Source organism: Balaenoptera ricei, chromosome 6 (genome assembly GCF_028023285.1).
Source record: "Balaenoptera ricei isolate mBalRic1 chromosome 6, mBalRic1.hap2, whole genome shotgun sequence".
Lineage (NCBI taxonomy): Eukaryota > Metazoa > Chordata > Mammalia > Artiodactyla > Balaenopteridae > Balaenoptera > Balaenoptera ricei.
This window is the reverse complement of record NC_082644.1, coordinates 28,505,203-28,566,150: the sequence shown is the minus strand read 5'-3', so window position 1 is coordinate 28,566,150 and position 60,948 is coordinate 28,505,203. Positions and strand designations below refer to the sequence as shown.

General features: G+C 45.0%; 2 protein-coding genes across 2 annotated transcripts in view; one reads left to right on the top strand and one right to left on the bottom strand.

Annotated features, from left to right (window-relative positions):
* The first annotated feature begins 24,536 nt into the window (after nucleotides 1-24,536).
* Nucleotides 24,537-39,429, top strand: LOC132367807 (serine protease 40-like). Its single transcript, XM_059926400.1, has 6 exons — nucleotides 24,537-24,551; nucleotides 30,582-30,906; nucleotides 31,908-32,091; nucleotides 33,531-33,808; nucleotides 36,738-36,898; nucleotides 39,325-39,429. Exons 1-6 carry the CDS (start codon nucleotides 24,537-24,539, stop codon nucleotides 39,427-39,429), a joined length of 1,068 nt encoding a protein of 355 aa, XP_059782383.1.
* Nucleotides 39,430-42,801: 3,372 nt separating this feature from the next.
* Nucleotides 42,802-60,948, bottom strand: part of LOC132367806 (putative serine protease 47) — an 18,410-nt gene continuing 263 nt past the window's right edge. The window contains exons 2-6 of the mRNA XM_059926399.1: nucleotides 54,845-55,166; nucleotides 53,660-53,843; nucleotides 51,943-52,220; nucleotides 48,853-49,013; nucleotides 42,802-43,119 (exon numbers count right to left, since the gene is read on the bottom strand). Coding sequence (XP_059782382.1) covers nucleotides 42,802-43,119; nucleotides 48,853-49,013; nucleotides 51,943-52,220; nucleotides 53,660-53,843; nucleotides 54,845-55,166 — 1,263 coding nt within the window. The remainder of the gene's footprint in view (nucleotides 43,120-48,852; nucleotides 49,014-51,942; nucleotides 52,221-53,659; nucleotides 53,844-54,844; nucleotides 55,167-60,948) is intronic.

Below are 60,948 nucleotides of genomic sequence, written 5' to 3'. Positions count from 1 at the left end.
ACATTTTTCACAGAAACAGAACAAACAATTCTAAAATTTGTATGGAACCACAAAAGGCCCTGAAAATCTTGAGAAAGAAGAAGAAAGCTAGAAAATGCATGCTCCCTGATTTCAAACTATATTTCAAAGCTATAGTAATCAAAACAGTATAGTATTGGTATAAAGGGAGACACATATCAATGAAAAAGATAGAGAGCCCAGAAATAAACCCATTCATATATGGTCAATGAATTTACAACAAAGGAGCCAAGAGCATACAATAGATAAAGGACAGTCTCTTCATTAAATGGTGTTAGGAAAACTGGACAGCCACATACAAAAAATGAAACTGGACCAGTATCTTACACCATACACAAATTCAACTCAAAATGGATTAAAGACTTGAATGTAAGACCTGAAACCATAAAAACTCCTAGAATAAAACATAGGCAGTAAGCTCCTTAACATCAATCTTGTCAATGATTTTTGTTTTTTCTTTTTGGGATTTGACACCAAAAGCAAAGGCAACTAAAGCAAAAATAAACAAGTGGAAGTACATCAAACTAAATAGTTTCTGCACAGCAAAGGAAACCATCAATAGAGTGAAAAGGCAACCTAGTGAATAGGAGAAAATATTTGCAAATCATCTATCCAATAAGGGGTTAATATCCAAAGCATGTAAAGAATTCATACAACTCAAAAACAAACAAAAAAATTCCAATTAAAAAATAAGCAGAGGATCTGAAAAGACATTGTCCAGAGACGATATACAATTGGTTAACAGGTACACAAAAAGATGCTCAACATCATTAGTCATCAAGAAATTGCAAATCAAAACCACAATGAGGTATCACCTTATACCTGTTAGAATGGCTATTATCAAAAGCGAAGAAATAATAAGTGTTAGCAAGGATAGGGAGAAAAGGGAAACTTTGTGCACTGCTTGTGGGAATGTAAATTTGTGTAGCCATTATGGAAAACAGCATGGAGTTTCCTCAAAAATTAAAAATAGAACTACCATATAATTCAGCAATTCCACTTCTGGGTATTTAGCCAAAGAAAATAAAAATGCTAACTTGAAAAGATATATGCAACCCTATGTTCATTGCAGCCTTATTTACAATAGCCGAACTATGGAAACAACCAAAATGTCCAGTGATGAATAAATGGATAAAGAAAATGTGAGGTATATATATATATATATATAATGGAATATTATTCAGTCATAAAGAAGAATAAAATCTTGCCACTTGTGACAGCATGGATAGACCTTGAGGGTGTTATGCTAAGCAAAATAAGTCACACACAGAAAAACAAATACTGTATGATCTCACATATATGGAATAATGAAAACAAACAAAACAGACTCACAGATACAGGGAACAGTTTGGTGGTTGCTGGAAGTGGGGCGTGAGGAAGGTGGGCAAAAAGGCTGGAGGTAGTCAAAACATACAAACTTCCAGTTATAAAATAAATATTATAAACCATGTGGATGTAATGTAAAACACGGCAACTCTAGGTAAAAATACTGTACTGCATATTTGAAAGTTTCTAAGAGAATAGATCTTAAACGTTCTTATCACAAGAAAAAAATTGTAACAATATATGATGGTGGATGTTAACTAGACTTATTGTGGTCGTAATTTTGCAACATATAGAAATATTGAATCATTATGTTGTCCACTTGAAACTAATATAATGTTGTATGTCAGTTATACCTCAGCTTAAGAAAAATAAAAAGTGCTACAAATAAATATAAATAAATAAATGTATACAATAACTGCCTTCAAAATGAGATGTTTAATATAAATGTTTAAAAAATGTAGATCTGTATAATGAAACCTACAAAACTCTGATGAAAACAATTAAACAAGTGGTAAAAAAAAAAAAAGTACAGAGGCATATTATTTTCATGGATTGGAAGACTCAATATGGTAAAATATTAATTCTTCCCAAATTGATCTGTAGGTTTAAATGCAATTCCTATCAACTCCCAACAGGTTTTTTTTTTGTCACAATAGACAAGCTTATTCTAAAATTTATATCAAAAGTTAAAGGAAGAAAGATGGCAGCAAAATGATGGTCTAGGAAGTTTCAAACTCTCGTTTCCCTACAGAAACATTCAAAACAAAAACTAATCAGAAGCTTCTAAACCAACTCTGTAAGAGCTCTGGAAAATCATCAAAGGTTTCCACAGCCAAGCAAATGCCCAATTGGAGAAAATCATCTCCAAAGAGATAGAAAAGTTTTGTGGCCATTTACCTACTCTTGTTCCACTCCTCCCAACATAACAGTGGTCTTAGTCTTGAGCCAGCAGCAGCCTGGTTTCCAGTTCTCCAATTCCAACTGGTTGGAGCAGAGTAGACCTTATTTACAAATTATTGTGTACCACTATTCCAACCTGTCAGGGGGAAAACCGAAAGCCTGAAAGCCTGAAGCAAGATGCTCTTGTCTGTTTTGCATAACACAGAACACAGAAAAATGGCAGGTGCTACTTGTAAAGCTACAAGGCAACTGTAATTGAACAGATGCCTGGGTCAAGAGATTCTGGGTGGAGAAATATAATAGACCATTTAAAGCCCAAGGTAGAAGCTGGAAGTGAGACTATATGGGAAATTAGGACTTTCAAAGCAGCCTGTATGCAGGGGAATTTAGAAAGCCACACGCAGGACCAGGCATGACATGCTCAGAAAAGTCCTGAGAAGACCTCAAGCTTTCACCTCAGGCTAATCCCTAGGCTCAGAGCAAGCCTAGCTAAGTGGTGAACAAGGACCCCAGCACAGAGCCAATCTGCCGTAATTGGTGGTGGCTGTTCCCTCTTTTTACATGTTTTTATTTATTATTTCAGCTCCTAGACTTCAAGGAAATCTCCATCAGAAAAAAAGCTGGGGGGCTGGAGTCAAGGTGGCAGAGTAGGAGGATGCAGAGTTGGCGTCTCCTCACAACTAGGACACCTACCAGGTGTTGGTGGGGGACCTCGGACACCTAAGAGGACTGGAGGAACCCCTGAGTGACCCAGTAGGACATGGAGGGAGGGAAGGGGAAGGAGAAGTGGAGGCCAGATGGGACTGGTGCCCCTGAGGGGCAGCTGGAGGAGGGGAGGGATTCCCATGCACAGAGGGGCCCATTCACAACGAGGGGAACGACAGGGACAGGGAGAGACCCTCAGGGGATTGGAGGACCAGAAGGAAATGCGGCCTGCATTTCCCCCGACCCAGTGGGCCTCGGGGAGCCTGCAGATCCCAGGCCTGATGCTCCACACGACAAGGCCCCTTCTGGTCGCACTGAGCCTAGGCCCAGCACACCCCACCCCACACACCCAGGGCCTTTTCCTTTCCCATGTTAGGGAAGTTTTCAACTATAATCTCTGCAATATTTTCTCAGACCCTTTCCTTTTCTCTTCTTCTTCTGGGACCAGTATAATTAGAATGTTGGTACGTTTCGTGTTGTCCCAGATGTCTCTGAGATTGTCTTCAATTCTTTTCATCCTTTTTTCTTTATTCTGCTCCTCAGGAGTTATTTCCACCATTTTGTCTTCCAGATCACTTATTCGTTCTTCTGCCTCAGTTATTCTGTTACTGATTCCTTCTAGTGTATTTTTCACTTCAGTTATTGTGTTGTTCATCTCTGTTTGTTTGTTCTTTAGTTCTTCTAGATCTTTGTTGAACATTTCTTGTATCTTCTCAATCCATACCTCTAGTCTATTTCCACGATTCTGGATCATCTTTACTATCATTACTCTGAATTCTTTTTCAGGTAGATTGCCTATTTCCTCTTCATTTATTTGGTCTTGTAAATTTTTACCTTGCTCCATCATCTGTGACATATTTTGTTGCTGTCACTTTTTTTTTTTTTTAATGAGTGGGATTTTGTTCCTCTGTTATTGATTGTTTGGCCTGAGGCTTCCAACACTGGAGTTTGTAAGCTGTTGGGTAGAGCTGGGTCTTGGTGCTGAGATGAGGACCTCTGGGAGACCGCACTCTGATGAATATTCCACGGGGTCTGAGCTTCTCTGTTAGTCCAGTGGTTTGGACTCAGAGCTCCCACTGCAGGAGCTTTGGCCTGACCCCCGGCTCGTGAACAAAGATCCCACCTTTGTGGTTCTTTTGTGAATAAGGACACTCCAAACCTAAAAGGTCATTATTTTCTGCTGGGTTCTGCCTCCACTGGGTTCCACCTCTGCTGGGTTCTGCTGGAGCAAACTATCTTTTAATAGTTTTGGTGAATTTAGCATATGACTTCAATTCCTCTCCATTCCCCAAACACAGACTCACTCCCTCTGCTCATCTCTAGAGAAGTCTGCAGACCTTTTGTGCTGCCCATCATGTCTGGCCCCACCCCCTGTCCCTTTGGACTCACCACACCACACATGGGCCCATGCTCCAGGAACCTAGGGTGGCCTGCTCTCGGCTCCTTTTGTTTTAACTTGCATCAGATGTCAGAGGATGGTGCTTTTGGTTGCCTTACAACTCTCTTGGGGGGTGCTTCCTTGTCTCATTTCATTTAATCTTTACAATAAGCCCACAAGTTTAGAAATCACTTGATTGCAAGTGACCACAGTCTCATGCACACTATCTGAAGCCAAAAGCAGAGGGGTTTCCTAGGAGACAAAGTGACAGAGCTAGCCTCCCCATGCTTGGAGTAGCAGAATGATGTCTCAGACCTAAAGGTACCCTCTCTGTACCTTCAGAGCTGCCTGAAGCACCATCTCTACTTCTCAGAGCAGCTGTCACATCCTCCTGGTTCCACGTGTTCCCTTTACTTGCTCATGACCCCAGCAGGACAGTCCCTAAAATGCAGCCTTCACTCCAGGAGTTCCCTAACCTTCTGGTTCTGACCATCTCGGTCCTGGTATCTCTGGTTCTTGATTTTGGTGTCTCTAATGTGTTCAGCCCAAATAAGGTCACACTTCCTCTGAATACATGTGCCCTGATCAAGTCATCTGTGTCTGGAGTCGAGGGAGAAGTGTTTCATGTTAAGAATAGGGAATGTGTTAGTGACAGCTGAATTTTCTAAGGAATGAGAAGCACCAAGAGGTAAGTGTGTAGGAGGAAAATATAAGTTCTGTTCAGCCAGTGAGGTAGATAGTGCATTTATTCTTAGTTTATAGGTACAGAAACAGACTTAGAAGGTTCAGTAGCCAACCCAAAGCCACGACACAATGGCTTAGCCTTCATAGAGACCAAGAATGTATGTGTATACGTGTGATTTAGGGAAATGGAGATTTAGGTGTGTTTAGTGTACAATACATATATATGATATATATCTATATATGTATTCTATCTCTAAGGCTTTCTTTGGTCTACCTGGATATGCAGATAGGCAGAAGGGCTCAGGGGCTGCAGAGAACTGAGTGCTGCATGCAAGTACAGGGAGAGAATTTCATGGATATGTTTCTTCTGGAAGGGGAAGTATGTTCAATGCATTTGACATTGGCCGATTGCATGTGGTTCTAGAAAGGAAAACAGGCTGGACAGCATAGTGACTATGAGCCTGGGTTTGAAGCCTGATACTGCCCTGGGCCAGCTCTGTGACTTCAGAAAAAAATACCTAATGTCTGTGTGTGCATCTATTTCCTCAAGTGAGCATGAGTAACATAATGCCTAGACCACAAAGATTGTTAATGCAGACTAAACAAAGTAATATTTGCAAAGTACTTAGAACCTTGCCCAGCACATAGTAAGCACCATAAGTGTATGCTGAAGAAAACCAGAGCAAAAGATATCTTTCCTTCTCTCTTTGTCTCAGGAGAGATTCATCTTCTCTTTCTGTCTCATTTAATGTTTGAAGTTCATCCTACAATCTTACAAATAACTTTTTAACCTGACTCCCTCTTCCTAGTCACAATAACCCTTTGATTTAACATTCTTACTGGGAACTATAATAGAAAACGTTTTTGCATTGGGATAGGTATATTATTTTTCGTGTACTACCTCTTTATTACATTTTGTTTCTATTATTCAGAAGTCAACATGAGTAGACTGAGAAAGAAAGTTCTTGTCTACTATCCAAAAGTAGCTTAGAACTGAATTATGTTCCATGTCTAGTTAACATCTCAATAACTCAATAACCTTATTAAGCCAATCTTTTGTTTTTTTTTGTTTTGTTTTGTTTTGTTTTTAAACATCTTTATTGGAGTATAATTGTTTTCATTGTTGTGTTAGTTGCTGTTGTATAACAAAACGAATCAGCTATACTTATACATATATCCCCATATATCCTCCCTCTTGTGTCTCCTTCCCACCCTTCCTATCCCACCCCTCTATGTGGTCACAAAGCACGGAGCTGATCTCCCTGTGCTATGCAGCTGTTTCCCACTAGCTATGTATTTTACGTTTCGTAGTGTATATAAGTCCATGCCACGCTCTCACTTCGTCCCAGCTTACCCTTCCCACTCCCCGTGTCCTCAAGTCCATTCTCTACGTCTGCATCTTTATTCCTGTCCTGCTCCTAGGTTGTTCAGAACCATTTTTTTTTAAATTAGATTCCATATATATGTGTTAGCATACGGTATTTGTTTTTCTCCTTCTGACTTACTTCACTCTGTATGACAGACTCTAGGTCCATACACCTCACTATAAATAACTCAATTTCATTTCTTTTTATGGCTGAATAATATTCCATTGTATATATGTGCCACATCTTCTTTATCCATTCATCTGTCGATGGACACTTAGGATGCTTCCATGTCCTGGCTATTGTAAATAGAGCTGCAGTGAACACTGTGGTACATGAATCTTTTTGAATTATGGTTTTCTCAGGGTATATGCCCAGCAGTGGGATTGCTGAGTCGTATGGTAGTTCTATTTTTAGTTTTGTTTTTTTTAACATCTTTATCGGAGTATAATTGCTTTACAATGGTGTGTTAGTTTCTGCTTTATAACAAAGTGAATCAGTTATACATAAACATATGTTCCCATATCTCTTCCCTCTTGCGTCTCCCTCCCTCCCACCCTCCCTATCCCACCCCTCTAGATGGTCACAAACCACCTAGCTGATCTCCCTGTGCTCTGCGGCTACTTCCCACTAGCTATCTGTTTTACGTTTGGTAGTGTATATATGTCCATGCCACTCTCTCACTTTGTCACAGCTTACCCTTCCCCCTCCCCATATCCTCATGTCCGTGCTCTAGTAGGTCTGTGTCTTTATTCAAGTCTTACCCCTAGGTTCTTCATGACCTTTTTTTTTTTTTCTTAGAATCCATATATATGTGTTAGCATACGGTACTTGTTTTTCTCTTTCTGACTTACTTCACTCTGTATGACAGACTCTAGGTCCATCCACCTGACCACAAATAACTCAATTTCGTTTCTTTTTATGGCTGAGTAATATTCCATTGTGTATATGTACCACATCTTCTTTGTCCATTCATCTGTTGATGGACACTTAGGTTGCTTCCATGTCCTGGCTATTGTAAATAGAGCTGCAATGAACATTTTGGTACATGACCCTTTTTGAAATGTGGTTTTCTCAGGGTATATGCCCAGTAGTGGGATTGCTGGGTCGTATGGTAGTTCTATTTGTAGTTTTTTAAGGAACCTCCATACTGTTCTCCATAGTGGTGTATCAATTTATATTCCCACCAACAGTGCAAGAGGGTTCCCTTTTCTCCACACCCCCTCCACCATTTATTGTTTCTAGATTTTTTGATGATGGCCATTCTGACTGGTGTGAAATGATATCTCATTGTAGTTTTGATATGCATTTCTCTAATGATTAATGATGTTGAGCATTCTTTCATGTGTCTGTTGGCAATCTGTATATCTTCTTTGGAGAAATGTCTATTTAGGTCTTCTGCCCATTTTTGGATTGGGTTGTTTGTTTTTTTGTTATTGAGCTGCATGAGCTGCTTGTAAATTTTGGAGATTAATCCTTTGTCAGTTGCTTCATTTGCAAATATTTTCTCCCATTCTGAGGGTTGTCTTTTGGTCTTGTTTATGGTTTCCTTTGCTGTGCAAAAGCTTTTAACTTTCATTAGGTCCCATTTGTTTATTTGTGTTTTTATTTCCATTTCACTAGGGGCTGGGTCAAAAAGGATCTTGTTGTGATTTATGTCATAGAGTGTTCTGCCTATGTTTTCCTCTAAGAGTTTGATAGTGTCTGGCCTTATATTTAGGTCTTTAATCCATTTTGAGTTTATTTTTGTGTATGGTGTTAGGGAGTGTTGGAATTTCATACTTTTACATGTACCTGTCCAGTTTTCCCAGCACCACTTATTGAAGAGGCTGTCTTTTCTCCACTGTATATGCTTGCCTCCTTTATCAAAGATAAGGTGACCATATGTGCATGGGTTTATCTCTGGGCTTTCTATCCTGTTCCATTGATCTATGTTTCTGTTTTTGTGCCAGTACCATACTGTCTTGATTACTGTAGCTTTGTAGTATAGTCTGAAGTCAGGGAGCCTGATTCCTCCAGCTCCGTTTTTCGTTCTCAAGATTGCTTTGGCTATTCGGGGTCTTTTGTGTTTCCATACAAATTGTGAAATTTTTTGTTCTAGTTCTGTGAAAAATGCCAGTGGTAGTTTGATAGGGATTGCATTGAATCTGTAGATTGCTTTGGGTAGTAGAGTCATTTTCACAATGTTGATTCTTCCAATCCAAGAACATGGTATATCTCTCCATCTATTTGTATCATCTTTAATTTCTTTCAGCAGTGTCTTATAATTTTCTGCATACAGGTCTTTTGCCTCCTTAGGTAGGTTTATTCCTAGATACTTCATTCTTTTTGTTGCAATGGTAAATGGGAGTGATTTCTTAATTTCACTTTCAGATTTTTCATCACTAGTGTATAAGAATGCCAGAGATTTCTGTGCATTAATTTTGTATCCTGCTACTTTACCAAATTCATTGGTTAGCTCTAGTAGTTTTCTGGTAGCATCTTTAGGATTCTCTCTGTATATTATCATGTCATCTGCAAACAGTGACAGCTTTACTTCTTCTTTTCTGATTTGGATTTCTTTTTCTTCTCGGATTGCTGTGGCTAAAACTTCCAAAGCTATGTTGAATAATAGTGGTGAGAGTGGGCAAACTTGTCTTGTTCCTGATCTTAGTGGAAATGGTTTCAGTTTTTCACCATTGAGGACGATGTTGGCTGTGGGTTTGTCATATATGGCCTTTATTATGTTGAGGAAAGTTCCCTCTATGGCTACTTTCTGCAGGGTTTTTATCATAAATGGGTGTTGAATTTTGTCAAAAGCTTTCTCTGCATCTATTGAGATGATCATATGGTTTTTCTCCTTCAATTTGTTAGTATGGTGTATCACGTCGATTGATTTGTGTATATTGAGGAATCCTTGCATTCCTGAAATAAACCCCACTTGATCATGGTGTATGATCCTTTTACTGTGCTGTTGGATTCTGTTTGCTAGTATTTTGCTGAGGATTTTGCATCTATGTTCATCACTGATATTGGCCTGTAGTTTTCTTTCTTTGTGACATCTTTGTCTGGTTTTGGTATTAGGGTGATGGTGGCCTCGTAGAATGAGTTTGGGAGTGTTCCTCCCTATGCTATATTTTGGAAGAATTTGAGAAGGATAGGTGTGAACTCTTCTCTAAATGTTTGATAGAATTTGCCTGTGAAGCCATCTGGTCCTGGGCTTTTGTTTGTTGGAAGATTTTTAATCACAGTTTCAATTTCAGTGCCTGTGATTGGTCTGTTCATATTTTCTATTTCTTCCTGGTTCAGTCTCGGTAGGTTGTGCATTTCTAAGAATTTGTCCATTTCTTCCAGGTTGTCCATTTTGTTGGCATAGAGTTGCTTGTAGTAATCTCTCATGATCCTTTGTATTTCTGCAGTGTCAGTGGTTACTTCTCCTTTTTCATTTCTAATTCTATTGATTTGAGTCTTCTCCCTTTTTCTCTTGATGCGCCTGGCTAATGGTTTATCAATTTTGTTTATCTTCTCAAAGAACCAGCTTTTTGTTTTATTGATCTTTGCTATCGTTTCCTTCATTTCTTTTTCATTTATTTCTGATCTGATCTTTATGATTTCTTTCCTTCTGCTAACTTGGGGTTTTTTTTTTTTTGTTGTTCTTCTTTCTCTAATTGCTTTAGGTGCAAGGTTAGGTTGTTCATTTGAGACGTTTCCTGTTTCTTAAGGTACGATTGTATTGCTATAAACTTCCCATTAGAACTGCTTTTGCTGCATCCCATAGGTTTTGGGCCGTCGTGTCTCCATTGTCATTTGTTTCTAGGTATTTTTTGATTTCCTCTTTGATTTCTTCAGTGATCACTTCGTTATTAAGTAGTGTATTGTTTATCCTCCATTTGTTTGTATTTTTTACAGATCTTTTCCTGTAATTGATATCTAGTCTCATAGCGTTGTGGTCAGAAAAGATACTTGATACGATTTCAATTTTCTTAAATTTACCAAGGCTTGATTTGTGACCCAAGATATGATCTATCCTGGAGAATGTTCCATGAGCACTTGTGAAAAATGTGTATTTTGTTGTTTTTGGATGGAATGTCCTATAAATATCAATTAATTCCATCTTGTTTAATGTATGATTTAAAGCTTGTGTTTCCTTATTTATTTTCATTTTGGATGACCTTTCCATTGGTGAAAGTGGGGTGTTAAAGTCCCCTACTATGATTTTGTTACTGTCGATTTCCCCTTTTATGGCTGTTAGTATTTGCCTTATGTATTGAGGTGCTCCTATGTTGGGTGCATAAATATTTACAATTATTATATCTTCTTCTTGGATCAATCCCTTGATCATTATGTACTGTCCTTCTTTGTCTCTTGTAATAATCTTTATTTTAAAGTCTATTTTGTCTGATATGAGAATTGCTACTCCAGCTTTCTTCTGATTTCCATTTGCATGGGATATCTTTTTCCATCCCCTCACTTTCAGTCTGTATGTGTCCCTAGGTCTGAAGTGGGTCTCTTGTAGACTGCATATATACGGGTTTTGTTTTTGTATCCATTCAGCCAGTCTGTGCCTTTTGGTGGGAGCATTTAAACCATTTACATTTAAGGTAATTATCGATATGTATGTTCCTATTCCCATTTTCTTAATTGTTTTGGGTTTGTTATTGTAGGTGTTTTCCTTCTCTTGTGTTTCTTGCCTAGAGAAGTTCCTTTAACATTTGTTGTAAAGCTGGTTTGGTGGTGCTGAACTCTCTCAGCTTTTGCTTGTCTGTAAAGGTTTTAATTTCTCCATCAAATCTGAAGGAGATACTTGCTGGGTAATCTTGGTTGTAGATTTTTCTCCTTCATCACTTTAAATATGTCCTGCCACTCCCTTCTGACTTGCAGAGTTTCTGCTGAAAAATCAGCTGTTAACCTTATGGGGATTCCCTTGTGTGTTATTTGTTGTTTTTCCGTTGCTGCTTTTAATATGTTTTCTTTGTATTTAATTTTTGATAGTTTGATTAATATGTGTCTTGGCGTGTTTCTCCTTGGATTTATCCTGTTTGGGACTCTCTGTGCTTCCTGGACGTGATTAACTATTTCCTTTCCCATATTAGGGAAGTTTTCAAATATAATCTCTTCAAATATTTTCTCAGTGCCTTTCTTTTTCTCTTCTTCTTCTGGGACCCCTGTAATTCAAATATTGGTGTGTTTAATGTTGTCCCAGAGGTCTCTGAGACTGTCCTCAGTTCTTTGCATTCTTTTTTCTTTATTCTGCTCTGCAGTAGTTATTTCCACTATTTTATCTTCCAGGTCACTTATTTCTTCTTCTGCCTCAGCTATTCTGCTATTGATCCCTTCTAGAGTATTTTAAATTTCATTTATTGTGTTGTTCATCATTGCTTGTTTCCTCTTTAGTCCTTCTAGGTCCTTGTTAAATGTTTCTTACATTTTCTGTATTCTATTTCCAAGATTTTGGATCATCTTTACTATCATTATTCTGAATTCTTTTTCAGGTAGCCTGCCTATGTCCTCTTCATTTGTTAGGTCTGGTGTGTTTTTACCTTGCTCCTCCATCTGCTGTGTGTTTTTCTGTCTTTTCATTTTGCTGATCTTACTGTGTTTGGGGTCTCCTTTTCACAGGTTGCAGGTTCCTAGTTCCCATTGTTTTTGGTGTCTGTCCCCAGTGGCTAAGGTTGATTCAGTGGGTTGTGTAGGTTTCCTGGTGGAGGGGAGTAGTGCCTGTGTTCTGGTGGATGAGGCTGGATCTTGTCTTTCTGGTGGGCAGGTCCACATCTGGTGGTGTTTTGGGGTGTCTGTGGCCTTATTATGGTTTTAGACAGCCTCTCTGCTAATGGATGGGGCTGTGTTCCTGTCTTGCTAGTATTTTGGCATAGGGTGTCCAGCACTGTAGCTTGCTGGTCGTTGAGTGAAGCTGGGTCTTGGTGTTGAGATGGAGATCTCTGGGAGATTTTTGTCATTTGTTATTACGTGGAGCTCTAAGGTCTCTTGTGGATCAGTGTCCTGAAGTTGGCTTTCCCACCTCAGTGGCACAGCCCTGACGCCTGGCTGGAGCACCAAGAGCCTGTCCTCCACATGGCTCAGAATAAAAGGGAGAAAAAATAGAAAGAAAGAAAGAAAGATGGGGGTAAAATAAAATAAAGATAAAATAAAATAAAGTTATTAAAATAAAAAAATATTATTAAAAAAATTTTTTTAAAGTAAAAAAAAAAACAAACAAACAAAAAAAAAACAAAACGGATGGACAGAACCCTAGGACAAATGGTTAAAGCAAAGCTATACAGACAAAATCTAACACGGAAGCATACACATACACACTCACAAAAAGAGGAAAAGGGGAGAAAATAATCTATCTTGCTCCCAAAGTCCACCACCTCAATTTGGGATGATTCGTTGTCTATTCAGGTATTCCACAGATGCAGGGTACATCAAGTTGACTGTGGAGATTTCATCCGCTTCTCCTGAGGCTGCTGGGAGAAATTTCCCTTTCTCTTCTTTGTTCGCACAGCTCCTGGGATTCAGCTTTGGATTTGGACCCGCCTCTGTGTGTAGTTCGCCTGAGGACGTCTGTTCTTCGCTCAGACCGGACAGGGTTAAAGGAGCAGCTGATTTGGTGGCTCTGGCTCACTCAGGCCCGGGGGGAGGGAGGGGTACAGATGCGGGCGAACCTGCGGCAGCAGAGGCCGGCATGATGTTGCTCCAGCCTGAGGCGTGCCATGCGTTCTCCCGGGGAAGTTGTCGCTGGATCATGGGACCCTGGCAGTGGCGGGCTGCACAGGCTCCCGGGAGGAGAGGTGGGGATAGTGACCTGTGCTCACACACAGGCTTCTTGGTGGCGGCAGCAGCAGCCTTGGCGTCTCATGCCCGTCTCTGGGGTCCGCGCTGATAGCCGCAGCTCGCGCCCGTCTCTGGAGCTCCTTTAAGCAGCGCTCTTAATCCCCACTCCTCGCGCACCAGGAAACAAAGGGGCAAGTAAAAGTCTCTTGTCTCTTCGGCAGCTCCAGACTTTTCCCGGACTCCCTCCCGGCTAGCTGTGGTGCGCTAACCCCTTCAGGCTGTGTTCATGCTGCCAACCCCAGTCCTCTCCCTGGGATCCGACTGAAGCCCGAGCCTCAGCTCCCAGCCCCCCGCCCGCCCCGGCGGGTGAGCAGACAAGCCTCTCGGGCTGGTGAGTGCTGGTCGGCACCGATCTTCTGTGCGGGAATCTCTCCGCTTTGCCCTCCGCACCCCTGTTGCTGTGCTCTCCTCCGTGGCTCTGAAGCTTCCCCCCTCTGCCACCCGCAGTCTCCACCCGTGAAGGGGCTTCTAGTGTGTGGAAACCTTTCCTCCTTCACAGCTCCCTCCCACTGGTGCAGGTCCCGTCCCTATTCTTTTGTCTCTGTTTTTTCTTTTTTCTTTTGCCCTACCCAGGTACGTGGGGAGTTTCTTGCCTCTGGGGAGGTCTGAGGTCTTCTGCCAGCGTTCAGTGGGTGTTCTATAGGAGCACTTCCACGTGTAGATGTATTTCTGATGTATCTGTGGGGAGGAAGGTGATCTCCGCATCTTACTCTTCCGCCATCTTCTCAAAAATCTCCAATCTTTTGTTGATGGGCACTTGAGTTGCTTCTATGTCTTGGTTATTGTAAATAGTGCTGCTATGAACATTGGGGTCCATGTGTCTTTTTGAATTAGAATTTTCATTTTTTCTGGATATATACCTAGGAGTTGAATTGCTGGATCGTTTGTAGTTCTATTTTTAGTTTTTAAGGAAACTCCATACTCTTTTCTATAGTGGCTGCACCAATTTACATTCCCATCTACAGTGTACAATTCCCTTTTCTCCCCATCCTCTCTAGCATTTATTATTTATAGACTTTTTGATGATATCCATTATCTTTGGCCACTTCTTAAAAAGGCATCAGGTGATATATCCTTATGCTTCTTGGAGTAATGAGATTTCTCAGCCAGTTTCCTGCACATAGGTGGTTGGGGCACAAGGATTGTTTTATGTCTCAAAATAAATGCTTTTTTATTTTTTTAGCACAGGTTGATGACCTCTTTTAATAATATGACTCTGACAAAAATCTTACTCAATTTAACTTTCTTTCCAACTTGATTCCAGTCAGCTCCATGTGTCAACAGACATGCCCGTGGTAACTAGAAATAAATTTCCTCCCATACACTTACCTTTCTCTCATCTTATGTCATTCAGAATATAATCAGGAGACAAAACCACACCATTAATTTAAACATATATATATATGTTGTTATGTAAGAAAAAGAGAGTTAAATACTGAAAGGGTAAAAGAGTGCTAGAGCAAGGAGTGTGGTGCACAAAAATAGGACTGTGCTGTAGTGATCAGATGGTGTCCTCCCCAGAGCATCTTACTTTCAATGAACTTATTCAGACAAATAATTGGTTATGGTTGCAGTGCTTTCTTTTTGTGTTGGCTGAGGTAAACTGGCCAGATCATGCCCACACAAGTTATATTTAAAGGATGGAAATTAATTGGAATTGCGTACAGACGGCTTTAATTTTTCCAGGAAGTAAAAAGCACTGTATTTGGGTATTTAAACATATTCACTCTTGATAGTTTTTTGTTCTGTTTATTGGAAAGAAATATTGGTGATATTTCTAGAATAATGGCATGAGGAGCTTATCAAATCCTCTTCCTGAAAAGCAATGATAAAACTGGACAAAATTATCAAAAGCAACAATTCCAGGACTCTAAAAACTGACTATGGTATCAGTAAATTGAGAAGTGCTTATTGAAGTAAAAACAAAAATAACAAAAAAACCCCTACTAAACCTTGAGCAATAACAGTGGGAGTCTGTGGCATTATTGCCTGTGTCAGTTCTTACCACCACCCCCTTCCCTGGTTCCATGAGCAACAGTAGTTCTGCCAGGGTGGGGCAAGCTGTGAAAATCAGAAGTTTACTGCTGAAGAGGTCTGACTTGATTTGGAACAGAACTCTAGATACCCAATACCTTTGGTCATTGTCAGAAAGCAATTTTGGTGGAAACCAATGAGGAATGGCAACATTGCAGGTAGTATGAAGTCATGATGTTAGTTGAGGTTAACAGCAGACTGGCAGACTAACCAAAAATTTAACAGAAAAATCCCCACAATGAGACCACTAGAGTGGGCCATAATAAACTCCCACATGTCCTTGGTGGTCTGGATGTGTGAACACATGTGTAAGGCTGCATACATGTTGGGAAAAAATTGGAGACAACCTTAGCTATCTACACATTCCTGGCTGAATGTAAGCTTATGTGCAGGCATGGGGGAGACAGGGTGGTGTCCAATAGAAAATAAAAGCTAGAAAGACTAGCAAAAGCTAGCAAACTTGAATTCTGAATACATTCTGCAACCCACATACAGATACATTGGGAAAGGATGGAAACCTTACTGATGGAAAGTGTTTTAGTGTAAACATTTTCAATTGACTACTAAGCTATGCTGACACAGGGTTAACCCCTAAAAAGATAGGGTTACCTAAAAATAAGAATTTTAAAAATTAAAAATCTGAACAGAGACATCAGCAGGGAGACAGATATCGTATAATTAATTTAGGTATATTTTTGAAAAGAAGAAACAGCCACAAATCTGAGAGGTAGGAGGAGGCATATCAGAATACAGAATTGCTGTAATATTTTTTCTAAAATGCTTAATTTTCAACAAAAAACATTAGGAGACAAGAAATTGAAACCCATAAAATAGAAACTGCATGGGCTCTAGATATTGGACTTAGCAGACGAAAACTTGAAAACATCTATTATAAATATGTCTAAAAAAAAAGAGAAGGGAACCATGTTTAAAGAATTTAAGAAAAGTATGATGGTAATGACCCACTGAATAGAAAATATTAATAAAAGGATAGCAATTATTTTAAAAAAGAACGAAGTAGAAAGTCTGTAGTTGAAGGTTTCAAAAATGAAAATTTTTAAATTCACTAATTTCAACAGAAGATTCAAGATGACAGAAGGAAGAATAAATGAACTTGAAGATAGATTAATAGGAATTATCCAATCTGAAAAATAGAAAGAGAAATAAATGAAGAAAAATGAACAGACTCTCAGAGAGTCATCAGACATATTAATATATGCATAATGGCAATCCCAGAAGGAAAGCAGAGGAAGAAATGGGTAAAAAAAATTTTAAGAAACAATAGCCAAATTTTTTTCAAATTTGATGAAAAATAATAATATAATAAAACCACAATGAGGCATCACCTCACACTGGTCAGAATGGCCATCATCAAAAAATCTACAAACAATAAATGCTGGAGAGGGTGTGGAGAAAAGGGAACCCTCTTGCACTGTTGGTGGGAATGTAAATTGATACAGCCACTATGGAGAACAGTATGGAGCTTCCTTAAAAAACTAAAAATAGAAACTACCACATGACCCAGCAATCCCACTACTGGGCACATACCCTAAGAAAACTGTAATTCAAAAAGAGACATGTACCACAATGTTCATTGTAGCACTATTTACAATAGCCAGGACATGGAAGCAACCTAATTGTCCATCGACAGGTGAATGCATAAAGAAGATGTGGCACATATACACAATGGAATATTACTCAGCTATAAAAAAGAAATGAAATTGAGTTATTTCTGAGAGGTGAATGGACTTAGAGTCTGTCATTCAGAGTGAAGTAAGTCAGAAAGAGAAAAACAAACATTGTATGCTAACACATATATATGGAATCCAAAAAAAAAAAAATGGTTCTGATGAACTTACGAGCAGGACAGGAATAATGACACAGACATAGGGAATGGACTTGAGGACATGGGGTGGGAAGGGTACGCTGGGATGAAGTGAGATAGTAGCACGGACATATATACACTACCAAATGTAAAATGGATAGCTAGTGGGAAGCAGCTGCATAGCACAGGGAGATCAGCTAGGTGCTTTGTGACCACCTAGAGGGGTGAGATAGGGAGAGTGAGAAGGAGGCACAAGAGGGAGGGGATATGGGGATATATGTATACATATAGCTGATTCAATTTTTTATATAGCAGAAACTAACAAAACATTGTAAAGCAATTATACTCCAATAAAGATGTTAAAAAAATTAATCTAAAATTCAAGAGACCCAACATACACCAAGTAGGATCAAAGAAATCTGTATCTGGACATATCAAATCAAAGATAAAGACCAAGAGAGAATCTTGAAAGCAGCAGGAGAAAAAAGACTTATCTTACATAAAGGAACAACATTCCAATTAATAGCTGGCTTCTCATTAGAAAAAAAAAAAAAATGGAGGACAGTGAGATAAAATACTCAAAGTGCTAAAAGGAAAAATCTGTCAACCAAGAATTCCATACCCAGTCAAACTATCCTTCAAAATGAAGTTGAAATAAGGGTATTTTCAGATTAACAAAGACTGAGATAATTCATGGCTGGCAATCTTGCCTTATAAGAAATACTAAAGAAAGTCTTTCCATATGAAAGAAAAGGATATAGGATGTTAAATCAAATTTACAGGGGGAAATAAAGAGCAAGGAAATGGTAAATATAAGGGTAACTGTATAAGACTGCATAAATATATTTCCCTATCCTTTACTAACTGAATTAAAAAGGTTAAAGAATGTATAAAGTTTAAATTAAAATATTGTATTGATGATATATCATAGAGATGTAATAAAAATGACAATAACAGCACAAAGGAGGGAAAGTTAATGGAACTATATTGGATGAGTTTCTCTATTACCAAACTTAATAATCTAAAGTAGATTCGGGTAAATTAAGATGCACAGTGTAATGATTATAGCAACTATGATGGTTAATCTTTGTGTCAATTTTACTGCACTACAGGGTGCCCAGATTAAACATTATTTCTGGGTGTGTCTGTGAGGGTGTTTCTGGATGAAATCAGCATTTGAATCGGTGGACTCAGTAGACTGCCCTCCCCAGGGTGGGTGAGCATCATCCAACCTGTTGAGGGCCTGAATGGAACAAAAGGCAGAAGAAGGAAGAATTTGCCTTTTTTTCTTTCTTATTTGCCTGGTTGAGTTGGGACATTGGTCTTCTTCTGCCCCTAGACTGGGATTTACACCATTGCCTCCCCTGGTTCTTAGACCTTCAGACTCAGGCTGAAATTATACCACCGGTTTTCCTGGGTCTCCAGCTTGCAGATGGCAGATCATGGGACTTCTCCGTCTCCATAATCATGTGAGTCAACCCCTCATAATAAAAATCACTCTCTCTCTCTCCCTCTTCTCTCCCTCTCTCCTGATTCCTATTGGTTCGGTTTCTCTGGAGAACCCCAACTAATACAGCAACCACTATGTAAGTAACTGAAAATACAGCTACAAAATCAACAAAGGACTTAGTAGGGCACAATAAAAAAATGTATATAGTGGAAAAGAAAGAAGTAGAGAAGTGAAAGTGTTACCGACCAGGGTTCTTGCCCTCCTTAATCAATAGAAAATGATAAGAGGCCAGACAAGAAATTCAAGCAAGGCTTTATTGGAGCCCCTGCTGCAGCAAGGGGGGAGCCAGAACAAACAACAGTTTCCCTTGTTAACCTGCTCCCTGAGGGGGGGGCGAGCTGGTTCCTTATATGGGGGTGAGGGTAAGGGTGTGTCCAGGGGTTGGGCCAGAGGGGTGGCTTAGGTGGTTTGCCCACCCCTTTGTGATGTTGTGTGCAGGGGGCATGCACAGTACCCTGTTTTTGCTCCCAACCCCCTGTTTTTTCTCCTGGCTCTTCAGAAGTGGCATTTGGGCTTTTTTGGTCTTTTTGTATTTTTTGTCCATAATTTGTCCCAACTGAGCATGCACGCAGTTATTTTTAGTCCCTTATCGTTTCTTTGTATTTTTTGGCTTGAGGAAATGTTTGTCCAGATGCAAACACTGCAGCACTGCTGCAAAGGGTCCCAGGTCCCAGCCTGTCTCATTTCCCTCTGAGAGACTCTACACCCTTCTTCTTAAGGGGTGAGGGGCCAAAGGTCTCTTCTTTTGAAACTTCTTCCTGCTGGACAGGGTCTGCAGACCCTAGCCTACCCTAGAGGTATAGAAATCCCTTGCTGACTGTTCCAAGGACCTGTAGGGAGCTGGGCCACTCTCCACTGGAATGGGCTGAATTCCTTGAGCCCTCATGAGTCTTCCTTCAAACTGTTAGAGCCTAGAAGACACAAACTTAACCAAAAAGTTAAACAGACAAGGGCTAGAAAGAACAACAATAGCCACTAAAGGGTCTGGAAAGGGAAGGAACCAGGTTAACTTTGGGAGGGCTTCTTTCTTTCTTCTTCTTCTTTTTTAACTGTTGACCAGACAGTGGAGGCAATATCGCCCCTGTTGAAATTGTGAAGCCACTCTGCCTGGGTGTATATTTCCTTAATATTAACTGTTACTTGTCCTGTCACATTGATCCATGTGTAGCAGGAAGTATTAGTTAACCAAGTGCAGCAGGAAGTATTAGTTATCACACAAGCTCCATCTTGTTCTGCAAGACAAAAGCCAGACAATTGTCAAGAACTGCATCAGCCAAGGAAAAAACAGAGGTTCCAAGTCTTGTTAAGGCTTCAAATAGGAGTCCAACCCACTACATCATTTTACTTACCTGTTGATGGTGCCTATCTTTTGAATAGGTATCTCAGATTTTCCACTGACTCAGAGGTGTATTGTTCTTCGGTTGTGACCTGTGGGGTTTCTGGAGGTAAAACTTTAGTCTGGACAAATATACGCAACTAGATATATATCCCTTGAAGTTTGACAGCAGTAGGGGTGGCTAAAATTACTTTATAAGGATCCTTTCATCTTGGCAATTGTTGGTCTTTGGGGCACCCCCCTTTCCATGTTTTAAGAAGAACTTAGTCCCCAGGGTTTATTTGTGAAGGAACTGCTCCTTCCTCTGTATCTTTAGTGGGAGCTGACAGTGCCTTGTGAGCATAATCCTGGATTGCCCTCTGAACTTGTTCTAGATTAATAATATATCTCAGGGTCAGGTTCACTTCCTCGTCTGATAGAACATCAGTAGTAAGAAAAGGCCTCCCATAGGTCATTTCAAATGGGCTAAGCCTCAGACCACTCCTGGGGGCTACACAGACCCTGAAGAGTACAATAGGAAGCAAGTTTGTCCAGGGTTCATGAGTTTCTTGGCAGACCTTTGCTAAGGTTTTCTTTATTTTTTAAAAAATATTTATTTATTTACTTATTTGTTTCTTTATTTATTTGGCTGTGCTGGGTCTTAGTTGCTGCCTATGGGATCTTTGATGTGGCATGCAGGATCTTTAGTTTTGCGGCATGCGGGAATCTCTTAGATGTGGCATGCGGGATCTAGTTCCCCAACCAGGGATTGAACCCAGGCCTGCTGCATTGGGAGCAAGGAGTCTCAACCACTGGACCACCAGGGAAATGCCACTAAAGTTTTCTTTAAAGTATTGTTCATTTTCTCTACCTTCCCTGAAGACTGAGGGTGCCGAGAAGTGGCTTGTAGTCTATCCCTAGGGCCGTTGTGAGCCCCTGTGTGATTTTGGCTATAAAAGAGGGCCCGTTATCACTCTGGAGGGACTTTGGAAATCCAAACTGAGGAATTATTTCTTCTAAAAGGGACTTACACACTTCCATGGCCTTTTCAGATCGGGTGGGGAAGGCTTCAACCCATCCTGTGAAAGTATCAACAGACACCAGAAGATATTTATATCCTGATCGTGAGGGCATTTGCGTGAAATCTAACTGCCAGTCTTCCCTCAGGCATGTCCCCCGGCATTGAATTGGCCTGAGTAACGAAGTGGGGAGTAGATAGGTCTGTGGGTTATTAGGGGCACATAAATTCCAGGCAAGCATTACTTGTTTTATTGTTCTTTTAAGCTCCTTCCCTGAAAAAGCCTTTTGCATCAAGTCCCATAGTGCACCCCTCCCATAGTGGGTGGCATCATGTAAGCTCTTAGTGAGTTTCCATTGTTGGGCCTCAGGGATTAGCACCCTATCCTCCTTTCTATACCAGCCTGTGCTTCCTTGCTCATAGCTCCATTTCTCAGAATTTTCTTGTTCCTGTGGGGAATAGTGGGGGAGCTAGGGAGTTCAGGGGGCCAATCACTAGGGCCATAACTTGTTCAGGTTCCTGCAATCGAGCTGTCTGTTTTGCAATTTGATCAGCTTTGCTGTTCCCTTGGCTAACAAAAGGCCCCTCCCTGTGATGGCCCCTACAGTGGACTACTGCTACCTAGGTCGGGAGCTGCACTGTTTCTAAAAGAGTCAAAATCAAATCTTTATGTTTTAGGGGGGAACTTCTAGTGATTACCATTCCTCTTTCTTTCCAAATGGCAGCATAAGCATGGAACACATGGAACCCATACTTAAAGTCAGTAAAAATATTTAATTTCTTATCCTTCCCTAATTGCAAACTCTCGTTAAGGCAATTAGTTCAGCCTTTTGGGCTGATGTCTGGGGTGGCAGGGCCTTGGCTTCTATGACTTTATCTAGGCTAACTATGGCATACACCACCTTTCAGTTTACCATTTCTACAAAACTGCTCCCATCAGTAAACCATTCGACCTCAGGGCTGTCTAGAGGCTCATCTAGAAGATCAGACCTACTGGAGTAAGTTTGTTCTATGCTCTCTATACACTGATGCAATAAGTCTCCACTCTTGACCACTGGAAGCAGAGTTTATGGGTTTGGGGTTTGACACACCTTTAAGGTAATGTTGGGGGTGTCCATTAGGAGGGCCTGTTATTTTGTTAACCTTCCTCCAGTCAATCAATGTCCTTTGACTTCCAGCACAGATTGTACCTGATGAGAGGTTAACACATCTAAATGTTGTCCCAGGGTGAGCTTGGAAGACCCATTAACTAACAGGGCTGTGGCTGCTACTGCCCGCAGGCAGCTTGGCCATCCCAGGGCCACTGAGTCCAGTTGTTTTGAAAAGTAAGCCCCCTGTTCTCTGATCTGGTCCCAGCTTTTGGGTCAGGACTCCTAGTGCTATCCCTGACTTCTCGTGAATGTATAGGGTAAAGGGTTGGTCCAAATTTGGAAGCTCCAGTGCTGGTGCTCTACTTAATTCAGTCCTTAGAGTCTCAAAGGCCCACTAGTGGTCCTTATTCCATTGAAGGGGTTCTCTTTCTTCTCCCTTTAGAGCCTCATAGAGGGGTTTTGCTATAAGGCCATAATTTGGAATCCAGACACAACAGAACACAGCCATCCTGAGAAAGCCTCGAAGTTGCCTCTTTGCGGTTGGAGATGGTAATGCACTAATTGCTGTTTTTTGATCTATGGCCAGGGCTTGTGCCCCTGGGGTCAAAACAAATCCTAAATATTGAACCCACTGTTGTGAGATCTGAGCCTTTGTTGGAGAGACTTTATATCACCTTGCTGCCAGAAAATTTAGGACCCTAATGGTATTTTGATCTGAATCTTGTTCGGTCTCACTACTTATCAATAAATCATCAACGTATTGCAGCAGAGTTCCCTTCTCAAGGCTCAGTTCCCTCAGTTCCCTTGCTAACGTGTTTCCAAAAGATGGGGGCTGTCCCAAATCGCTGAGGAAGCACTGTTCACGTATACTGGGTGGCCTCCAGGGTGTCAGGGTCCCTCCATTCAAAGGCAAAAAGGTATTGAGACTCAGGATGTAGAGGAATACAGAAAAGTGCATCTTTGCGGTCCAAAACAGGGAAATACTGGGTGCTCCCTGGCACTTGGGTGAGGAAGGTGTATGTGTTTGGCACCAATGGGTGAATAGGGATGAGTGCCTCATTCACTGCTTGTAAGTCTTGCACAAACCAAAACTCCCCATTAGGCTTCTGAATGGGGAGGATCGGGGTGTTGCAAGGGGATTGGCAGGGCCTAATGAGTCTGTGTTTTAGGAACTTGCTGAGCAGCAGTTGGATTCCCCTCAGGGCCTCAGGCTTTAAAAGATCTTTTCCAGGGGTATTTTTCCCCAGGCTTTAACTTTATGTTTATTGGGGGAACAGGTTTTGCCCTTCCTGGCACTGAGGTATCCCAAACTGCAGGATCTACTTGTTCCCTAATTTCTTGGGGAATGTCTTGGGGAATATTTTGATGACCAGCAGGTGGGTCATCTGGGGCTACTAACAGATGCATTCTCTGCTTGAATTCTCTACCTCCTAAGAATATACTAGCTCTTAACTTATTTAGCAAATCTCTTCTGAGGAGGAGGACAGGGCATTCTGGCATATACAAAAAGGAGTGAATAATAATAATGGGCCTGACTCTGTGGGCAAGGGGAGATGTAAATCACCTTACCTTTGGCTGTCTATCAACTGCTGTCACAGTACAGTCTCTGTTGGAGAGGGGGGCAGCTGGCCAAGTCAGAACAGAGCAGGTGGCTCCAGTGTCTACAAGAAATTCAGTTCTCCTACCTGCCACATCGAGGTTGACCCGAGGCTCTGCTGGAGTGATGAGGATGGATCGAGTGGGATCTGGAGCTGGGAAGGCACTCAGGCCCCATCAGTTGGTGTGCAGGAATCTCTCATTGGAGAGAATTGTAAGGACCTGGGGCCAGTCAAGGTTGCCCCTTGGGTGTCTCACAGGAAAGCGCTCAGGACATTCCCCCTTCCAGTGCCCCGCCTTCCAACAAAAGGCATACTTGTTCGAGCCCAGGCAGCTTCTTGGCAGTCTGTCCAGGCTTCTTGGCCCTCCAGCGTCCCTTCGAGATGGTGGGTGGATCAGAGCAGCCAAAAGTTGTGTTTTCTTTTTTAGCCTCTTATCCTTATTGGACTCCTCCATTAAGTCGCGGTTGTTATAGACCTTGAAAGCCTCCTCTACCAAGGTTGACAGTGGGGTTTGGGGCCCAGACTCAAGCTTTTGTAATTTTCTCCTGATAATCAGGAGTAGCCTGGGTGATAAAATTCATGGCCAGTAGTGTCCTCCCTTCTGCGGACTCAGGGTCTGTACTGGTGTACTTCTTGAATGCCTCTGTCACTCGGCTCAGGAAGACTGTTGGGTTTTCATCTTTTTCCTTTGCAACTTCTCGGACCTTATCATAATTTACAGGCTTCACCACACACCTTTTCAGTCCTTCTGATAGACAAGTCATGTAATGTCTCATCCTAGCCTGGCCTACCTGATCTTCATAGTCCCAGTGTGGGTCATGTTCTGGGACTGGATCCCCACCCACCTGAAAAATTTGGCGGTGTGGATTGGTGGCCAATAGGCCATCTGAGTGTTACCTGGCCTTTCTCAGTATACGCTCCCTTGCATCTGGGGTGCAACAGTAGGCCAGCATAACCATGATGTCCTGCCAGGTGAGAGAGAATGTCAACCCCAGCCTGATAAATTCGTCCCTAAACTTGTCAGGTTTCTCTGAGAACCTGTCAAAATTCTCCTTACAAATTCCTAAGTCTCTCATTGAGAAGGGGACATGCACTCCAGTAGTGCTTCAGTTTCCATCAGCTGATTCCTGAAGGGGTAAAGGCCTTGTGGGGCAGAGGTGGGGGCTAACTTTGAACCTGATCCTGGGCGACAGGAAGTTCCACTACGAGTTACCCTGGAGGGACTAGTCTCTCCCTCCTGGGGCGACGGAGGATATAAAGGGACATAAGGAGGCAGAGATTGGGATTGGTCAGAGGGACCCGGAGAAGTAGGTGGCTCCGGAGGAGTAGGTGGCTCCGGGGAAGCAGGTGAAGCTTGGTTTCCCCCCCTGAGAGTCGGAGAAAGCTAGAAGGGGATCATTTAAAATGTCGGGAGTGTTTCTGATTCCCCAGGCTTTTGATTACAGGAGACCCATAGAGTGGGGTTTTGGTAAAGGACCATGAAGGTTTATTTTGGGGGGTGGGGGCAGCCCCATGTGGTTTGTGGGATTTTAGTTCCCCGACCAGGGATCGAACACATGCCCTCAGCAGTGACAGCTCAGAATTCTAACCACTGGACCGCCAGGGAATTCCCAGGACCATGAAGGCTTGAACATAGGGAGCCTCAGTCCATTTTCCTGTCCTGCAACAGCAGAGATCCAATTGCAACACGGTATTATAGAGACCCATTTTCAGACCATTTTTCTCCATTCCCCGACTTATACAAGGGCCAGGCAATGTTACAATAGAGTTTAAACGTTTCCTTTTTCAGCCCGTCTATTTTGAAAGTTTCCAATTTTTAAGGATACTCTCCAGAGGTGTTTCTTCTGGCTTAGAAGAGGATCATCCCATGTTGAATAACATGCAACCGAGAAAAAGTGCTCCTAGAAATGAAGTCCAGTGTCCCAGAGACATTTACCAGGAGGCTTTTGTCCTATAACGTTTCCCTATGCTGGGGGTACTCCTCGAGTTTGAGCATCTATAAAACCTAGGATGTGGGCTGCTTGGAAGTGGCCACCCAATAGGTGATCTGTAACAAGGTATGGGCTGCCAAGGCCTTGAGTGAAAGGGGTCCTAGAGGTGCAAAAAAGGAACTCCTGGAGGAATTGGAGTTGGGTGCAATGGAAAATGCCATTGGGGTCAGGACCTAAGGGCCTACGTTGGGAGTATTCCCACAGGGGATTTTTTTTGGACATAGAATAAGGTGAGAGACTAGACAGCAGAAAAACCTAAAACCCTTTCCCCTCTCTGTTTGACAGCTATGATAAAACTGGGGAGAGCCTGATGATTCCATCTGACACAGGCAACAATGAGTTTAGACAATGTTTCCCATGTAATTTAACACACCAAATGAACCCAGTTAGTTTAGGATCTCTCTTTGGGAGGCTCCAGGGGCCCCATGAAGCATCCCAAAGTTAACTGGAAGTCAAAAGAATTTCAATTAGAATTTGATATTTGGGAAATCTGTCAAAAATTTCCAAAAGTTTTAAAACATCCAGTCAAATAGAATCATAGGCTGCTGTGAAACAATTATTCCTTGAGCTAAGGTGAAAAAAAAAAAAAAGGATTCCAAAAGTAAATGCAGATCACTTAAAGGCACAGAAACTCACACAATCTGTTATCAAAAGGAGCATTCGAGGAAATCTTTGTTCTCTTATGAGAGAAAGAAACCAAATCCAGTCTTATATCAGCCTACCCTTGATAAAATCCGGTTACCTAATTAAATTTAATCCAACCTTAGAAAATTCCAACCACATAAAAAATTCTCTTCTCAGTGTTCCTTTTCTGCAAATCTTCTGTAACTTTCTGTAGCCATATTTTGTCCCTTCTTTTTTCCATTCAGAAATAACCAGCTGTAGGACAAAATCACATTTTTCCATTTAACAAAATACATTTCCATTCCACATACCTTCTTTTCTGAAAGCACACATCCTACCTTCCTTATGTCACAATGAAATGTCTTTTACATTAGCATTCCCTGATTGGAATATCCCATAAACTCTTGGGAAGATCCCATGTATCTTCCCAAAGCACAATTTCTTTCCTTAATGTGATGTAAGATATGTGTCTAATAAACCCAAACATCCTTACTTTCGCTCTCACAAGAAAACAAAAGTAGGTAAATTTAGACCTGTTTAGCAATTGATGTTCCAATATTTCATCTTATTTGAAACGGCCTGGATACTCAATGGATTCCCATTATTTAACTTAATTTAGTTTCAAGTTACCAAAATTTGGAGGGACTGTTCTAGATGGACATTTTGAAAACATGATTATTCCCATTGAGTTTACTAAAAAGCTCTTATCCAGTTATATTTACTTAAAATTTTAATCATATCAGGTTATTTTCCTTGCTAACAGATTTTATCACAGAAACAATATGCACTTATTGACTTCCAGTAACCCTAGGTACGATAGAAGTATTATACTTAATGTTGATAATACAGACAGGTCTCTATTAATTAAACCCACAAGCTTAAGCCACACAAGTTAATTTTTACAAAATCAGAGATCTCTTAGCTTTCCTGCTTGAATTTAAAAAGGTCTCTTTTTTTCCCTCAGTCTGGGGACTACAGATGGATCAGGGAGTCCCTGAGAGTCCAGGCAGAATAGTTACATTGCAAAGGCAGAGGAGAGAGGTGCAAGCCCCTCTCTTCTTTTTTTGTTCTTTAAAATCCCACTAAGTAACCCAAGGCTGGAGTCGAGTCTCAGACAATGTGGGATCCGTTTGTATTTCAGGGTTTAAGAGCTTCACCATGCCCACAATGTTAGCAGAGACTTGTAGGAGCAGTTGGACAGACAAAACTCATAAAACAAAGATACCAATGACAAAAACTTAGACACAAACAAGAAGTTTTCAGGATAAAGGGGATGGGAGTGCAGGTATAAGGACCAAGGGAAAGCTAAAGGGAGGAGGGACAGAAAAGACTGTAAAAGAGAAAGAGAAAGAGAGAGATTGCCATTTCAACCTGACCCTGCAGTTGTCTCTTCAGGCACCAACCTGCAAGCTTTCAGAAAGGGCCATTGAAGGAGGGTGCACCCCGTCCACTGCCCACCGGGGTGATCGAGCCTGGAAACCAGACAGTTGTATTTCATCTGTAGGAACCTAACCCACAGGTGGGACTCTCACCCATGCATACACCAGTTTATAGAAATCTGCTGTAGCACTGCAGCAAAGGGTCCCAGGTCCCAGCCTGTCTCAAAAGTGGGGGGAAAGATAAGAGACATACAGAAAACAAATACCAAAGTGGAAAATGTAATTCCAACCATATCAATAATCACATTGAATGTGAATAGATGAAACAAAGTTAAAGACAAAGATTGATAGACCATATTTGAAAAGCAAGGTCCTTAAAATATAGTCTCTAAGAAGTGGAGGAAAGAAAGGTGGGAAGGAAAGAAGGGAAAAAGGAAAAAAAGAAGGTAGGAGGGAAAGAAGAAATTAAAGGCACCCAACTTTAAATGGCAGAATTAGAACTTTTATTACACAGGACATGATCCTATGTGTTAGAAAACACCAATGATCCCACCAAAACAAAATACAACAAAACAAAACAGACTAGAATGAATAAACAAGTTTAAGAAGGTCACAGGAAACATTTCTTATAAAAATAAATTTCATTTCTATATACTGAGTACAAAAAGATGAAAAGGAAATTAACAAAATGATTTCATTCACAGTAGCATGGAAAAGAATAAAATACTTAGAAATAAATTTAATAAAGAGCTGCAAGATCTGTACACTGAAAACTACAAAACATTGCTGAGAGAAATTAAAGATCTATATAAACAGAAACATTTCTTTTTCATAGATCAGGAGACTTCATATTATCAAGGAAGCAATTCTCGGACTTCCCTGGTGGTGCAGTGGTTAAGAATCCTCCTGCCAATGCAGGGGACACAGGTTTGAGCTCTGGTCCAGGAAGATCCCACATGTCGCGGAGCAACTAAGCCCATGAGGCACAACTACAAGCCAGCGCTCTAAAGACGGTGAGCCACAGCTACTGAGCCGTGTGCCACAACTACTAAAGCCCACGTGCCTAGAGCCCATGCTCCACAACAAGAGAAGCCACCACAATGAGAAGCCTGCACGTTGCAACCAAGAGTAGCCCCTACTCACCACAACTAGAGAAAGCCCACACGCAGCAACGAAGACACAAAGCAACCAAAATTAGATAAATAAATAAATAAATAAATAAATTTTTAAGTAAAAAAAAGAAAGCAATTCTCCTCAAATTGATCTATAAATTCAATGCAGTCCCTGTGAATATTCTAGCAGGCTCTTTTTGTGTAGAATTTGACAGCTGATCCTAAAATTCATATGGAAAGGCAAAAGATGCAGAATAGCCTAAACAGTTTGGCAAAAGAATAAAGCTGGAGAACTTTCACCACCTGACGTCAAATTTTACTATAATACGTATTAATCTAGACAGTGGGTTTCAGGCACAAGGAAAGGAATACAGTTCAATGGCACAGAATTAAGAGTCCAGAAATAAAACAATTTTTATTATGAATTGATTTTCAACAGAGGTCCCAAGACAATTCAATACAAGAAAGACTAACCTTTCTTTTTTTAACCAAGGAAAGGTGCAGGGATAAATGGATATCCACAGGAAAAACCCAAAGCAAAGAAACAGAAACTTACATCACACTAGACAAAAATGAACTAAAACTTGATCACAGATCCCCATGTAAGAAACAACCCCTAACATTTCTCAAAGAAAACATAGAAGAAACTCTTCATGATCTATTAGATATAACATCAAAAACATGATCCATACAAGAAAAGATTAGTAAATTAGACTTCATCAAAATTAAAAACTTTTGCTCTTTGAGCACCACTGTTGAAAGAATGAATAAACAAGCTACAGACTTGGAGAAAATCTTGCAAATCACATATCTGATAAAGAACGGGATCTTGCCGTTTGCAACAACATGGATGGACCATGAGGGTATTATGTTAAGTGAAGTACGTCAGACAAAGGCAAGTACTGTATGATTACACTTATATATGCAATCTAAAAAATAAAACAAATGAAGAAACCTAACAAAACAGAGACAGAGTTATAGATACAGAGAACAAACAGGTGCTTGCCAGACGGGAGAGTGTTGGGGGAAAGAAAGCAACAGGTGAGGGAGATGAAGAGGTACAAAATTTCAGTTGCAAAATAAATGAGTATGAAATGTACAGTGTGGGGAATATAGTCAATAATTATGTGATATATTTGTATGGTGACATATCATAACTATACTTATCATTTTGAAATGTACAGAAATAACCAATCACTATGTTGTGTAACAGGAACTAACATAGCATTTCATTGTACATCAATTATACTTCAAAAACAAACAAATTCATAGGAAAGGAGATCGGATTTGTGGTTACCAGAGGCCGGAGATTGGGGGAGGGAGAACTGGTTAGCTGCAGTCAAAGGTACAAACTCCCAGTTATGCGATAAATAAGTACTAGGGATGTAATGGACAACATGATAAATATAATTAACACTGCCGTATGTTATACATGACAGTTGATAGAGTAAATCCTAAGAGTTCTCATCACAAGGAAAAATTTTTTTTTCCATTTCTTTAATTTTGTATCTATGTGGGATGATGGATGTTCACTAAATTTATTCTGATGATCATTTCATGATGCATGGAAGTCAAATCATTATGCTATACACCTTAAGCTTAAAAAAATTTAAAAAAAGAAAGAATGGACCTCAGTTAATATAATGTCTCAATATTGGCTCACTAGTTGTGATAAATGTGCCATAGTAATATAAGATCTTAATATTAGGGGAAAGTGGGTGAGGGGGATCTTGGAACTCCTTGTACTGTCTTTGCAACTTTTTCATAAATCTAAAACAAAAAGTTTATTTAAATATAAATAAATAAATAAATTTTAAAAAATGTACAGAAAATCATTGAATTGTCCCTTGTATAATAATAAGTGAACTTCATGGTATATAAATTATATCTTAGTAGAGTTGTTTAAAAGGTTATGAAGAAGGTCAGGGTGGGCTGAGGGCTGGGCTGAGGCGGGGTCAGGGCAAGGTCAGGCAGGGCCAGGCTGGGGTCAGGCGGGAGTCAGCAACCCTGGCAATGGGCACGGAGGCGTGGATCGCCCAAGGCCGAGGCCAGCCTGTGGCCCTTCTCTGGCTGCTGCTGCTGCTGCCCGTGGCCACCCTGGAGCTGCGAGGGTCCCCGGCCACGGCCACGGCCGCCCCCGGCTGGGCTCCAGGCGCGGGCGGAGCGGTGGAGGGCAGCGCTCCGACTCCGGAAGCGCAGCGGTTGGCCCCGGGAGCCACAGGTGCGTTGGGGCCTCTGTTGAGGGCGGAAACGGCCTAAACTGCAGGGCCTGAGGGGGCCGGCTGTGACCAGGGCCTGGGTGCCCTGAGTCACTGAATTTCATCTTTTCTCTGCCCTGGCCAGCAACCGGGCAGCCCAGAGACCCCCTCAACACAGGTGGGTCACCGACTCCCCACTGTGGAGCCTCTGGGTGGGAAGTGCCTCTGTGCGACTGTGGGACCTCTGTGGGACTGTGGAAGTGGGGACATAGCAGGGTCTGACCCTGAGGCTGGGTGGCTGGGTGGAGGAAAGCACCAGGACTGATGAACGAGTGGCCCTGAGTCCAGGGCCGCGGGTCTCATTCCCCTCCGTGAGGCCCTGGGAGCGCAGGCCCTAGACCAAGATGCCCGCTCTCACGGGGCCTGGGCACACCCCCTGCCCTCCCAGGTGTGAGTCCTAGAGCCAGGGCTGTCTTCATTAGCCCACTCCCTCTTCTTTTAGAAATGTAGAATCCTGAGTCAGAGAGGGGGAATGACTTTCCCCAGCTCACACAGCACCACAGACTGCAAATCTCCCTCCCTAAGACACCGGGGGGGCATGGAGGAGGCACAGGCCCTTAGAAGCCATGATCTTGAGCAAGTAATGTGGGCAACTTCTGAGACCTTTAGCTCTTTGATCTACAAGAGTAGGCATTGAGGTGTGCTAGTTGAGGGAAATAAGGTCTGTGACGTGCCCAGCCCTTGGCAGCCTCACTCGGGGATGTCCTTCTCCCTGGAGATGCTGCTGTGAGCTGCTGTGGCTACCTTAGGTCCCCCCTTGCCCCATCCCACCAGACCTCTGGGTCCTCATCCCCACAGGGCTTGCTCTGTCCAGTTCTCAGGGGCAGCCAGTGAAAGTAGAGTCCAGGTAGCACTGTCATTTTGGCTAGGCCACTGGACGCTTGGCCTTGGTTTTCCCATCTATGAAGTGGACGGGGCCTTCCTGGTAGTGGCATTTGCGGTACTACTAGTGTCTCTATCGTAGGTGGCAGGGGAGTCTGCACAGTGTGCGGGAAGCCCAAGGTGATGGGGAAGATCTACGGTGGCCAGGACGTGGCGGCTGGCCAGTGGCCATGGCAGGCCAGCTTGCAGTACCAGGGCTCGCACGTCTGTGGAGCTGTCCTCATTAACTCTCACTGGGTCGTTTCCACTGCCCACTGCTTTCTGAAGTAAGTCCTCCTTCCAGGGTGCCAGCACAGGCACTGGCAGGCGAGGGGGACATGGGGGAAGAGGAGAAGAGGGGTGATGGACATCCCACGTCAGCTCCTCTGGGCTTTTCTCTGGGGCAGTCTGTGGCCTTCAGATGCATGTCATTCCTGCCTTTGGCCTGTGTACCCTCCACCTGGACTGGCCTCCTTGCTCACCTGCTCAGACCCGCCTCATGCTCTGCCATCCGCCCCTGTGCCTGTCCTTCAACACAGATGTGCCTCAGGAGAGTGGCAGTGTCCGTCCTGGCTGCCGTGCGGTGTGGACCCATCTCAGATCACAGCTTCCTCTGAACGTCCCCACATTTCCAGGTGTCAGATTCTAGGCGGGGACCTGGGGCCGCGTGTCTGGCCAGCAGCTGGGCAATTCTTCTTATTCCTCCCGCACAACTGTGTGCCCAGGAGGAGTCATGGCCGCCGGTGTGCGTTGTGGGGAGCCACGGTGCCAGGCTGCACAGGAGGGAATTGGGGCTCCCTGGGAGAGTGACATTGCTGCTCAGGGGTCTAATTCCCCTGGCCGTCCTGGGCCTGGCTCAGTGCCTGGGTCTGAACAGATGCAGAGGGGTCCCCAGGGAGTTGGGGCATCACAGCCCAGGTCTGGGAGCTGGAACTTTCGGAGCTTAGAGTCCTATTGGCGCCTACTCCATACGACGATCCATGCAAGCCCCTTTGTGACATCAGGGGTGGCAAGTCCCCACCTCACCCTGTCTCCATCCTGTCACAAGAGAAGGCCCAACATGGGTGAGAAGGGCAGATGCATGGGCTGGGGGTTCCGGAGAAGGGCTATGCAGAGCGAGGGGCTTGCTGGAGGGGAAGGGTTTGGGCAAGGGGAGCATGAGGGGGTCTCCAGGTGGATGAGCCGTGCAAACAGTCAGGGAGGTGGGGAGTTTCAGCACCTGTGTTCAGGGAACAAGGCAAGGCTCTGTTTCCTGCACTCATTTGCTCATTTATTTAACAAATCTTTTGTGAGTCCTTATAACTAAATGGAGAAGCAGCCCTTGGGCAGGAAGGTGTTTAAAGAAAGGAAAGGTCAGGAAGAGTGTGGGGCCAGAAGGTGGACTGTAGGGAGTCTTGGGAAGGGTAAAGTTAGAGCTGGGATTGAGCCAGAACTCCTCCTGTGTACAATCAAAGACCTTCATTTGATACGCCACCAACGATCTTTCCAGCACAAGGATTCAATGCTCCTCTGATTCTAGTGTGTGATGGAGAAGCCGTGTGTCTGAGGTTGTAAGTAGAATAGCAATTAGCCCCAAGAAAGAAGGACTCCTGAACGCTAGAAATGGGGAGATAAAAGCTGTCTAGCATCATGTGGGGTAGAGGCCTGTGGGCAGTTAGATGAGGATGCACGGAAAGAGCTAGCCCACACGCAGAGACGACGGTGACAATGTGCCCTCTTCCTCCAGAAAATCTCACGCCCCGGAGAACTACCGGGTTCTGTTAGGAAGCACCCAGCTGCACCAGCACACCCAGCACACCCGAGAGATGTCACTGAGCCGGATTATCATGCACCCAGACTTTGAGAAGTTACATCCCTTCGGGAGTGACATAGCCATGTTGCAGCTGCTCTTTCTTGTGAATTTCACCTCCTACATCATCCCCACCTGCCTCCCAGTCCCTGGCATGCAGCTACCCAGTAACTCATCCTGCTGGATAACTGGCTGGGGGATGCTCAACGAGGAAAGTGAGAGGGTGTAGGAGAGTCGGGTTGGGGGCAGATGAGGGTGGGGAGGAGGAAGGGGAGAAGGACAAAGGAGGGAAGAAGGGAGGTGTGGCTCCTCCTGAGGGGTCCCCAAGCAAAGAGGCACTGGACCCTGGCCCACTAAGCGTCATTTCTAGAGGAGTGGACCATTCTAGTTCTAGTTCTGCAAGTGTGTGACTGTAAAGCTTCAGTGTTCCCTAAGTGCAAAGGTTTACACTGGAAGTCTGGGAATCTTTGACTTTTGGAATCAAGATTCTGGGTTCTTGTAGTCTTTCTGGTTCTGGATTCCAAGGTTTTAATCAACCATGGATCTGAGATGACTTGATTCAACTCAAAGGTCATGCTTGGGGCCTGGTCCATTGCAGGCCACTGACAAACAAACACTCTGATTTCCCATTGCCGTAAGAGGAGCTTAGGAAAAGTGGAAGGAAAACACACGTACGACTTCTGACCTCTGAGCCTGCCTGATGAAGTTAGAATGATTATGACTTGAGAGTGTTTCACTCTCTGAACCTCACTTTGCTCTTCTCCCAACGCAGCTCAGCTATCTACTTTGGAAGCTTGTTAGGTGCACTGCATAACGCAGGAAAAAAATTATGTTTTTTAAGATTGAAAGAGGAGAAATGTAGGCAAAGACTTATGAGCCAGAGTCTTTATTAAAGAAAGGAGTATTTATGGTTGGGGGAAATGCTTATGGTGCAAAATTAAGGGGAAAAAGAATATATATTTTAATTATTTGTAGGGTCATAATTTGGTACCGTGTTTCTCAACAGAGGTGCTACAGGCATTTTGAACAGACCCTGTCTTCATTGCGTGGGATGTGCCAGCATCCCTGGCCCTTGCCTACTAGTATGTCATGAACACTCCCTAATCATAGGACAAACAACCAGGTTCCCAGCATCCTCACACCACATACACAACACATACACACCACACATACACCACATTTCTCACACACACACACACAAACACACACACACAGACTGTTCCTCCTTGAGGACAGAAACCCTGTCTTTCTTGTTTTAATATCCCAGCCTGTGGCCCGGGCAGGGCCAGGCACCTTGTAGGTACCCCACTGCTGCCACCCTGGTCCTATAGACCATAATTGCTTGCCTGTACCTCCAGACTGGTCTCTGAGATCCCACCCTGTGTGCTATACTTTAGTCTCCACATAGCTGTCTGAGTGTTTTCTTTAAAGCAGGAGTCATGCCAGTTCCCTGCTCATTACCCTCAGTGCCTTCTCATTTATACCTAGAAAAAAGTCATAACTCCCTGCCTTGGCTCTCAGGCCCTGTGTAATGTTGGCCCCAATTCCTCTCTGCTCATCTCCTACTACATCCCTCACCCACACCATCCCAGCCAGCAGGCCTCCTTCCTGCTTGAAAACGCCAAGGCCATCGCCACCTCAGGGCCTTCACCTTGGCTGCCTCCCTGGCCTCACTCGCTCTCCCTGCTAACCTTGGCATGACTCACTTCTTTACATGTACAACTCAGCTGCTCCTCTGAGGAGTTTTACTTGATCATATGAGCTAAAACAGGCAACCTCTAATAGCATATGTCCCTGTTTTATTTCCTTTACACCACTTATTAGATCTAAAACAATTCTACTTATTTACTTCATTTACCCTGTTGATACAAAAAGCTCAGCTTCCCTGTACACCAGTGCTAAATAGAATCTTGGAGACAGAGTTTTGGGTGAAGTAGAAAAGGATAGCTTTATTACTTTGCCAGGCAAACGGGGACACAGTGGGCTCCTGCCTCGAAAAACTGTGTCTCTACTTGGAGAGGATAGTGAGAAGTTTCATAGTAATGGTTCAAAGAGGGCATGATCAGCTCTTGGACGTTCTGCTGATGAGGTGGGGGTGAGGTAAGTAAGAGTCAGCATCATCAACCTTCAGGTTCCAACTGGTCTGGGGTCTACATGCTTGTGGGCAGCACACCATTGTTAATCATTAACTTCTCCCACCTGGAGGGGGTTTCAGTATCTGCAAAACAGCTCAAAGATATTGTTTTGTATATCCATTGTTGGGGAGCCAGGACCTTGCCCCAAGGCTGCACTGTGTTTCTCTTGACTGTTTCTCACTGGTCTCGCATCCCCTCCCTTCCCTGATTAACAACTGCTTGAATCTGCCCGTTGGAACTCAGAGAAGGTCATGGAGGCTGAATGAAGTCTATTTCCTGTAATCAAAGAAATGGGGGACACAGAAAGCCTTTGTGCCCAGGAGCCCCTCAGGGCCCTGCTCGGTATCCCTGTCTCCCCCAACTAAGAATGTTCCTGTGTATCATTAGTGTCTAAAAGATACTGAACACAAGGACAGAGGAATAAATGAGTGATTGGATGAGAGGGTGGATGGGTGAAGGGTAGGTGGGAGGATGAGTGGGTGGAAGGAAAGATGGATGGGTGGGTGAAAGGATGGTAGGCAGAGATAGTTGGAGTGAGCGGAGATGGATCAAAAGATGGGTAAATGGGCAAATGGATGGAAGCGTGAGTGGATGAATGGGACATGAGGAAAGAGGAAAGATAGGTAGATGGATAGAGGAATTGGTGGATGGATGGAAAGGTTAATGATAGACAAATGGAGAGCGGATGGGATGGTCTGTGAAAGGGTAGGTATGTTGGTGAATGGTTGCTAAGCACCACTGAGTGGCATGTGTTGGTGGGATTTGCCTTTTTCCTTTGTAGAATAGGAGAGGTGTGGTCTATTGCTATGAGGGAGGTGGAGGGAATAGGATGAGTTTGGAAAAGTTTGAGAAAAGGGGGAGGGCTTACTAGGCATAGGTAGAAGACTGAAACAGTGCTGAAGGCTCAACTGTGCTGAGAAAAGTCCATGTTGAAGTGGTGAACAGTAAGGCAGAGTAGCCTGTAGCTAAGCCACAGCACCCTTCACTGATTTCCTCCTTATCCTCGCAGCGCCTCTGCTCGAACCCTTCCATCTCCAGGAGGGTAAGGTGGGCTTCACTGAGAACAAGTTTTGTAATATATTTTACAGACTTAGAAAAGGCAAGAACTTCTCCGTGCATGAGGACATGCTGTGTGCTGGGGACTTCTCGACAGGAAAGGCCATCTGCCAAGTGAGTAAGGTCATTTCTGTTCTTCCCTTGCCTGTTCTCAGGGCCTCAGTTTCCCTAGGGGAGGGGCTGTGTTGCCTCTACTGTCTTTGTGGAGACCCCTGGGACTTCCCATTTCCTCCCTCCACATGTCTTCCTGGGCTCAATTCCTTGGCAGTGTCCCCCAGGATAGCCCCTTCCTAAGCCCCTTGCACATAAGGGCATCTACTGGCAGCACCCTCAAACAGCATCTTTTTATGAGGCATACCTTAAAGTTTTTATTTAAGTATAACATACATACAAAAGAATCTATTCATGCTGTTTTCATAAGTTGGATGAACTTTCACATAGTTACGCAACAGATGACCAATACCCCAGAGGTCCCACTCACACCTCCTTCCTATCACCAACACCCAACAGAAACCGCCGTCTTCACTTTTGACAACTTAGATTAGATTCTGAATATTCCATAAATAGAATTTATTTCCAGTTGTCAATCTTTCGTGTCTTTATATTTGTGAGATTCATCCAAACTGTTAAATGTAGTTATAGTTTGTTGAGTCTTATTGCTCTACAGGACTCTATTGTGTGAATTGAATTCTATGATCAGTTCTACTCTTGATGGGTATTTTAGAGGTTTCCAAGTTTTTCATTTCATTTCACTTCCAAATATTTTATCTTCTATTTCACAGAAACCCTTGAGTAGAATTGTTGAATTAAAAGGTATGTGTATATTCAGCTTTGGCAGATATCTCCTAACAACATCTCCAAAGTGGTTGCACTTCATTCCAGCAGTGGATGCGAGTTTAATATTTATTTATTTTATTTATTTATTTTCCTTATTTTTTTTTTGCTGTGTCGTGTCTTAGTTGCACCACAAGGGATCTTTGCTGAGGCATGCGAGATCTTTCATTATGGTGCGCGGTCTCCTCCGGTTTCTCTCTGGTTGTGGTTCTCAGGCTTCTCTCTAGTTGTCGTGTGTGGGTTTTCTCTCTCTAGCTGTTGTGCGTGGGGCTCCGGAGTGCATGGGCTCTGTAGTTGTGGCATGCAGGTTCTCTTGAGGCGCACGAGCTCATTAGTTGCGGCACGCTGGCTTAGTTGCCCCGCGGCATTTGGAATCTTAGTTCCTCAACCAGGGATTGAACCTGCGTCCCCTGCATTGGAAGACAGATTTTTTACCACTGGATCACCAGGGAAGTCCTGGATGAGAGTTTATATCCTCGCCAACACTTTGCACTTTCCATCTTTTCTCATTTTGATAGCTTATGGTGGTTTGCATGTCCCTGATGACAAGGTAAATGTACTTTCATATGTTTATTGTCATTGGATATCTTCTCTAAAGTTTCCCTTCAAGATTTTCCCCCCTCTCACTTTTCTGTTGGGTTGTCTTCTTTTCCTTTAGGGGCTCTTTGTGTATTTTTACATATTACAGGTATGAGTCCACTGTTGGATATTTGAATTGTAAACATTTCTTTCCTCTCTCTGTAATGCCCAATTTTAGAGGTGGGCAAACAGGTCCGGAGAGGGAAAGTAGCTACCCTAAAATAAGGCAGCACAACCTGGTCCCCCGTATTCTGACTCCAAGCCTAACCTGACCTCCACCATATCCGCCTCAGGGCCCAGCCTCCCAAGCTGGCATCATGTGCGGAGCTCTTGCATAGATGGCATTGTGGAGTGGAGGGGAGAGCATTAGGGTTCTGGAGTTAGAGACACTGCTCTGCCCTGAAGGTCTTTTCACTTTCTGAGCCCATGTCCTCATTTATACTGTAGGATTCTGAGGCCTCCTTCACGGGATTGTCGAAAGGATGGTGTAGTGGGTTGGATAGTGTCCCCTACATTTGTAACCATCTGGAGTCTCAGAAAGTGACCTGATTTGGAAATAGGTCTTTGCAGATGTGATTAGCTAAGAATCTCGAGATGAAACCATTTTGAGTTTAGAGTGGGCTGAGGGATAGACAGAGAGGTACTTAATTTCAGACTTCTGGTTTCCAGAACTGTGAGAAGAGAAATTTCTGTTGTTTTTATAGTGACCCAGTTTGTGGTAATATGCTTTGGCACCCCAGGAAATGCACACAGGAGGGATGAGATGCGCCTGGTCCTTGAGAAGGCCTCACGGACAGCTGTTTGCACGGCAGCCCAGTGGAGCTGCTGAACCAGAGGGAAGAAGCTCGGCCACCTGCCCTCCTGGTAGGAGGTAGACCCAGCTTTCTTGGTTCCCAGTGCACAACCCATGGCTGTCTGGCTTGGGCCGTTGTTCTCACAGAGTCAGCTGCACCTGCAGGTGAAGTAAAGGGCTGAGTCCCCCGAGTCCCCATCTGGCTGTCACCGTAGACCTCCCTTCCAGACTGCAGAGGTCATGGCCATGGAGTTCAGGGCCGGAGCCCTTTGCCTGCTTGCCTGCTGGACATCCATTCTGCCTCTTGACCCCACCCCCTCTCGTTTCTCCCCAGGCTGAGGACACCATTGAGCTGGACACCCAGGAGCCCCAGCACATGGCCCCTCCTGCCCCCCTTAGCCTTTCAGTCACCACAGCCTGTCTGAGAGGTTCCATCTAGATTCATCTTCTGTCACATGCCTGCTCTGGTCCCCAATCTCCAACCGGGGCTCTCTTCTCTCACTGAAGTGCCCTCCCCCAGCACAGGACACCCAGAAACAAGTCTGAGGAGAGACAGACCCCAGGAGCACTCAGTGCTCAGACTGTGGGGCAGGACAGACCTGGGTCCAGTCTTCAGTCTGTAATGTAGTGATTATGACCTTAGATAACCTGTGAAATGGGGTTGCTAACGGCCTCCACTTAATAAGGTCCTTATAGAAGATTCAGTACTGTGCCTGGCATTCAGTAGGTGCTTAACACCTGCTGGCTTTCAATCTCCTGGCCTGGTCTGCCTCCCTCTATCTGGATTGTACCTGTTCTTCTGGGCCTGTCTTAGACCTGTCCTCTCACCCAAGGTAGAATTCATTGCTCTGGCCCTGCCCAACACACACACACACACACACACACACACTGTTTGCTGCGTGTCTTCAGTAGTGCAAAGTGCAGCTCACTTTGCATGGGATACATTAGTGTTGGGCCTTCCTCTGCCTTCTGAGAACTCCCCAGGGGCTAGGAGGCTATTGGAGCCCTTCCCATCTCCCTCGGACTGGCCCAGAATCCATCATAATATAGACAACCACATGGCTCATCTGCACGAATCCCTGAGGCCTGGAGTGGACAGGGACCAGGCCTTCCCCTGGCCTTGAACAGCTTGGGGTGGGTACACTGTGGGGAGGGCCAAGGGCACCCCAGCTAGGGAGCACAGAGGGGAAGAGCCGAGGTGATGATGGCACATTCCCAATCTCCAAGAAGACCCCGTGTATGACTTTCTTGGGTCTGCGGTGACAAATCACCTCAAAGTGGGTGGCTAAAACAACAGAACTTTATTCTCTTACATTTCTGGAGGTCAAAAGTCTAAAGTCAAGGTGTTGGCCAGGCTGGTTCCTTCTGGAGACTCTAGGGGAGAATGTTTTCTTGCTTTTGCTAGCTTTTTCGAGGCCACCAGCATTCCTTGGCTCATGGCCCCTTCCTCTGACCCCAAAGCACATTGCTCCTACCTCTGCTTCTGTCATCACATCTCCTCCTCTGACTCTGACCTCCTGCCTCCCTCTTTCCTCATGAGAATCTTTCTGATTACATTGGGTCCACCCAGATAATCCAGGATAGTCTTCCTATTTCAAGATGCTCAACTCCATCACAGCTGCAGAGTCCCTTTTGCCACGTAAGGTAACATAGCCAAAGGGTCCAGTGATGAGGATGGGCATCTTTGAGGGTTACTTTTGGCCAGCTACACCATGTACCCTTCTCTCTCCTTCAAGCCGCCACTTCCCCCACCCCCTCCTCAGCTGGAGATCTTCTCATTTCACTGAGAACGCCAAAGCAATCAATCAGCCTAGAGCCCATTCATCTTGCCAGCCCCACCCTAGCATCTTCCATCTCTCCTGAGCCTCATGGCCCATCCCAGCCAGTCTGTCCTGGAGCTCTGGGTGCCCAAAGGCTCTCCTGCTAGGTGTGGTGGTATCTCAGTGGTAGAGCTCCAGCCAGAGGGATGGCCAGAGGCAGGGAGTGCGGCAATGCCTAGACAGGTGTGGACGCTGGGAAGACACTTTCTTGAGGCCTCCCAAGATCATCTTGGGAAGGGAGTTCCTGTGCAGGGTCCTGGCTCCAGCCAGTGGCATCCCAGTGTTCATGTGCATACGAGTCCATCTGTGCTCACCTGCCAGTGAGGGTTCAGGATATCTGGGCAATGCCAGGATTGGAAAGATCTTCCACTGAACCCTTTGAATGGCATCTAGTCCATATTGGATATGAGCTAAATGGGAAATTTACCACATTACCATGGGTTAGGAAGGCTGGGGCGGGTGCATTGCGAGGCCTCCTGGGATCCCGATGGCTGCACAAGGACTCTGTGTCAGGCATATTGGTAGGAAGGATGACTAGAGCATTGCTTCAAGGCTTATTGCCAGGCCACTAAGTCCTGAGTCAGCTAAGCAGAAAGGAGACACCAGGCTCCAACTGCTGGAGGTCTGTGGACATCTTGGGCCAGGCTGGCCTGGGCTCCTACACAGAAGAGAGCAGTGTCATGTGGGCTTGGGGGGCAGTGAGTTGGGCCCCTTCGGCCTGTGGAGAGCGGGAGCATGGGGGTGGGTGAGGAGGGTGCTGGAAGTCGACTCTAGGAGCAGAGGTCTGAGGACTGCCAGCCTGCACCTCAGCTCACAGCCTGGCTTCGGGCCTCCTCTCTCTCTTTCCCACTCACTCTGCTAGACCCGCCACATTCAACAGCCCTCTATGCTGCAGGCTGGAAGCCCCATCCTCAAGGCCTGGGTAATGTACTCCAGTCCAAGTCAATTGTCCCGCACTCTGGGAACTTCCCTCTACCTCCGTGGGGAGCTGGTCCTTGTTCCTCCATATCCCACGAGTGACGGTTCTTTACTTTGGGAAAGATCCTTACTCCCTTGTACTACAGACACCTGGCAAAATGTCTTACTTCCTATTAAAGGCTGAATTATGCACCCCCCCCCAAAATACATATGTTGAAGTCCTAACCCCAGTACCTCAGAATGTGACTTTTTTTTTTTTGGTTGCACCATGCGGCATGTGGGATCTTAGTTCCCCTACCAGGGATGGAACCCGTGCCCAACGCAATAGAAACGTGGAGTCTTAAACCCCGGATCTCCAGAGAAGTCCCCAGAATGTGACTTTATTTGGAGTAGAGCTTTTAAAGAGATAATTGAGTTAACATGAGGTCGTTAGGGTAGCCCCTAATCCAATATGATTGGTGCCGTTATAGGAAGGGAGAGTTTGGACACAGAAACACACAGAGGGAAGACAATGTGAGGACACAGGGAGAAGATGGCCATCTATCAGCCAAGGAGAGAGACTTTAGACTTCTGGGCTCCAGAACTGTGAGGTGATAAATTCCTGTTGTTTAAGCCACATTGCCTGTGGTATTTGTTATGGCAGCTGGAGCTGACATATCTTTCCTCTGAAGGCCTGTGCACCCCCATGGCAGGAGTGGTGTCTGCAAGTGAAGACACCTTTCTCTCTCCCCAGCTGGACTCCTTCAGTGTCCTCACTCCTGCTTTCCTCCTGGGATAGTCTCCCTGCCCGGTCCTGTTTCCTTGTCCACGGAGTCAGACAACAGACCTCAAGGGAAAGGGTGAGTGCTGAGGATCACGGCGGGCAATAGGGCCCCAAGACAGGAGCAAGATGACTCTTTCATTAGTTTGTATTTGTTTTTTTCATGCTTGGTTTGTGGGGTGGCAGCAGTTGGACAGGAAAGCGAAGAAGGGACCACTGAAAGGTGATGGGGCTGTGGGAGGGGAGAGGCAGAAGGTTTCAGCGAGGAGACTGGGCCCTGAGGCAGAGAGCAAGAGCAGAGGGGCTTGGGGGATCACTGCAGGGCTTTCCATACGGCCCCAAGCATGAACAACAGCAGGGGCCAGCTCTGTGGAGGCACAAAGGCTGTGCCAGGCCCAGGCGAGCCCGCAGCCTGCAGAGTCTGGTATGGAAACAGGGCCTGAGGACGAGCGGACGTGGGCTCAGGGAGAGGTGTGAGTCTCTGGATCTCGACGATCCAGTCGGTGAAGTAGGTGACGTTGGTGAAGATGCTGGGGTAAATGGGATGACGGCAGTCAAAGCCCCAGCTGGACAGCCCCATCAGAACCCAGGCACTGGCGAAGTCACAGACGAGGGGCCCCCCGGAATCGCCCTAGGAAAGAGATGGGAGTTCATGTGGGTGACTGAGCCAGGTCTGAGAAGACCAGGTAGCAAGGTGGGCTTATGAGTCTCTGCCATCCAGGCTCACTCAGGTGCACCTCTGTGAAAGTCCCAACACCAGCGTCCCACTGCCGAGCAGCCCTGTTAGGCCATGCGGGCAGGCAGAGGAATCGCGCTACAGGACGTTCCTGATTGACCCTCGGGACCATCACTGATCTAAACCTGTCAACATGTGGGCCTCTGTGCCCAGCGAGGTCCTGGTGGTCCGGGACGGGCACTATCCAAGGCCGAGAAGGGGCAGCTGCACCATAGGGCCCAAGAGAGCTGCTCTGTGAGGAAAGCCTGGCCAGCTACAGCTGCGTCAGTGCCCAGCTCTTGCAGTACCCTGAACTGCAGCAGCATGTGCCCACGTGGGTCCTCCTCCTTTTTCATTCATTTAGTTAGGCCTTTAATTTTTCTCTCAACTTCTTGGTTGAACATTTTCAGAAAATGCCCATACCCAGGCGTGGTGGAGGCAGCCTGTTTTGCTCGGGGAGAAGATGGGGGTCCCCAGAAAGCTGCTGGAGTCCTAAAATGCTGTCAGGGCAGGACAATCTGCTTGGAAATCCCCTCACTCATCAGCCAAAGCGAAGGTCCCATCCTTGGGGGTGGGGGTGGGGGGGGGGAGCGGGGGCCGTAGCCACGCCTGCTGCTCCTCCACTCACCGGTCCAACACGCACATCCAGCATCCAGGGCAGCCTCCGCCTTTGGGCACAGCGGCGAAATGACAAGCCCCCTCTTTTGCGGTGCTTTTGTAAATAAGCCAATTAGCCTGCCATTGTCAGATGTGACATGTGGAAACAAGCCATGGAAGGGACAGGACAGGAAGGGAAGGGCACTTCATAGGGTGGAGGCACAAAGCTTTCCTGTGCTGAGACTCCAGGCAAGAAACAACCTAACTTTCTGATGCAGGAGAAGGGGGAGCAGTAAGTGCAGACGAGGAGAGGAGGGTTGAGCCAGGTGGGGGGGAGGAAGAGCAGTGATGTGTGCGGAGCAAGGGGGATAGATGGGACATGGGGTCACAGGGCCTTATGGTGGGGCGTTAGAATTGACCCCCATGGAGAACTGTCTAGGTTATGTCTAGCACCTGGATCACTCTGGTGCTGTATGGAGAATGAACCAGTTGCGAGGTAGCTACAGGAGGGAAGGTGAGAAATTACTGATGGGGAGGGGCCAGGGCAGTAAGAAACAGTCAGATTTGGGGCAATATGTTGAAGGAGGCAACAGGACCTTTCAAATCTGAGCCTTTCTCACCAACCAGGGAGGAACTGCAGAGGGGAAGCAGCAGGCTGAGCACGGAGCCCTGGGGTCTCCAGCATTTAGAGGTGGGAGGGGAGGGGACCAGGTGCACAGCAGAGTAGCTGGCTAGTCCTGGTGCCCAGGAAATGGGAGTGACACTTGCTGAAGTGCTGAGTGAGAGGAGGACTCAGGTCCACAGGTGGCTCTGGCAAGAACAGGCTCTTGGGGATGTTGGTCATGTGGCTCTGGTGGCACATTGGCGACACTCCTGTGTGGAGTGGGTTAGATTCAGTGCTGCTGTGAGTCTTTTGGGGAAGGAAGGCAGAGAAACTGGGCAATTGCAGGCGGGAGAGTGCTGTTGCACGTTTACACAGGAGCCAGGAAAGAGGGAGACAGAAGACGTGGAGCAGGAGAGCCTTTGGGCACCCAGAGCTCCAGGACAGACTGGCTGGGATGGGCCATGAGGCTCAGGAGAGATGGAAGATGCTAGGGTGGGGCTGGCAAGATGAATGGGCTCTAGGCTGATTGATTGCTTTGGCGTTCTCAGTGAAATGAGAAGATCTCCAGCTGAGGAGGGGGTGGGGGAAGTGGCGGCTTGAAGGAGAGAGAAGGGTACATGGTGTAGCTGGCCAAAAGTAACCCTCAAAGATGCCCATCCTCATCACTGGACCCTTTGGCTATGTTACCTTACGTGGCAAAAGGGACTCTGCAGCTGTGATGGAGTTGAGCATCTTGAAATAGGAAGACTATCCTGGATTATCTGGGTGGACCCAATGTAATCAGAAAGATTCTCATGAGGAAAGAGGGAGGCAGGAGGTCAGAGTCAGAGGAGGAGATGTGATGACAGAAGCAGAGGTAGGAGCAATGTGCTTTGGGGTCAGAGGAAGGGGCCATGAGCCAAGGAATGCTGGTGGCCTCGAAAAAGCTAGCAAAAGCAAGAAAACATTCTCCCCTAGAGTCTCCAGAAGGAACCAGCCTGGCCAACACCTTGACTTTAGACTTTTGACCTCCAGAAATGTAAGAGAATAAAGTTCTGTTGTTTTAGCCACCCACTTTGAGGTGATTTGTCACCGCAGACCCAAGAAAGTCATACACGGGGTCTTCTTGGAGATTGGGAATGTGCCATCATCACCTCGGCTCTTCCCCTCTGTGCTCCCTAGCTGGGGTGCCCTTGGCCCTCCCCACAGTGTACCCACCCCAAGCTGTTCAAGGCCAGGGGAAGGCCTGGTCCCTGTCCACTCCAGGCCTCAGGGATTCGTGCAGATGAGCCATGTGGTTGTCTATATTATGATGGATTCTGGGCCAGTCCGAGGGAGATGGGAAGGGCTCCAATAGCCTCCTAGCCCCTGGGGAGTTCTCAGAAGGCAGAGGAAGGCCCAACACTAATGTATCCCACGCAAAGTGAGCTGCACTTTGCACTACTGAAGACACGCAGCAAACAGTGTGTGTGTGTATGTGTGTGTGTGTGTGTGTGTGTGTGTGTGTGTGTGTGTTGGGCAGGGCCAGAGCAATGAATTCTACCTTGGGTGAGAGGACAGGTCTAAGACAGGCCCAGAAGAACAGGTACAATCCAGATAGAGGGAGGCAGACCAGGCCAGGAGATTGAAAGCCAGCAGGTGTTAAGCACCTACTGAATGCCAGGCACAGTACTGAATCTTCTATAAGGACCTTATTAAGTGGAGGCCGTTAGCAACCCCATTTCATGGGTTATCGAAGGTCGTAATCACTACATTACAGACTGAAGACTGGACCCAGGTCTGTCCTGCCCCACAGTCTGAGCACTGAGTGCTCCTGGGGTCTGTCTCTCCTCAGACTTGTTTCTGGGTGTCCTGTGCTGGGGGAGGGCACTTCAGTGAGAGAAGAGAGCCCCGGTTGGAGGTTGGGGGCCAGAGCAGGCATGTGACAGAAGATGAATCTAGATGGAACCTCTCAGACAGGCTGTGGTGACTGAAAGGCTAAGGGGGGCAGGAGGGGCCATGTGCTGGGGCTCCTGGGTGTCCAGCTCAATGGTGTCCTCAGCCTGGGGAGAAACGAGAGGGGGTGGGGTCAAGAGGCAGAATGGATGTCCAGCAGGCAAGCAGGCAAAGGGCTCCGGCCCTGAACTCCATGGCCATGACCTCTGCAGTCTGGAAGGGAGGTCTACGGTGACAGCCAGATGGGGACTCGGGGGACTCAGCCCTTTTATTTCACCTGCAGGTGCAGCTGACTCTGTGAGAACAACGGCCCAAGCCAGACAGCCATGGGTTGTGCACTGGGAACCAAGAAAGCTGGGTCTACCTCCTACCAGGAGGGCAGGTGGCCGAGCTTCTTCCCTCTGGTTCAGCAGCTCCACTGGGCTGCCGTGCAAACAGCTGTCCGTGAGGCCTTCTCAAGGACCAGGCGCATCCCATCCCTCCTGTGTGCATTTCCTGGGGTGCCAAAGCATATTACCACAAACTGGGTCACTATAAAAACAACAGAAATTTCTCTTCTCACAGTTCTGGAAACCAGAAGTCTGAAATTAAGTACCTCTCTGTCTATCCCTCAGCCCACTCTAAACTCAAAATGGTTTCATCTCGAGATTCTTAGCTAATCACATCTGCAAAGACCTATTTCCAAATCAGGTCACTTTCTGAGACTCCAGATGGTTACAAATGTAGGGGACACTATCCAACCCACTACACCATCCTTTCGACAATCCCGTGAAGGAGGCCTCAGAATCCTACAGTATAAATGAGGACATGGGCTCAGAAAGTGAAAAGACCTTCAGGGCAGAGCAGTGTCTCTAACTCCAGAACCCTAATGCTCTCCCCTCCACTCCACAATGCCATCTATGCAAGAGCTCCGCACATGATGCCAGCTTGGGAGGCTGGGCCCTGAGGCGGATATGGTGGAGGTCAGGTTAGGCTTGGAGTCAGAATACGGGGGACCAGGTTGTGCTGCCTTATTTTAGGGTAGCTACTTTCCCTCTCCGGACCTGTTTGCCCACCTCTAAAATTGGGCATTACAGAGAGAGGAAAGAAATGTTTACAATTCAAATATCCAACAGTGGACTCATACCTGTAATATGTAAAAATACACAAAGAGCCCCTAAAGGAAAAGAAGACAACCCAACAGAAAAGTGAGAGGGGGGAAAATCTTGAAGGGAAACTTTAGAGAAGATATCCAATGACAATAAACATATGAAAGTACATTTACCTTGTCATCAGGGACATGCAAACCACCATAAGCTATCAAAATGAGAAAAGATGGAAAGTGCAAAGTGTTGGCGAGGATATAAACTCTCATCCAGGACTTCCCTGGTGATCCAGTGGTAAAAAATCTGTCTTCCAATGCAGGGGACGCAGGTTCAATCCCTGGTTGAGGAACTAAGATTCCAAATGCCGTGGGGCAACTAAGCCAGCGTGCCGCAACTAATGAGCTCGTGCGCCTCAAGAGAACCTGCATGCCACAACTACAGAGCCCATGCACTCCGGAGCCCCACGCACAACAGCTAGAGAGAGAAAACCCACACACGACAACTAGAGAGAAGCCTGAGAACCACAACCAGAGAGAAACCGGAGGAGACCGCGCACCATAACGAAAGATCTCGCATGCCTCAGCAAAGATCCCTTGTGGTGCAACTAAGACACGACACAGCAAAAAAAAAATAAGGAAAATAAATAAATAAAATAAATAAATATTAAACTCGCATCCACTGCTGGAATGAAGTGCAACCACTTTGGAGATGTTGTTAGGAGATATCTGCCAAAGCTGAATATACACATACCTTTTAATTCAACAATTCTACTCAAGGGTTTCTGTGAAATAGAAGATAAAATATTTGGAAGTGAAATGAAATGAAAAACTTGGAAACCTCTAAAATACCCATCAAGAGTAGAACTGATCATAGAATTCAATTCACACAATAGAGTCCTGTAGAGCAATAAGACTCAACAAACTATAACTACATTTAACAGTTTGGATGAATCTCACAAATATAAAGACACGAAAGATTGACAACTGGAAATAAATTCTATTTATGGAATATTCAGAATCTAATCTAAGTTGTCAAAAGTGAAGACGGCGGTTTCTGTTGGGTGTTGGTGATAGGAAGGAGGTGTGAGTGGGACCTCTGGGGTATTGGTCATCTGTTGCGTAACTATGTGAAAGTTCATCCAACTTATGAAAACAGCATGAATAGATTCTTTTGTATGTATGTTATACTTAAATAAAAACTTTAAGGTATGCCTCATAAAAAGATGCTGTTTGAGGGTGCTGCCAGTAGATGCCCTTATGTGCAAGGGGCTTAGGAAGGGGCTATCCTGGGGGACACTGCCAAGGAATTGAGCCCAGGAAGACATGTGGAGGGAGGAAATGGGAAGTCCCAGGGGTCTCCACAAAGACAGTAGAGGCAACACAGCCCCTCCCCTAGGGAAACTGAGGCCCTGAGAACAGGCAAGGGAAGAACAGAAATGACCTTACTCACTTGGCAGATGGCCTTTCCTGTCGAGAAGTCCCCAGCACACAGCATGTCCTCATGCACGGAGAAGTTCTTGCCTTTTCTAAGTCTGTAAAATATATTACAAAACTTGTTCTCAGTGAAGCCCACCTTACCCTCCTGGAGATGGAAGGGTTCGAGCAGAGGCGCTGCGAGGATAAGGAGGAAATCAGTGAAGGGTGCTGTGGCTTAGCTACAGGCTACTCTGCCTTACTGTTCACCACTTCAACATGGACTTTTCTCAGCACAGTTGAGCCTTCAGCACTGTTTCAGTCTTCTACCTATGCCTAGTAAGCCCTCCCCCTTTTCTCAAACTTTTCCAAACTCATCCTATTCCCTCCACCTCCCTCATAGCAATAGACCACACCTCTCCTATTCTACAAAGGAAAAAGGCAAATCCCACCAACACATGCCACTCAGTGGTGCTTAGCAACCATTCACCAACATACCTACCCTTTCACAGACCATCCCATCCGCTCTCCATTTGTCTATCATTAACCTTTCCATCCATCCACCAATTCCTCTATCCATCTACCTATCTTTCCTCTTTCCTCATGTCCCATTCATCCACTCACGCTTCCATCCATTTGCCCATTTACCCATCTTTTGATCCATCTCCGCTCACTCCAACTATCTCTGCCTACCATCCTTTCACCCACCCATCCATCTTTCCTTCCACCCACTCATCCTCCCACCTACCCTTCACCCATCCACCCTCTCATCCAATCACTCATTTATTCCTCTGTCCTTGTGTTCAGTATCTTTTAGACACTAATGATACACAGGAACATTCTTAGTTGGGGGAGACAGGGATACCGAGCAGGGCCCTGAGGGGCTCCTGGGCACAAAGGCTTTCTGTGTCCCCCATTTCTTTGATTACAGGAAATAGACTTCATTCAGCCTCCATGACCTTCTCTGAGTTCCAACGGGCAGATTCAAGCAGTTGTTAATCAGGGAAGGGAGGGGATGCGAGACCAGTGAGAAACAGTCAAGAGAAACACAGTGCAGCCTTGGGGCAAGGTCCTGGCTCCCCAACAATGGATATACAAAACAATATCTTTGAGCTGTTTTGCAGATACTGAAACCCCCTCCAGGTGGGAGAAGTTAATGATTAACAATGGTGTGCTGCCCACAAGCATGTAGACCCCAGACCAGTTGGAACCTGAAGGTTGATGATGCTGACTCTTACTTACCTCACCCCCACCTCATCAGCAGAACGTCCAAGAGCTGATCATGCCCTCTTTGAACCATTACTATGAAACTTCTCACTATCCTCTCCAAGTAGAGACACAGTTTTTCGAGGCAGGAGCCCACTGTGTCCCCGTTTGCCTGGCAAAGTAATAAAGCTATCCTTTTCTACTTCACCCAAAACTCTGTCTCCAAGATTCTATTTAGCACTGGTGTACAGGGAAGCTGAGCTTTTTGTATCAACAGGGTAAATGAAGTAAATAAGTAGAATTGTTTTAGATCTAATAAGTGGTGTAAAGGAAATAAAACAGGGACATATGCTATTAGAGGTTGCCTGTTTTAGCTCATATGATCAAGTAAAACTCCTCAGAGGAGCAGCTGAGTTGTACATGTAAAGAAGTGAGTCATGCCAAGGTTAGCAGGGAGAGCGAGTGAGGCCAGGGAGGCAGCCAAGGTGAAGGCCCTGAGGTGGCGATGGCCTTGGCGTTTTCAAGCAGGAAGGAGGCCTGCTGGCTGGGATGGTGTGGGTGAGGGATGTAGTAGGAGATGAGCAGAGAGGAATTGGGGCCAACATTACACAGGGCCTGAGAGCCAAGGCAGGGAGTTATGACTTTTTTCTAGGTATAAATGAGAAGGCACTGAGGGTAATGAGCAGGGAACTGGCATGACTCCTGCTTTAAAGAAAACACTCAGACAGCTATGTGGAGACTAAAGTATAGCACACAGGGTGGGATCTCAGAGACCAGTCTGGAGGTACAGGCAAGCAATTATGGTCTATAGGACCAGGGTGGCAGCAGTGGGGTACCTACAAGGTGCCTGGCCCTGCCCGGGCCACAGGCTGGGATATTAAAACAAGAAAGACAGGGTTTCTGTCCTCAAGGAGGAACAGTCTGTGTGTGTGTGTTTGTGTGTGTGTGTGTGAGAAATGTGGTGTATGTGTGGTGTGTATGTGTTGTGTATGTGGTGTGAGGATGCTGGGAACCTGGTTGTTTGTCCTATGATTAGGGAGTGTTCATGACATACTAGTAGGCAAGGGCCAGGGATGCTGGCACATCCCACGCAATGAAGACAGGGTCTGTTCAAAATGCCTGTAGCACCTCTGTTGAGAAACACGGTACCAAATTATGACCCTACAAATAATTAAAATATATATTCTTTTTCCCCTTAATTTTGCACCATAAGCATTTCCCCCAACCATAAATACTCCTTTCTTTAATAAAGACTCTGGCTCATAAGTCTTTGCCTACATTTCTCCTCTTTCAATCTTAAAAAACATAATTTTTTTCCTGCGTTATGCAGTGCACCTAACAAGCTTCCAAAGTAGATAGCTGAGCTGCGTTGGGAGAAGAGCAAAGTGAGGTTCAGAGAGTGAAACACTCTCAAGTCATAATCATTCTAACTTCATCAGGCAGGCTCAGAGGTCAGAAGTCGTACGTGTGTTTTCCTTCCACTTTTCCTAAGCTCCTCTTACGGCAATGGGAAATCAGAGTGTTTGTTTGTCAGTGGCCTGCAATGGACCAGGCCCCAAGCATGACCTTTGAGTTGAATCAAGTCATCTCAGATCCATGGTTGATTAAAACCTTGGAATCCAGAACCAGAAAGACTACAAGAACCCAGAATCTTGATTCCAAAAGTCAAAGATTCCCAGACTTCCAGTGTAAACCTTTGCACTTAGGGAACACTGAAGCTTTACAGTCACACACTTGCAGAACTAGAACTAGAATGGTCCACTCCTCTAGAAATGACGCTTAGTGGGCCAGGGTCCAGTGCCTCTTTGCTTGGGGACCCCTCAGGAGGAGCCACACCTCCCTTCTTCCCTCCTTTGTCCTTCTCCCCTTCCTCCTCCCCACCCTCATCTGCCCCCAACCCGACTCTCCTACACCCTCTCACTTTCCTCGTTGAGCATCCCCCAGCCAGTTATCCAGCAGGATGAGTTACTGGGTAGCTGCATGCCAGGGACTGGGAGGCAGGTGGGGATGATGTAGGAGGTGAAATTCACAAGAAAGAGCAGCTGCAACATGGCTATGTCACTCCCGAAGGGATGTAACTTCTCAAAGTCTGGGTGCATGATAATCCGGCTCAGTGACATCTCTCGGGTGTGCTGGGTGTGCTGGTGCAGCTGGGTGCTTCCTAACAGAACCCGGTAGTTCTCCGGGGCGTGAGATTTTCTGGAGGAAGAGGGCACATTGTCACCGTCGTCTCTGCGTGTGGGCTAGCTCTTTCCGTGCATCCTCATCTAACTGCCCACAGGCCTCTACCCCACATGATGCTAGACAGCTTTTATCTCCCCATTTCTAGCGTTCAGGAGTCCTTCTTTCTTGGGGCTAATTGCTATTCTACTTACAACCTCAGACACACGGCTTCTCCATCACACACTAGAATCAGAGGAGCATTGAATCCTTGTGCTGGAAAGATCGTTGGTGGCGTATCAAATGAAGGTCTTTGATTGTACACAGGAGGAGTTCTGGCTCAATCCCAGCTCTAACTTTACCCTTCCCAAGACTCCCTACAGTCCACCTTCTGGCCCCACACTCTTCCTGACCTTTCCTTTCTTTAAACACCTTCCTGCCCAAGGGCTGCTTCTCCATTTAGTTATAAGGACTCACAAAAGATTTGTTAAATAAATGAGCAAATGAGTGCAGGAAACAGAGCCTTGCCTTGTTCCCTGAACACAGGTGCTGAAACTCCCCACCTCCCTGACTGTTTGCACGGCTCATCCACCTGGAGACCCCCTCATGCTCCCCTTGCCCAAACCCTTCCCCTCCAGCAAGCCCCTCGCTCTGCATAGCCCTTCTCCGGAACCCCCAGCCCATGCATCTGCCCTTCTCACCCATGTTGGGCCTTCTCTTGTGACAGGATGGAGACAGGGTGAGGTGGGGACTTGCCACCCCTGATGTCACAAAGGGGCTTGCATGGATCGTCGTATGGAGTAGGCGCCAATAGGACTCTAAGCTCCGAAAGTTCCAGCTCCCAGACCTGGGCTGTGATGCCCCAACTCCCTGGGGACCCCTCTGCATCTGTTCAGACCCAGGCACTGAGCCAGGCCCAGGACGGCCAGGGGAATTAGACCCCTGAGCAGCAATGTCACTCTCCCAGGGAGCCCCAATTCCCTCCTGTGCAGCCTGGCACCGTGGCTCCCCACAACGCACACCGGCGGCCATGACTCCTCCTGGGCACACAGTTGTGCGGGAGGAATAAGAAGAATTGCCCAGCTGCTGGCCAGACACGCGGCCCCAGGTCCCCGCCTAGAATCTGACACCTGGAAATGTGGGGACGTTCAGAGGAAGCTGTGATCTGAGATGGGTCCACACCGCACGGCAGCCAGGACGGACACTGCCACTCTCCTGAGGCACATCTGTGTTGAAGGACAGGCACAGGGGCGGATGGCAGAGCATGAGGCGGGTCTGAGCAGGTGAGCAAGGAGGCCAGTCCAGGTGGAGGGTACACAGGCCAAAGGCAGGAATGACATGCATCTGAAGGCCACAGACTGCCCCAGAGAAAAGCCCAGAGGAGCTGACGTGGGATGTCCATCACCCCTCTTCTCCTCTTCCCCCATGTCCCCCTCGCCTGCCAGTGCCTGTGCTGGCACCCTGGAAGGAGGACTTACTTCAGAAAGCAGTGGGCAGTGGAAACGACCCAGTGAGAGTTAATGAGGACAGCTCCACAGACGTGCGAGCCCTGGTACTGCAAGCTGGCCTGCCATGGCCACTGGCCAGCCGCCACGTCCTGGCCACCGTAGATCTTCCCCATCACCTTGGGCTTCCCGCACACTGTGCAGACTCCCCTGCCACCTACGATAGAGACACTAGTAGTACCCCAAATGCCACTACCAGGAAGGCCCCGTCCACTTCATAGATGGGAAAACCAAGGCCAAGCGTCCAGTGGCCTAGCCAAAATGACAGTGCTACCTGGACTCTACTTTCACTGGCTGCCCCTGAGAACTGGACAGAGCAAGCCCTGTGGGGATGAGGACCCAGAGGTCTGGTGGGATGGGGCAAGGGGGGACCTAAGGTAGCCACAGCAGCTCACAGCAGCATCTCCAGGGAGAAGGACATCCCCGAGTGAGGCTGCCAAGGGCTGGGCACGTCACAGACCTTATTTCCCTCAACTAGCACACCTCAATGCCTACTCTTGTAGATCAAAGAGCTAAAGGTCTCAGAAGTTGCCCACATTACTTGCTCAAGATCATGGCTTCTAAGGGCCTGTGCCTCCTCCATGCCCCCCCGGTGTCTTAGGGAGGGAGATTTGCAGTCTGTGGTGCTGTGTGAGCTGGGGAAAGTCATTCCCCCTCTCTGACTCAGGATTCTACATTTCTAAAAGAAGAGGGAGTGGGCTAATGAAGACAGCCCTGGCTCTAGGACTCACACCTGGGAGGGCAGGGGGTGTGCCCAGGCCCCGTGAGAGCGGGCATCTTGGTCTAGGGCCTGCGCTCCCAGGGCCTCACGGAGGGGAATGAGACCCGCGGCCCTGGACTCAGGGCCACTCGTTCATCAGTCCTGGTGCTTTCCTCCACCCAGCCACCCAGCCTCAGGGTCAGACCCTGCTATGTCCCCACTTCCACAGTCCCACAGAGGTCCCACAGTCGCACAGAGGCACTTCCCACCCAGAGGCTCCACAGTGGGGAGTCGGTGACCCACCTGTGTTGAGGGGGTCTCTGGGCTGCCCGGTTGCTGGCCAGGGCAGAGAAAAGATGAAATTCAGTGACTCAGGGCACCCAGGCCCTGGTCACAGCCGGCCCCCTCAGGCCCTGCAGTTTAGGCCGTTTCCGCCCTCAACAGAGGCCCCAACGCACCTGTGGCTCCCGGGGCCAACCGCTGCGCTTCCGGAGTCGGAGCGCTGCCCTCCACCGCTCCGCCCGCGCCTGGAGCCCAGCCGGGGGCGGCCGTGGCCGTGGCCGGGGACCCTCGCAGCTCCCGGGTGGCCACGGGCAGCAGCAGCAGCCAGAGAAGGGCCACAGGCTGGCCTCGGCCTTGGGCGATCCACGCCTCCGTGCCCATTGCCAGGGTTGCTGACTCCCGCCTGACCCCAGCCTGGCCCTGCCTGACCTTGCCCTGACCCCGCCTCAGCCCAGCCCTCAGCCCACCCTGACCTTCTTCATAACCTTTTAAACAACTCTACTAAGATATAATTTATATACCATGAAGTTCACTTATTATTATACAAGGGACAATTCAATGATTTTCTGTACATTTTTTAAAATTTATTTATTTATTTATATTTAAATAAACTTTTTGTTTTAGATTTATGAAAAAGTTGCAAAGACAGTACAAGGAGTTCCAAGATCCCCCTCACCCACTTTCCCCTAATATTAAGATCTTATATTACTATGGCACATTTATCACAACTAGTGAGCCAATATTGAGACATTATATTAACTGAGGTCCATTCTTTCTTTTTTTAAATTTTTTTAAGCTTAAGGTGTATAGCATAATGATTTGACTTCCATGCATCATGAAATGATCATCAGAATAAATTTAGTGAACATCCATCATCCCACATAGATACAAAATTAAAGAAATGGAAAAAAAAATTTTTCCTTGTGATGAGAACTCTTAGGATTTACTCTATCAACTGTCATGTATAACATACGGCAGTGTTAATTATATTTATCATGTTGTCCATTACATCCCTAGTACTTATTTATCGCATAACTGGGAGTTTGTACCTTTGACTGCAGCTAACCAGTTCTCCCTCCCCCAATCTCCGGCCTCTGGTAACCACAAATCCGATCTCCTTTCCTATGAATTTGTTTGTTTTTGAAGTATAATTGATGTACAATGAAATGCTATGTTAGTTCCTGTTACACAACATAGTGATTGGTTATTTCTGTACATTTCAAAATGATAAGTATAGTTATGATATGTCACCATACAAATATATCACATAATTATTGACTATATTCCCCACACTGTACATTTCATACTCATTTATTTTGCAACTGAAATTTTGTACCTCTTCATCTCCCTCACCTGTTGCTTTCTTTCCCCCAACACTCTCCCGTCTGGCAAGCACCTGTTTGTTCTCTGTATCTATAACTCTGTCTCTGTTTTGTTAGGTTTCTTCATTTGTTTTATTTTTTAGATTGCATATATAAGTGTAATCATACAGTACTTGCCTTTGTCTGACGTACTTCACTTAACATAATACCCTCATGGTCCATCCATGTTGTTGCAAACGGCAAGATCCCGTTCTTTATCAGATATGTGATTTGCAAGATTTTCTCCAAGTCTGTAGCTTGTTTATTCATTCTTTCAACAGTGGTGCTCAAAGAGCAAAAGTTTTTAATTTTGATGAAGTCTAATTTACTAATCTTTTCTTGTATGGATCATGTTTTTGATGTTATATCTAATAGATCATGAAGAGTTTCTTCTATGTTTTCTTTGAGAAATGTTAGGGGTTGTTTCTTACATGGGGATCTGTGATCAAGTTTTAGTTCATTTTTGTCTAGTGTGATGTAAGTTTCTGTTTCTTTGCTTTGGGTTTTTCCTGTGGATATCCATTTATCCCTGCACCTTTCCTTGGTTAAAAAAAGAAAGGTTAGTCTTTCTTGTATTGAATTGTCTTGGGACCTCTGTTGAAAATCAATTCATAATAAAAATTGTTTTATTTCTGGACTCTTAATTCTGTGCCATTGAACTGTATTCCTTTCCTTGTGCCTGAAACCCACTGTCTAGATTAATACGTATTATAGTAAAATTTGACGTCAGGTGGTGAAAGTTCTCCAGCTTTATTCTTTTGCCAAACTGTTTAGGCTATTCTGCATCTTTTGCCTTTCCATATGAATTTTAGGATCAGCTGTCAAATTCTACACAAAAAGAGCCTGCTAGAATATTCACAGGGACTGCATTGAATTTATAGATCAATTTGAGGAGAATTGCTTTCTTTTTTTTACTTAAAAATTTATTTATTTATTTATTTATTTATCTAATTTTGGTTGCTTTGTGTCTTCGTTGCTGCGTGTGGGCTTTCTCTAGTTGTGGTGAGTAGGGGCTACTCTTGGTTGCAACGTGCAGGCTTCTCATTGTGGTGGCTTCTCTTGTTGTGGAGCATGGGCTCTAGGCACGTGGGCTTTAGTAGTTGTGGCACACGGCTCAGTAGCTGTGGCTCACCGTCTTTAGAGCGCTGGCTTGTAGTTGTGCCTCATGGGCTTAGTTGCTCCGCGACATGTGGGATCTTCCTGGACCAGAGCTCAAACCTGTGTCCCCTGCATTGGCAGGAGGATTCTTAACCACTGCACCACCAGGGAAGTCCGAGAATTGCTTCCTTGATAATATGAAGTCTCCTGATCTATGAAAAAGAAATGTTTCTGTTTATATAGATCTTTAATTTCTCTCAGCAATGTTTTGTAGTTTTCAGTGTACAGATCTTGCAGCTCTTTATTAAATTTATTTCTAAGTATTTTATTCTTTTCCATGCTACTGTGAATGAAATCATTTTGTTAATTTCCTTTTCATCTTTTTGTACTCAGTATATAGAAATGAAATTTATTTTTATAAGAAATGTTTCCTGTGACCTTCTTAAACTTGTTTATTCATTCTAGTCTGTTTTGTTTTGTTGTATTTTGTTTTGGTGGGATCATTGGTGTTTTCTAACACATAGGATCATGTCCTGTGTAATAAAAGTTCTAATTCTGCCATTTAAAGTTGGGTGCCTTTAATTTCTTCTTTCCCTCCTACCTTCTTTTTTTCCTTTTTCCCTTCTTTCCTTCCCACCTTTCTTTCCTCCACTTCTTAGAGACTATATTTTAAGGACCTTGCTTTTCAAATATGGTCTATCAATCTTTGTCTTTAACTTTGTTTCATCTATTCACATTCAATGTGATTATTGATATGGTTGGAATTACATTTTCCACTTTGGTATTTGTTTTCTGTATGTCTCTTATCTTTCCCCCCACTTTTGAGACAGGCTGGGACCTGGGACCCTTTGCTGCAGTGCTACAGCAGATTTCTATAAACTGGTGTATGCATGGGTGAGAGTCCCACCTGTGGGTTAGGTTCCTACAGATGAAATACAACTGTCTGGTTTCCAGGCTCGATCACCCCGGTGGGCAGTGGACGGGGTGCACCCTCCTTCAATGGCCCTTTCTGAAAGCTTGCAGGTTGGTGCCTGAAGAGACAACTGCAGGGTCAGGTTGAAATGGCAATCTCTCTCTTTCTCTTTCTCTTTTACAGTCTTTTCTGTCCCTCCTCCCTTTAGCTTTCCCTTGGTCCTTATACCTGCACTCCCATCCCCTTTATCCTGAAAACTTCTTGTTTGTGTCTAAGTTTTTGTCATTGGTATCTTTGTTTTATGAGTTTTGTCTGTCCAACTGCTCCTACAAGTCTCTGCTAACATTGTGGGCATGGTGAAGCTCTTAAACCCTGAAATACAAACGGATCCCACATTGTCTGAGACTCGACTCCAGCCTTGGGTTACTTAGTGGGATTTTAAAGAACAAAAAAAGAAGAGAGGGGCTTGCACCTCTCTCCTCTGCCTTTGCAATGTAACTATTCTGCCTGGACTCTCAGGGACTCCCTGATCCATCTGTAGTCCCCAGACTGAGGGAAAAAAAGAGACCTTTTTAAATTCAAGCAGGAAAGCTAAGAGATCTCTGATTTTGTAAAAATTAACTTGTGTGGCTTAAGCTTGTGGGTTTAATTAATAGAGACCTGTCTGTATTATCAACATTAAGTATAATACTTCTATCGTACCTAGGGTTACTGGAAGTCAATAAGTGCATATTGTTTCTGTGATAAAATCTGTTAGCAAGGAAAATAACCTGATATGATTAAAATTTTAAGTAAATATAACTGGATAAGAGCTTTTTAGTAAACTCAATGGGAATAATCATGTTTTCAAAATGTCCATCTAGAACAGTCCCTCCAAATTTTGGTAACTTGAAACTAAATTAAGTTAAATAATGGGAATCCATTGAGTATCCAGGCCGTTTCAAATAAGATGAAATATTGGAACATCAATTGCTAAACAGGTCTAAATTTACCTACTTTTGTTTTCTTGTGAGAGCGAAAGTAAGGATGTTTGGGTTTATTAGACACATATCTTACATCACATTAAGGAAAGAAATTGTGCTTTGGGAAGATACATGGGATCTTCCCAAGAGTTTATGGGATATTCCAATCAGGGAATGCTAATGTAAAAGACATTTCATTGTGACATAAGGAAGGTAGGATGTGTGCTTTCAGAAAAGAAGGTATGTGGAATGGAAATGTATTTTGTTAAATGGAAAAATGTGATTTTGTCCTACAGCTGGTTATTTCTGAATGGAAAAAAGAAGGGACAAAATATGGCTACAGAAAGTTACAGAAGATTTGCAGAAAAGGAACACTGAGAAGAGAATTTTTTATGTGGTTGGAATTTTCTAAGGTTGGATTAAATTTAATTAGGTAACCGGATTTTATCAAGGGTAGGCTGATATAAGACTGGATTTGGTTTCTTTCTCTCATAAGAGAACAAAGATTTCCTCGAATGCTCCTTTTGATAACAGATTGTGTGAGTTTCTGTGCCTTTAAGTGATCTGCATTTACTTTTGGAATCCTTTTTTTTTTTTTTCACCTTAGCTCAAGGAATAATTGTTTCACAGCAGCCTATGATTCTATTTGACTGGATGTTTTAAAACTTTTGGAAATTTTTGACAGATTTCCCAAATATCAAATTCTAATTGAAATTCTTTTGACTTCCAGTTAACTTTGGGATGCTTCATGGGGCCCCTGGAGCCTCCCAAAGAGAGATCCTAAACTAACTGGGTTCATTTGGTGTGTTAAATTACATGGGAAACATTGTCTAAACTCATTGTTGCCTGTGTCAGATGGAATCATCAGGCTCTCCCCAGTTTTATCATAGCTGTCAAACAGAGAGGGGAAAGGGTTTTAGGTTTTTCTGCTGTCTAGTCTCTCACCTTATTCTATGTCCAAAAAAAATCCCCTGTGGGAATACTCCCAACGTAGGCCCTTAGGTCCTGACCCCAATGGCATTTTCCATTGCACCCAACTCCAATTCCTCCAGGAGTTCCTTTTTTGCACCTCTAGGACCCCTTTCACTCAAGGCCTTGGCAGCCCATACCTTGTTACAGATCACCTATTGGGTGGCCACTTCCAAGCAGCCCACATCCTAGGTTTTATAGATGCTCAAACTCGAGGAGTACCCCCAGCATAGGGAAACGTTATAGGACAAAAGCCTCCTGGTAAATGTCTCTGGGACACTGGACTTCATTTCTAGGAGCACTTTTTCTCGGTTGCATGTTATTCAACATGGGATGATCCTCTTCTAAGCCAGAAGAAACACCTCTGGAGAGTATCCTTAAAAATTGGAAACTTTCAAAATAGACGGGCTGAAAAAGGAAACGTTTAAACTCTATTGTAACATTGCCTGGCCCTTGTATAAGTCGGGGAATGGAGAAAAATGGTCTGAAAATGGGTCTCTATAATACCGTGTTGCAATTGGATCTCTGCTGTTGCAGGACAGGAAAATGGACTGAGGCTCCCTATGTTCAAGCCTTCATGGTCCTGGGAATTCCCTGGCGGTCCAGTGGTTAGAATTCTGAGCTGTCACTGCTGAGGGCATGTGTTCGATCCCTGGTCGGGGAACTAAAATCCCACAAACCACATGGGGCTGCCCCCACCCCCCAAAATAAACCTTCATGGTCCTTTACCAAAACCCCACTCTATGGGTCTCCTGTAATCAAAAGCCTGGGGAATCAGAAACACTCCCGACATTTTAAATGATCCCCTTCTAGCTTTCTCCGACTCTCAGGGGGGGAAACCAAGCTTCACCTGCTTCCCCGGAGCCACCTACTCCTCCGGAGCCACCTACTTCTCCGGGTCCCTCTGACCAATCCCAATCTCTGCCTCCTTATGTCCCTTTATATCCTCCGTCGCCCCAGGAGGGAGAGACTAGTCC

Bases quoted from the DNA above. Each gene is read 5' to 3' on its own strand.
- LOC132367807 (XM_059926400.1), top strand. The intron at 30,907-31,907 runs GTGCGTTGGGGC...TCTCTATCGTAG, and splicing joins GTTGGCCCCGGGAGCCACAG to GTGGCAGGGGAGTCTGCACA. The intron at 33,809-36,737 runs GTGAGAGGGTGT...TTATCCTCGCAG, and splicing joins GGGGATGCTCAACGAGGAAA to CGCCTCTGCTCGAACCCTTC.